Genomic DNA, 62,560 nt, shown 5'->3' with positions numbered 1-62,560 from the left:
CCAGCTGTTGCTGTGGATACGAGGTCCCAGAGACCATCCCCAAACAATTCCTCACCCTTATAAGGCTCTATGTGCCTTTTAAAGTCAGCATCACCTGTCCAGTGTCGGGTCTCTAATACCCTCCTGACAGAATGGACATTGCATTAATTCTGGATGCCAGCCGGCAAAATATCCCTCTGTGCATCCCTCATATATAAGACGACGTCTTATGTTCGCAAAATAGTATCCCTGTTTGACAGGGTTACAGACCACGCTGCAGCAGCACTATCTGCAGGTCTCAGTCTAGTACCTGAGTGTGTAAATAAAGACTTCAGGATAGCCTCCTGCTTTTTATCAGCAGGTACCTTCAAAGTGGCCGTATCCTAAGACGGCAGTGCCACCTTTTTTGACAAACGTGTGAGCGCCTTATCCACCCTATGGGATATCTCCCAGCGTAACTTATCCTCTGGCGGGAAAGGGTACGCCATCAGTAACTTTTTAGAAATTACCAGTTTCTTATCGGGGGAACCCACGCTTTTTCACACTTCATTCACTCATTTGATGGGGGAACAAAACACTGCCTGCTTTTTCTCCCCAAACATAAAACCCTTTTTTAGTGGTACTTGGGTTAATGTCAGAAATGTGTAACACATTTTTTATTGCCGGGATCATGTAACGGATGTTCCTAGTGGATTGTGTATATGTCTCAACCTCGTCGACACTGGAGTCAGACTCCGTGTCGACATCTGTGTCTGCCATCTGAGGGAGCGGGCGTTTTTGAGCCCCTGATGGCCTTTGAGACGCCTGGGCAGGCGCGGGCTGAGAAGCCGGCTGTCCCACAGCTGTTACGTCATCCAGCCTTTTATGTAAGGAGTTGACACTGTCGGTTTATACCTTCCACCTATCCATCCAGTCTGGTGTCGGCCCCACAGGGGGCGACATCACATTTATCGGCATCTGCTCTGCCATCACATAAGCCTCCTCATCAAACGTGTCGACACAGCCGTACCGACACACCGCACACACACAGGGAATGCTCTGACTGAGGACAGGACCCCACACAGCCCTTTGGGGAGACAGAGAGAGTATGCCAGCACACACCAGAGCGCTATATAATTTAGGGATTAACACTATATTGAGTGAATTTTTTCCAATAGCTGCTTGTATATACAATATTGCGCCTAAATTTAGTGCCCCCCCTCTCTTTTTAACCCTTTGAGCCTGCAAACTACAGGGGAGAGCCTGGGGAGCTGTCTTCCAGCTGCACTGTGAAGAGAAAATGGCGCCAGTGTGCTGAGGGAGATAGCTCCGCCCCTTTTTCGCGGACTTGTCTCCCGCTTTTTTATGGATTCTGGCAGGGGTATTTATCACATATATAGCCTCTGGGGCTATATATTGTGATATATTTGCCAGCCAATGTGTTTTTATTGCTGCTCAGGGCGCCCCCCCCAGCGCCCTGCACCCTCAGTGACCGGAGTGTGAAGTGTGTATGAGGAGCAATGGCGCACAGCTGCAGTGCTGTGCGCTACCTTGGTGAAGACTGATGTCTTCTGCCGCCGATTTTCCGGACCTCTTCTTGCTTCTGGCTCTGTAAGGGGGACGGCGGCGCAGCTCCGGGAACGAACACCAAGGCCAGTTCCATGCGGTCGATCCCTCTGGAGCTAATGGTGTCCAGTAGCCTAAGAAGCCCAAGCTAGCTGCAAGCAGGTAGGTTCGCTTCTTCTCCCCTTAATCCCTCGATGCAGTGAGCCTGTTGCCAGCAGGTCTCACTGTAAAATAAAAAACCTAAAATAAACTTTCTTTCTAGGAGCTCAGGAGAGCCCCTAGTGTGCATCCAGCTCAGCCAGGCACAGGATTCTAACTGAGGTCTGGAGGAGGGTCATAGTGGGAGGAGCCAGTGCACACCAGGTAGTCTAAAAGCTTTCTTTTAGTTGTGCCCAGTCTCCTGCGGAGCCGCTATTCCCCATGGTCCTTACGGAGTTCCCAGCATCCACTAGGACGTCAGAGAAATAATAAGTTTAAAAGAAATTGAAGAAACCTCTCTGGAGCTCGAGTGTGCATCCTCTCCTGAGGGCACTTTTGTCTAAACTGCCTGTGGGAGGGGGCAATAGAGGGGAGGAGCCAGCACACCCAGTGAAGAAATTTAATGTGCACTGGCTCCTTTGGACCCCGTCTATACCCCATCATACTATGTCTCCCCAATATCCCTTATGGATGCTAGAGAAATAAACTGTACTTTGGGGCAGGTTTTTTGCAGAGAGGGGGCCTGGCCACACCTCCCCAAGTGGACCACGCCCCCAACACAGTATCGGGGCCGAGGAAAGCTGTCGGCTACGCTGGGGGCAATCTGGCAACTTAGCCTGAATATTATACTGTACATAGGCGTATATGGTCCAATCTGAACATCTTGTAGGTGGCTTGATGACCATGTACAGTCATATCCAGCCTTCATATGGCCATTTTTCCTTTTCATTCCATTAAACACCCCTTATTTTTCTAGACTCCTGTATAGGGGATATAGATTTACAGTATAAGTAAAGGCTTCACAAATGCACCCTGTTGTAAATGTAGTTTATAAAATGCGTTACATCAAATCTAACCTGGTTCCTAGACATTGGAAATCCTTGCACGTTACTTCATTTGACAGCTTGGCTTAAATTGTATTTTCTATTTTTGACACGTGTACTTTCATTGCTATTAGTTTACAGTTGTGTATGATTAGTTACATTACTGGAAGCACACGTCACACGGGAAAGGAATTGCTGAATAACAAGGGCTATAATTCTGCACATCTCCTGCGGGAAGGACAATACAGCCGAGAAGCCTGACATAAAACTCAAGACCGCTGAGGCAGAGGATTAAATCCCAAAGTCGCGACTATAAACGCATCATAGATAATTATATTTACCCTCTTCCCGGAGTCTACATCCAATTCCCACTTGCTGTAAACTTAATGTCGCCAGCCTGCATGCACCGTTTCATGTCTTTTTATAATTACACCTTAGTAAATAATAATAAAAACCTGACTGGGTCTATTGCTTCTATTTTGCAGTCATAAAAGTGAGATCTGTGCGGGGCTAAACAGAACAGGTCACAACTTTAATGGAGTACCTGGCCCACAAGTCACGCAGGGAAGGCGTGCGTGTATTGTAATTCTACCGGTCATTGTGGTCATTCAGAGTTGATCGCTCGCTAGCAGTTTGTAGCAGCCGTGCAAACGCTATGCCGCCGCCCACTTGGAGTGTATTTTAGCTTAGCAGAAGTGCGAACGAAGGGATCGCGGAGCGGCTACAAAGTTTTTTGTGCAGTTTCAGAGTAGCTCAAAACCTACTCAGCGCTTGCGATCACTTCAGACTGTTCAGTTCCTGTTTTGACGTCACAAACACGCCCAGCCACGCCTGCGTTTTTCCCTGAAAATGGTCAGTTGACACCCAAAAACGCCCACTTCATGTCAATCACTCTGCGGCCATCAGTGCGACTGAAATGCTTCGCTAGACCCTGTGCAAAACTACATTGTTCTTTGTGCCTGTACGATGCGCGTGCGCCGTATGCGCAGAACTGCAGATTTTTAGCCTGATCGCTGCGCTGTGAACAAATGCAGCTAGCGATCAACTCAGAATAACCGCCATTGTCAGAGCGGCTCATATTGTGTGTGATGAAATGTTTCACTAGTCACAGATCTAACCTTATGCCTGTGGGGGGTCATTCTGACCTGATCGCTCGCTGACGTTCACTGCAGCGCAGCGCGCCGGAGCATGGCTGACAGCCGACGGCTGTCGTTGCCTAGCGATCGCCTCTGCCGACGGTCACTGGGCGGGAGGGGGCGGCACTTGGCCGCCATTTTGTGGGCGCAGGCCGGCCAACACAGGCGTGGCTGGACTGCGCGGGGGCAGGCCACGTGACATCACACGCAGCCGCTGCGACGAGTAGCTCCCGGCCAGCACGCAAAAACTGCGCTGGCCGGGAGCTACTCCTGAAGTGCAAAAGCATCGCCGCTGTGCAATACTTTTGAACTTCTGCAGGGGAGGGGGGGCAGGCCAGACATGCGGGGCGGACTAGCCCTGTGCTGGGTGACCACCCGCATGTCAGTGTGGCTGATCGTGGCCCTGCAGGGCTACGATCAGGTCTGAATTAGGCGCTGTGTACACGAGAACTTACAGCCGTTCTTTGTAGTATAAAACACACAGATGTATAGAACCACACTTTGATATTGACACAGCTGTACAATGCGCACCAGCTTCCACATGAATCCCAGTAAACGCAGGCGATATATAGATTTCCATTCAGAAAACACAATTACTGGAGTAGGAAAGCGTCACACTGAGATAAAAAAATGGAGATTGCAAAATAAATATATCAAGGTATTTAATGAAGAGCCCGAGGCTGCTCAATATATAATTACACAGCTGAACAGCAATTTAATTAGTAGAGAATGGATGATCATTACCATGAAAGGAATCCTAACTGGTTCATTAACATGGGCATTGTCCCAATAACAATCTACAGCGGAATGGTTCTGGTACTGCCATCTGTACAGGCAAGCAAGTGGGGTCCATAGGGCCAGATTAAGGGCCACATGGGCCTGGTGCAGGAAACGATCTAGAGCCTTATAGTGAGCCGTAAAGTAGGTGTGGCCTGTGCTGGGTGGGTGTGGCCAAGCACGCTATCTGCACAAATGTCTCCCTATATAAAACCAGAAAAATTGCATCATTTTGTGTATGTTCTCGCTAGCATGATGGCCCTATTATGTGGAGGCCAGGAGCTGTATTCCAGCTGTTAATCTTGCCATGGGAAGCGCCGAATCCTACAAACCATGTTTAGAACTCCAAGAGGAAAGGGGCAGATCACACCCCGCCTGTGGCCCCAGGTGCCCGATAGCATACGCACACAAAGCAATTCCGATACCCATGGGGATTAGAGGACGCGGTCGCACAAACTGAACCGCTGACTTGAGTTATGAGTCACGGAGCAGATGAAAAGCTCCATATACTGTTCCTGCACACAGACAAGCCACTAGACTGGGACCATTATATTCATCCCATCGCAATGACACTACACAGAATGTTCCTGTTAAAACTTTGTAAGGAAATTCCAAATAATGACCCTATCGTGGACCCTTTTACTCCCTGCAGTGTTTTTGAAGGATACTGCGCTAGATTTAGGACCTTACATGAAACCGTGTAAATTGATGTTACCATCAGGTTTCAGTAACAGGGGGCAACTGAGAAAACATGTCTTAAGAACAGTTGGCAACATTAAATTGATGAAGGCACTCATAATAATCATAGCAGAAGGGCATTGGGAAGTTATCAGATTATATGACAAACTTTACACTTACCATCCCTGATGATCCTGTTTCTGCATTGTAGGTTTGAAGCCATCTACAGAAAGGTGACCATCAATCAACTTACAGGGATACAAGACATGATACACATGTATGTAGAACCTGTCGCATACAGACACTTCAGTGCAGCAAACAGGAATGGCCAGCGTCAGTTTTGCAACCACCGATGGTCTAGGACTAATAACAACTGTGTGTTTTGTTTCCCCCCCATCATTGGTGCATCCCATTCCAAAACAGCGTTTGGAGTAGAAAACATTGACCCTACATATTCTGTGTAGTGTCACCCGACAGCTCTCCAGCTGATGCCGTGCATCTTCTCACCCATGAGGCCCTCAAAAGCCTGGTACGACTGAGACCTCACACTTGAAGGAACAGATTACCCAATTGCAATACAAGTCATGAAGCATATGGAAAATTGACACTTTGAAAGTAAAGTTGCTCGGAGAGGTCTTCTCTTCACAAAATATATATGGAGGTCTCCATGAACGAGACCCTTGACCTCTTACTCTTCTTACCACACAGATTGCAAATCCAGCGCATGTTGTAAAGCTGTCAAGACTAAGTTTAGGTCCTGCAGTTACAAGAGGAATGTACGGTCTGAATGTGCAGACTACAGTACAGGTAACTGTGCCAGTCTACGGTCTGTCCTGGAAGACGACTGACAAAGCTGAAGCCTTTCAGGGACAAAGAATCAGATCGCTGTTCAGATTACAAACTGGATAATTTGAAAGGAAGCTGGAAAACATCTCTTCACACCATGAGATATATGCCCCAGAGACTCCAGCAATTCCTAGCCAAGACACGCCATTAGATAAACCTTCGACCTTAAGAATCATGACAAGAGCAGTCATCCCCGTTCAATCAGAAGGATTAACTGACGAATACTAGCAGGTGAGCAGACTAGTAACGGCGCAACTTGTTCCATTATTATAGAAGCTAGATTTGGCTCTAAGCAAATTGTAACCCCCCCCCCCCTTTAAGGTTAACACCATCTTCCCTATGGACTCATGCACTATGGAACAGAAATCTGCCTGAGGAGCAAGAGACTTGATTGTGCTCTGCAAAGAGAATCCATTCTTCCAGTAAGATTATTCTGCAGTTGAACGGAAACCATGGACGATAGACTCAGACCATTATTTATACTCCACCAAGTTTTACAGTCAGCGGTACCAGATGGTGAATGGTGATTTGTTACTCCAGAGAACAGGCTTCTACTGTACTGCTCCAGGGTGCAATGTCATTATATTTACATCACTCCATGTGGCACTACGCTCGTGTGGCTGCTCAGCCAGAGAAACAACCCACAAACTCCTCACAACGTCTGCCAGAGGCTGCGTTCCTCTGCCCACCTGCTCGATCTAGAAAGTCACCAAGATCTCATATAGATGCGGTTTGACTTTGGATACTATACGGCTCTCTGCTTCTATTTATACACCAAACCAGTAATTGGGAAGAGGGTGCACACAATTTCGTCCATCTAGGGAATTCTAACTGCTTAGACTCTCCTAGGCGAGCCATCCCTGAGTGTCTGCATCAGGGACAGGTCTCATAGTCGTCCTTGACAAATATTCTATAGGGGGCATTCCATCAAACAGAATTAACCCCTTCAGTGGTATGCCCAGAAATCTTCCGGGCATACTACTGCCCGATTCCCCAGGGACAGCTGCGCAGCGTACACGGCGCCCAGGAAGCAGTATACTGCATTATGGAGTTTAGCCCGCCCCCAGACTCCTATTGGCCGGGGGGCGGGCATAGCTGTAGAACAGCTTATGCTGATTCCCAGGTGCAGCAAGGCGGCCGGGAAACAACGCTGGGGCTGGCGATCCTCACGGGAAAACGCCAGGTGATTACCTCACCCTGCCCCATCGCTCACCCCCCCTGCACCTTCCTCCCCCGCTCCCACTTCAATTTAAAAACACACCCCCTAGGGTGTGTTTTTAAATTGAAAACCTGCCACTGATGGGGTTAAAGGCTGCAGTTGACCTTACAGCTTTTCATGTGGTTTGGACCAAGCTCTGCACAAAAAAAAAAATGACCTGATGCGCAGCGCATATTATTAAGTTTCTTAAATAGCGCAACAGAATTTGTTGCGCTTTCACAATATACGCTCAGCCATTGATGTTCTAAAGGGAAATCTGATGCAGCATTTCTGGATTGTAGAGCACACCACAATTATCATTTGCATTTATATAATTCTACGTTCCTAACCCAGGTGTAGGCAACATGCAGCACTACAGCGGCTTTAGAACTTCACATCCAAGCATGCCCAGACAGTTTTGCTGTTGGGAAATGCTAAAACTGTGGCAGGGCATGCTGGGAGTCGTTCCCAGACAGCTGGAGTGCCAGACATTGCTTACCCATTAAGTCATCAACATAACTGTGTGTTTGCAATCTGGAAGATAATTTATGCCAGCATTTGCCAACCCCTGTCCTCAGGGAAACCGAACAATGCATGTTTTCCAGTTCGCCTCAGACTCACAAATACCACATATGGATCTCTTAAAATGTGTCCGTCAATGATAAATACACCTGCGCGCCAACAAGGAGATATGGAAAACATGCACTGACAGGGCTACCTTGGGAAAACTGCCTTAAGCAATGTGTGGAACAGGATATCCATACTAGCTGAAAAGCTTATGTAAAGATGCAGGTGTGAGATGATGTCCAACTTACTGTAATACCCCTTTTCCACCTAAGTACCGTGTCAGATCCGGGATGTTTAACACGGCTACAACCCGTGTCGGCCACCCCGTTTCCACTACACTTCGACACGGGTTATTCCCGTGTCTGATCTGTTTCCACCTAACCCGGGTAAGCTCTGTAAAAGCCTATTGCCGTCATTACAAATGGACTTTTTACTGTCTCATCAAGATGATGTCATCAAAAGGACCAAAAGGGAGGGGTGGGGCCTGCTCACAGCATTGCAGCAATGGACGCCGGTGCAGTAGCTGTGTCTAGCATGGAGTCGCAGACTGTTTGCAGTTTACTGCTGCTTTTTTTGATGCCCCTTTTCTGCCATCATAAGGGATATGTTCTTGTAGACGATAGCATCCTTAACTGTTCCAGTCACCTGCCTTCTAATTTCTTCCTCTCCACGAATATTCAGCAGCTCTTTGATCTCTGTGTCTGACCAGGTATGGCTAGCCATGTTGCTGTGCTGGAGCTTCTGCTGCTGTATATGGTCTGTTTGTTTGGAAGCTGCTGCAATTAAAATATCTGTATGTACCCAGCGTGACTTCAGAGTGTTTTGTTTGCAAGCTGCCTCAATGCCTGCATGTGCCCAGCGTAGTGTTGTAGCTGCTGCAATAGATGTGCATCCGCGTTTGTTTGCTGCTGCGGTGCCTGCATGTGCCCAGCGTGTCTCCCAGGGATGACATCATCTACCAGTGCCCCAGAAGCACCAATCAGCGTCTCAGAGCGTTACTCGGGTCTGAAAACACGTGTAATGACCGTTTCCACTGCACCGTTATCAGTGTCATTACCGTGTTCTACCCAGGTAAATAGCCGGGTAGAATTCCCGGGTCACTCAACCCGTGTTGACCCGTTTCCACCTACTAAAAACCCGTGTCGATGCGCGCCCCCGTGCAAAAACACGGGTAAAAACAGCTAGTGGAAAAGGGGTATATGTTATAACACAGGTCACCAAGGCCATACTAACACACGGAAAATTCAATGTTTGTCGTTATACTGAAGATAACGCATAATAGGGACCTCTATCGACTACAAATGAGACATGGTCATGACTCTCCGGATAATTTGATCACAAGGAGCATTTTTATAGTCGAGAATTCTTCACAAAGCACAAACAAGGAATGTGACGCACGAGTCAGTATTCTCTTTATTTCACACGGCTACAGATAATCATCCTAAATTAAGCTACACTTTAGCCAAATCGGACATAGAAAAAAAAAAACCTAATCTAAGAGTTCATTCAATTGTGACATTTCCTAAATAATTGTTGAAACTCTCATCCTTGGAATACAGAGATGGATGAACTATGGATTACCTATGACATCCGGGGAGATGTTCTGCACATATTTAAATAGTAACTTTAAGGAAGCGATAGGCACAAATACAGGAACTCTGAGCGACAGTTTACATTCGAGAGAAGATGTAGCACAAAGAAATACAACTGTCTGCAGGTTAAAGCAACAGGTAAGACTGACCCACTAAAACAGGGGTAGGAGTGAGTAGACAGGTGTCAGAGAAGGGAATCGGATGTTATTTCATAAATGTCAGGGCTATTCCGTTAAATTCTGGTCATAAAATTGCCAAGCTCAGTTTTTTTTAGAGATATACTGAGATTGTATAATACGAATACCTAATACTTACCTTGTAACACCATCAAAATATATAGGATTCTCTAGTAAAAGCAACAGATTTCATTTAATTAATGTTTTGCTCAAATACCGGTCTGCATTTTAAGCCATAGTGCTTGTAAAACAGATATGGATAAAACATTCACATTTCATGCTGTAAGGTTTTAGATACATGTAAACATGTATATACACAAAAGTCTTAAGGACAAGTTACAGTAATGTTTAAAAAACAAAAAGTCTCAGCCATTTTATTGCCACGTATGGTGTTCTACTCCACACCGCGTGGTGTGACAGAGGAACGGAGCACGGGACTTATGGCTTAAAATGCTACTTTTGGATTGAGTTTTGTGTTGGCGTAGTGGAAGCACAAGACTTTGCACCTCGGCTACAGCGGATGGTGTAAGTACAGCGTGGGAGAGAGCCCCTCCCCTTACGCCACTGTTGTATTTGTATCCTCCTCATGCGTTATATACTGGATAGGGGGCTATGACTAAATATTTATTTCTTTTTGGAACTTGACGAGCGAGAGCCAGAATGAGATGACCCAGAGGGAGACGGTCTGCGTCTGCAAAACAGAAATTGAACAGTAGTTTTTTGTTAATGACTTGACAATTATCACTCAGTTACCAAACAAAGTGTAGGTAGTGTCTACAGCGATATATATCTTCTATACACACACACGGGACATTACAGTGCAACGTGTTGTAGTGGACTAAAACCCTTTTTGCTGGGAACCCAAATTCCTAATAATGCATCTCACAATTTACAAGGAACTAGTTCTATGTGAGTGTAACAGTCAGCACTGGATAAAGTTCTTTCGTGTTCAGATGTGCCCTTATCCACTGTGGCTTCAGCCGTGCCAACTAGCTAGAATTTGACTAAATAAAACAAAAGAGCGCAAGAAAAACTAAATTGCTAGCTTGCACTCATCAACTGGATATGCAACATTTGTACGTGTGCGTGACCGAGTCTGATTCTGTATAAAAAGGGCTCTAGTGCACGTGGCCGCTCATAGCTGTGGTTAACGCGCACCATGTGTAAAGAAATGACTGTGTGGGTAATGTCGCAGCCTCACGTCTTAACTCACCAAGCTTTTTTTAATTGCAAATTCTGCCTCTGAGCAAGCTAGGGGCCAGATTCAAATGTTACCCCCTCCCGGCCGCGTTCGTGCCCGCCGGCTGTATTCTAATGTTACTGCCAACAAGTTCATTTCAGTTCACTACCCCCCCCGGGGGGTAGCGAGCTGAAATGCGCATGAAGAGACCCGTTTGGGCGCCCAAACGGGTCTTTTCACAATAGCGCTTATTACTTTAGTAGGGTTTAGGTGCTTTGCGCACCTAAACCAGACTGTTATGTGGGCAATCAGCGCGATAAAGGGGGCTTTTGAATATCACCCCTCTATCTTCCATCACTTTAGATGGGAGATAGAGGGTGTGATAAGATCTGAATTCCCTCCTAGGTGTATGGAGGACACACGTATTGTCAGGCTTCATTCCCATGAGTAGCTGCAAAACAGCCCTCATTGTACATCAGTGGCAGCTGCACTTTCATTCGCCTTCATTTTATCCATTGTACTGCTGCAGCAATGGTAACGGTCATTCTACTGCAGAATAATACAGTAATACCACACAACAGACCTGGGCACCGATCTGACTACTTTCTAACTGCAGATCACTAGTGAGGCTCAGCCAGACACAAGGCACTATGAGGCAGATGTATTAAGCCTGGAGAAATGATGAAGCAGTGATAAGCGCAAGGTGATCACGCACCACTCAATCAGCTCCTCTCAAACTTACATATTGGAGCTGATTGGCTGGTGCGTTATCACCTTGCACTTATCACTTCTCCAGGCTTAATACATCTGCCCCTATGGGAGCTGTTAATTATAACTAGAGCATCAGCCAAGCACTTTATAATGACAGCATAGTACAATTATCATCCATTCTAAGAAAGGCAATGAACACACTGTTTCGCCGTATTTCAGAGTTGCTCCATTTTTCCACATTTAGATTATTCACTAAGAAATGTCCCCTCCCCACCCCTTTCTAATTCTACAGTAACCCAAACCTTTCGATTGACCGTGATCTTGATCTCTTTTTTTTGCGGTCAGGGGACGAAGATCCGGAGCGACTTCTTTTCTTTCCCCTCTCGGAGGATGACGAGGACCGTGAACTTGCGCAAGATCTTTTTTTCGGGGAAGTAGACCCCTGTTGGGACCTGGAGCTGGATCTTTAGCGATTGAAAATGAAGAGGATTTAATGCAGGAACAAACCAGCTTCATTTGAATGCAACATTTGCAAAGGCATTCTAGTATATGCGTCTATGGATAATCACAAACATTAAACATTGCTGGATAATGAACAAAGGAGAGACATTAAATACAGAAGGAACGCCGTACTGTGTGCGCTCATCAATAGCCACGTTAGGACACTCGTACTAGGTTTCAACGGGGAGTTGAAGCGTCTGCAGCCACCAATACATTCAGACGCCATGGCTGTAGCAGACCGCTCACTTTACAGGAAAGTAGGTAATTACAAGCAACCTATAACATAACTTACTCTCTTCCCATTTATAGCTTCCATTGAGACTAATTTAGGCTACTTTAAGTCTGATCTAAAATTATAAGCGGGCTTTTACGCTACATGAAACAAACATCACACTGACATAAAAAATAATAGAGCTTTGGTAAAACAAACATCAGCAAATAAACTCTCTATCTTGGGGAGGATTCTATAAGCATTTCAGCCTGGATAGAGCTTTCCATAAATGGAGGTCTCTAAAACATCCAAGCAGCCAAAACACACACAGGTAGACACCTGTTATTAGCACGTTTATGTAACAGGCCGCAGCAGACAATTGTAAAACCTTTTACACATGAAATAAATTACATAGGTTTTATAAACCAGACTCTCTAAGATCTATTTTCTAGCTTTAAATCTCAAGGTATCCGGTGTTTATGTCGACACTCATACCCCTTTCATGCCGCACAAATAACCCGGTATCGACCCGGCATATTGCCAGGTCGACACAAGTCTGTGTGCGGTGTGAAAGCGCCAGTTCCATATTCCCGGGTCACCTGACCCAGTAATTCAACCCGGGTTATAAGCAGTGTTATTGCCAGGTTAAATACCGGGTCAGTGGCTGCATAAACTGATTCCCAGGACCCGTTTACTAGATAGGGAGAGGCTGCGCGGAGATGAGCTCATATCCCAGTGTCGCCGCCGGCTCCGCCTCCCTCCCGCACATTGCTGGGTCCGACAGCCAGCGAAAGGGGTAGGGAGAGTCTCCAATGCCGGATCCCACCCGGGAAGGACCAGTTTCGAATTCCCGGGTGGGATCCGGCATTGGAGATGTGAAAGGGGTATTATTAGGTTGACCACTAATTTTCGACATGGTTACTAAGTCAACAAGGCAAAGGTCGACACAAACAGGTAGACATGAGTTTTTCCACTACTTTTTTTCCATTTTTTGAACTTTTTCATACTTTACAATCCACGTGGACTACAATTGGGAACAGTCACCTGTGACGAGCGCAGCGGGACACCTTGATCGAAGTTCCCGGACACTTTACAAAGAAAACTACACTAATGTTTTTTTTTTTTTAAACTCACGTCGACCTTTTTCCATGTCAACCTAATGACCGTGTTGACCTAGTCACTGTCGACCAATAGTGGTCAACCTAGTTACTGTCGACCTAACCATCCACACCCAAATCTCAACATTACACAACATAGATACTGCAGGACATGGGAAGAAGTGGTCAAAACAACCCACAGTTGAAATACTCAGCTTCCACATGAATGAATTTTGGGGGTCCTGTAAACGTTTTGTGGGTTATAAAATGTGATAATGCACTATGTGAGGTCAGTCGCCCACTACTTGCACCAGTTTACAAAGAACCTGAGTGAGAAGTGTACAACACGGCATCACAGAGAGATAGAGGAGACAACGCGGAACAAGATCCTGACCCAGTTCTGTCTCTCTCTCCGCGACAGAGCATGGTACCGCTATTCACCTTGATTTTGAACCACGAGACGGAGAACGTTCTCTTGAACCGGAGTGAGATCTTGATCTGGAACTGGAAGAAGTTCTCGAACGGGATCTGAAACAACATGGTGCATATTTTTCCAGCTCCAGTCATCAATACATACATTTGTAATGGTTTCAACATAAGACGACTTCAGACTGGTACGGTGTCAAATTAAAGTAGCTCTGATTACATAAATACCTTCAGTTTAAAGGGCAACAATAGCTAAAAGACAAGCCAATCCAAAATGTGTAATATTTACAGTTATATACATTTTTTTTTTTTTTTTTTAATATACAATATACTGTCCTGGTAGAACATTTTGTCTCTAGATTTATAAATATAGAATGTACATATTAAATAATTTCATTAACTTGCATTTGATATTTACTGAATAATTACAATATTGTGACTAAGTTACTTCTTAAATTAATTTTCTGCAAATATATACATATATAATTATAATGGACTATCAGAACAATGTAATATAAAGGCGAATATGCTGAACACACACTAATGATAGGCCACTATAGCAAAGCAACACAGAAACGCAAACTTGTCAGAGGAGTACCTATAGGGGGATATTCAACTACCGCCGATGAAGCATCGGGTGATATTTCCCGATGTTTCATCTATGTTTTTCCCCACAGAAAAACCCCCCATCCTTTTCACCCAAAAATATGAAGGTTCAGCGAAACCTGTTTTCAGTAGAAACAGCCCCGGCAGAAACAGGCACCGGCTTATCGGGGCCAGTTTAATAGCGCCGTCCCCCCCGTCCCCCCCCCCCACACTCCAGGCGACACTTTTACACCTGACAGACAGCGCGGGTAACTGAATATCCCCCATAGTTTCATTTCACCTGTAAGTAGGGTAATATGTTCTTTTATACTTTGTGTGTATTGTTGAATAAGGTAACCGTATGTGAAAAAAATTACCCAGCTGGAACAGTAAAACAGACCACTAATACGTACACGTGGAAGTGAAGACCCTGTATTATGAATACACAGCCTATCCATTTACCAGCCACTTAGCGATGTCTCTAGAACAGGCAGGCAGTGGTTTAGGCCACAATAAGTCTGCACAGTGCACACACACTTTGGTCATGTTTAGCATCTGTTTAAAATGCTCCAGTACACGTATCATTTCTCTTCACCTAGGAACGGGTCACCAGCTTTTTGAGTGATTGGCCAAAACTGGGATAGTCTGCTATAAATTCAAAGCTGATGGGTGACTAGGACAAGGTCTATACAAAATGAACCGTGTGCGGTTACTACCTCGCTGGCTCCAAATCTCTACAGTAATATGTCCACACCAGGACACAGAAATTGATAAGCATCAAACCTTCCCCCCAAAAATATGGAGGAGTTGCTCATAGCGACCAATCCTTTATCAAGAGGTTGCTATGGGCACCTCCTCCAAAGGTCTGACACACGTCAGTCCTTAGTCCTAAACTATTGTTATTTATATACTTAAATACCTGACTGAGGCAGTCTTACACCGGCCAGGGAGAAGGGGAAGCCTTAAACATTTGCTTTATGGGAAAACCATGACGGCAACAGTAGAAGCCCAATACCAGAAGACAGAGAGAGTGTTGTTTTTGGGAACCAATCAAAAAGACAAAGTATTTTACTCCAGGATCTTAGTTAAACAAGAACTAAAAATCGCAATAAGGATATTACATGAATGTTTAAGTCTCTGGAAGAGTCTACAACATTAATATGTATATAAAATAAATAAAAAAGGAAGAAAGTTAAATAGATACTGACATTTTGCCCGGCTTTACCCTTGACCTGTACCCGTTTACCTGGACCTAGACCTTGAGCTTGGGGAAGAAGAGTGGGAGGACCGGGACTTAGATCTGCTGCCTGCAGGTTTCTTATTTTTACTATTATCTTCCTCTTCACTGGCATCAAGATTGTATTTTGAAAGGTCACCATCTTCATCTTCGTCCTCATCCTAAAAATAATAAATCACATATTTATTGAGGACACAGCAGAGAGCGGATTGTGCTGGATTACGTTACTAACAGTGCATATGTGCCCAAATCTATATTCACAATAAGGAACAAAGCCAAATATGGATATCAATGGTTAATGGGAACATCAGAGTCTACAGAAGTCCGCTAAGCCGGCGACAATTCAGCGCTTACATCACCAAAACCACAGAGCCGCTGGACTTTCAAACTGCTCTCTTCTCCTCCGGCAGAAGATCGGACCATTATTTTAAGCCCGGGAGGACGTGAAAAAAGGTTGACGGGGTCAAAGTGTAAGTTTTTGGTAGAGATGAGCGGGTTCAGTTTTACTCGGTTCTCAAATCGGCATCTTATTGGCTCACGGATGTCTCTTGTTTTGGATAGCCAATAAGATGCCGTTTTGAGAACCGAATAAATCAGAGTAAAACCCAAACCCGCTCATCTCTAGTTTTTGGGGTATTGTTATGTTTCGTCATATGTGACCACAAATAGTGTAACATGTACCCTCGCCATGCTTCGGGCAAGGTGGCTCGTTGCACTCGCCACAGGTTACTATTCCCAATCGTAGCCCAAGTGGATGGTAAATTAAGCAAAAAAGTTGGGAAATATGTAAAGAAAAACCCACGTGTCGACCATTGTCACGGTGACCTATTGACTGTTGATCCATATATTGGAACCCATTAACGATCAGTACTTACATCATCCAGCTTATATTTAGACAAATCTCCTTCTTCTTCTTCCTCATCTGCCTCCTCCTCCTCACCACCTGATTCTTTCTCTTCGCCTTTGCCTACGGATTTGGGACCAGATGGCTTTCCACGATATTTTTTCTTTTTTCGCCCAAACTATAAACAGAAAAAAAATTAAAAACAATTAAAAGCCCCACTAAAACAAGGATAAAACTTGCCATTTTTCACAGTAAAAAGAAAAATTGAAATTACGATTAACGTAGCCTGTAATAGACAAACACTTCGGTTACGTTAATATTACAGATGGCGAGTTAGATCAAAGCCAATTAGGGTACGTCACCTCATCATACTCGCCGTCAGATTCCTCACGTTCTATGTATTCCACATTCTCACGTTCATTAAATCCACCCCCATAACCTATAATGAATAGAAAACAGACTGAGGCGTTTTTAAAGATCACAATAAATAAATTCTAATAACTTTTGCACGTCCTGAATGGACAAAGGGAAGGCGTACAAGTGCTGCGTAAAGTGTGGAAACCAGCTACAAATAACAAAAGAAAAGTCTAAAGCAACTAAAGAGCGTTCATCGGAGGGGGAGAAGCCAGCTACACTTCCTGAAAAAAAAATGAATGTGCCAGGCTCCAATTATCGACTTGCCTATACCCCATTGTCTATATTGTTCCAGTGTCCCCTAGAGGATGAAGGAGAAACTAGTTGTGAAAAGTGGTCATAATGAATGCATACCAGTCCTCTCCTCCAGTTTGGCATACTTCGGTGTATTACACATGTTGCACTCAGATCTTCTCGCCCAGTTTACATTTCCACAACTGAAAAGCAGAAACAGTAAATGTATTAAATCGGAAACTTACACAAGCGAAAAACACACAGCAGTAATGTAACAGGCAGTGTGTAAGTTTGTATGTTTTGGAGCTGCCCTGTTTACAGAGCAAAGCAACGGTGTCTAACAACCGTTTCACCCACGTAGCGCACATCGTGGGGCCAAGACTGAGGTGGGAGTAAAGATAAAAGAGCAGATAACGCTGCACCTTGATAGAACCATGTGGCTCCGGGTGAGGGCTGTAACAGTCGAGGCGTTGAACATAGGAACCAATTAGATACCAGCTATCTTTTATTTAAATGTATTTTTTTTTTTTAATGCACTAGATAAACGATAGTTAGAAACGGATTGATTTGCTACAGGCAACTTGTCCACATTAGAAGGTTTGCTACATGTCCCCCTTTGTCTGGGAGTAGAAATAAAGGTGACCTGTTGGATAGAAATATAACTAACTGGTCTGTAATACAGGCTGGGATCAGCTACAGAAAAGTCCAGCACGAACATTGCACCCTCACCAGTTACTGCACCGGGCTGAGAGTGAGCATACAAACTCCTCCGCCAATCTAGGTTATTATATATAATGCGTATATAGTGCCCTCACGTCATGCGGCCCTATAGAATGTTTCCTTACAGACGCACACCGAGTCACCTACGTTTTGCATTGCCAGTCATTGGCACTAAACAGTCCGCGGCTCTTCTCGGCCAGAGTTTTCCCTATCTCAGTCCCTCCGGCTTTCATCATTTTGGCATCGGTTGTTTTTTCTAAAAAAAAAATATGTATATATAAAATCATAAAAAGTTTGATAGGAATCTATTGGGTACACGTAGCGCCTCATACAAATCTCTGTGCCCCCTCACCTTGCCCACACCGGTTACAACTCGTCCTTCTGGCAAAGTTTACATTCCCGCATCTAAAGGAGAGAAGAAACAGCCGTATGTAGAACCAGCAATATATAACGTGCGCTTCATAACCCTACAATGGTCCGCCTCCACACACAGCAGACAATCTACAATACACAGGAGATAACGGCTATAATATGTGACCTTCACTCGTATGTTAATCATTAAATGGTGATACAGTCACTGCCAACCTGATTCCTAACAATATGATCACAACGTCGCAATAACGGGTAATTAGAATATCAAATCAGAAAACCATCTCATGGACAAATTCTATTTTGCAACATTCTATTCATGCCATTTATTAACAGTGACTTATACAGCGCACACATATGCCGCAGCGCTTTATATGGTGTCATTTTCTGTGTAAAGTGACTGGGAACCCCAATTAGTGCACTGCGTCGCTTCGCTCGCCATGCTTCGGGCAGGGTGCCTCGCTGCGCTCGGCACAGATTACGATCCACATGGACTATGGTTGGAAACGGTAAAGTATGGGAAAGTCCCCCCCCCCCCCCCCCAAAAAAAAGGGAAAAACTCATGTTGACCTTTTCATGTGTCTACCATTTTCACGTGTCGACTATGTCAAAATCGACCAATAGTGGTCGACCTAATGAGTGTCGGCCACAACATGGTCGACCATCCAAACGGATACCGTAAATCAAAGCTACCGGACACAGAAACATTTTCTCCCCCACAGAAGCAGTCAGAAATGGTCATGTTTTTTAATTTTTTTTTATTTAATAAAATTTAGAAAGTATTTGAAAAAATATATTTAAAATATTTTAAATGAAAATAAATTTTTATGTGTGTATGTATATATATATATATATATATATATATATATATATATATATATATATATATATATATATATATATATATATATATATATATTTATTTTCATTCAGCAGAACTTGATCCGGTGCCCTCATAACTGCATGGCAGCAGTAGATATATATATATATATAATCCTCAACAGCGGCACACAGGACACGATCACAGTGACACTTAAATGGATGTCAACGTTTCAAACCTTTAATGGTTTTTCGTCAGGGTGACGAAAAACCATTAAAGGTTTGAAACGTTGACATCCATTTAAGTGTCACTATGATCGTGTCCTGTGTGCCGCTGTTGAGGATTATATATATATATATCTATATATTCATATATATCTCTCTCTCTATGGAGTGTCGCACCAATTTTAAAACTTGGCTCCCTCCCCCTTTGTAATAGACCCCAGTGGACAGACCGATGCCCACCCTTATTAGTAAAAGAGCTATGTATGAGGTCAGGAGAAACGGCAGCCCCCTGCAGGCATGCCATTTAGCAGACGAGACAACTGGTTTTAGCGTCAGGCAAGACTTACACTGGGTACACACTAGACGACATAATGAACAATAAGCCCGATTCTGACGGATAGGAACGACATATCGTTCCTATTGCCCAGTGTGTATGCACTATATCGCTAACGATGCGCGCTCCCGCAGGTCATTAACGACATCGCCAGTTGTCTATACATGCAGGCCAATCTGGGGATGTCGCCAATGAGGGATATAGTCATGTGACCGGCTGTTGGGACACTGGCGATCAGGATAGAGACGCCGGAATACCGACGAACAGTGACTATTCCCACTTGTGGGTGTCCATGACACCCATAGATTGGGAATAGAACTTGTGGCAAGCGCAATGAGCCCACAAGGGGCTTCGTTGCACTCGCTCCCCTGTCGACATACTGACAGCCGGGATCCTCAGGATACAACCCCTGTCACACACCGATCTGGTTTCGACAGGAGCCACACTTCCTTGCACTGTAGTAACCGAGCCCCAACCACCAAGGATCCCTCCGGAGATCTCAAAGCTCCATGTGGTAGGCTTGGCGGTAGACTTGACGCTGGCCGACGAGTTGCCTGGGTTCCCCTACCTTGAAACGCCCCTCTAAGTGGAAATCTTGAAACAGGCTTGAAAGGACTGGAAACTTCCCCTGCCTTGCGTACGAAAGAATCGAAACTTTGCTGGTTTCGGCTTTGAGGAGTAATTGGAAGAAACGGGCTCTTGGAGATCATTTTTTGTAAGTTCCGAGAAGAAAAAAAAAAAAAAAAAGAGAAATTCCCCTTCAAAGTGAATGGCTGTTAAAGTCTGTTTGGAATCGGAGTCAACGTTCCAAAGCCAGAGTGAACGCCTCGCCATTACCGCTAAAGCCGAAACATGTGATTGGAGCAAGGCAGAGTCCAACAAGGCTTCACCTACATAAGTGAGTTATCAAAAATGTGTTCCACTAATTGAATAGCCTCTGATGGATCGTCAGATTGCATTCCAGATACAACCCGTGCTAGCCAGTCATCCACGGCCTTAAGGACCCAAGCGGCGGCTGGGACTGGACGTAGAGAAATACCTGATAAGGCGAACATAGATTTAAGAATCGCCTCTATCTTCCTATCCGTGGGATCCTTCAATGTCACTGATTGTACTGAAGGGATAAACCGTAGCCTTTGCAAGATGTGTAATAGGAGCATACACCTTCAGAGCTGATTCCCAGAATTTTGTGACTTCCTCCGCAAATGGGTACAGAAATCTCAATTTCTTAGGAGCTTGAAACCGCAAATCCGGTTTCAGTCAAGGTTTGTTTTTTTAATTTTATTTTTTTTAAGTTTCCGCAAAATGCACCTAGGAAGGGAAAAACAGCCACTTGTCTTTTGAAGATTAAAGGTCTGACATATGGCTTCTATCAATAATCTGACACCTGAGCTTGTAGACAACTCCTCCTCTTCCCAAGCGGAGGTATCCTCCCACTGAGGATCTACTTCACCTTCCTCCAGAGGGGGAACTGCGGAATTTAACTACCTCTCCTGGGAAAGCGATAGCGGGCTGTGGCTGGTGCAGCTTAGTAGTAGTGGAACCCGAAGCAGTCATTAACTTGTTCAAAGACTGTGCCAAGTCAGAAAGACATTTTTCTTGCCCACAGTGGCTCCTCAGCACTGTCCTGAATCAGTACTCGATTGGGACCGACGCAAGTCAGCAATAGCATCAGCCATGTTCCTGGCCCACTGAGGAATTGTGCTACCCTTTGACTGTGAATAGGCAAAACAAACAGCTGAGCCTGCTTTCCCCTTAGTAGACCCGTCCGGTTTACTGGTCATACATAGTCTGTATAAATCCTACCAGTGGCCTATTAAGTAAACAAGTAGTAAACAATAAGAAAAGAAAATAGCACTAGAGAGAGTTAAGTCTAAATAGAATTACCCTCTAACAAGTGTCTTGTAAAGTTATGTACCCTGCCTGTACTAATCACAGTGAGTAACAGAATACTACTCCTTTTCCACTAGCTCCAAAAATAGGGATTTTTGTTTACTTACCGTAAAATCTCTTTCTCTGATTCCATCTGGGGGACGCTGCGCACTTACTAATGGGTTAGAGTGTGTGGGATGGGAGTTTGACACAGAACCTATAAAAAAAAAAAACGAACTCCTCCCCCCTCTAACCCCTCCCATCTCCAGCCTGACCAGCAGATTACCTCAGTTAACGTTTAGCAAAGCCGGAAAAGGCAGAACAGAACATATATACGGGAGGGATCGCAGCGTCCCCCAGATGGAATCAGAGAAAGAGATTTTACGGTAAGTAAACAAAAATCCCTATTTCTCTTTCATCCATCTGGGGGACGCTGCGCACTTATTAATGGGATTTCCCAAAGCAAGCTAATTAGAGGAGGGAGACACAGACGACATAGCAGTCTGCAAAATTTGATGCCCAACAGAGGCAGTCTCCAAACCAAAAGTATGAAAAACTGAAGAACCTTGTGAAGGTATGTACGGACGACCAGGTCGCCGCTCTACACAGCTGTTCGACAAATACACCGCCGCGAACAGCACAAGAGACTCCAACAGGTCGAGTCGAATGAGCCCCTAAGGAATCAGGAACAGGCAACGCCTAAGAAACATAAGCCTGCTGAATAGCAGAATTAACCCAGCACGTCACCGTGTTCTTAGAGGTCAGCCAGCCACGCTTGGGCGCAGCAAACAAACCCAACAAGGTAATATGTAAGGTTCGAACGACAACCAATAAGGCCAAGTACCGACCCGCCCCGGATGAGCCCGGGACGACACAGAAAGCACAATGTGTTGGAGAGGAAAAACAGCTACAACTTGTGGTTTGTAAGTAAAACCACCCTAACTGCATAAACAAAAACACTGTAAGAGAAAAGAAACCGCAACTCAACAAGAGTCCAGAGGCCGGAAAGGAGAAACAGGAGCCATTCTGGAAAGTAAATTCTAGAGCAGAACCCTGTCTCCTAAGACAAGAAGACAATGTAGCTCTGACAACTGTGTTGCAGAAAAGATAAGAGGCTGAAAGGACTAAGAACTCCAGCTGAGTGACCATTAAATACACACCAACGATGACAAGTGTTCTGGCATTGCGATTGGTTAGAGACCCAGAAACGTAGTAGGGCTTGATGACGTTCTCCACAATCACACCGTCACAGTCAGAAGAGACAAAAGCCCGTTGATGACGCAAAGTTTGAGAGTGGAAAGCTGGCCGGAAAGGTACCCTGTAAGGAGCCCTGGTCACCCTGGCCTGAAGCATTGCAGAACATAGTCAACAGGCAAATCCGAAGCGGATTAGGAAAACCGAAAGAGCCACTGGTCAAATGCGTTGAAGTACTCACTAGATTTTGCCAGAGGTAGAATAAATATGCTAGATGAAAGTGAGAAGGAGCTGACACAGCATCCATGATTGCCACAAGAGGATCCCCGGAGCGATCACAGTACCAAGGAAGCCCTGAGGTCTATGTCGGCTAGTCATAGACACACCAAAGCCAGAAATCCCCGCTGATTTCACATACATTAAGGAAGAACAGCCTGACGATCCAGGAAGTCCGCTCCCCAGTTGCCCATTCTGCAACTGGAGATGACAGATATTGCCGGAATCCAAAATTCCGCCCTCTGCATATGTTAGATACTGTTCCGATGGCTCTCCAGCTACAAGTGCCACAGAACAATTGATATAGGCCACAGTGGACAGACCTTATAGAAGACATTGAGCTGGAGTCAAGGCGTTGTAGATGGCACGTAGATCGGAAGTGACATTTCCACTTCGGACATCAGTTTCATTGAAAATGACAGAGTTGAAACCAAAAACCGTAATGTGTGAAACTTTTGACTGTAGGTATGACCCTCCATGTCGAGACAGAATGAAGTCCTATGAGTCAGATCTGTATTGTGTAACGAAAAGATCGACCAATGAAAATATCTTCGTATTTTAATTTAGAAGCTAACTGCTGTTTATGTAAACTCAATCCTGCCTGAGATTAATAACATTGAAACTGAGATTGAAGAAACCCGGCAGAAGATCGGGGGAATGGAGCCACCTGTAAAATCACCACTGTCCTGCAGAGGAAGTCTATTCTGGTCAGTAAATCCTGCACTCCGCCAAAGTTCGAGATACCAGGTATCGAAAAGAATACCACCCATGAATAACATCATCTGCGAAGGAAGAAATCCAGAACCAAGGTCCGCTGTAGAACAAAGTGCATGAGACAGAGCTCTTTTTTTTTTTTTTTAACAACTGACCCAAAATGGCAGCGATGCCCAGATGATGGGAAAAGGATTGGACTGAATACTCCTGTGGCGGATAGCGAATAGACTGCAATGATTAGAGCCCGTCTCTTGGATGCAACATAAACAAGATGGACACTAAAGAATTTTGCTTGGTACGTGTTCCCCAAGATTCAGAATATATGTTCGTGATACAAATTCACTACAACCAATGGACCAGTGGACTCTGAGAAAGTTGGTATCTTCCCCACTGGGAACCAGCGTGTCCGACTCCGTGGCCCCTGCAGAGGGCACCTCGGAAGGCCGTGTTCTAGGCAGACAAATGCCTCCCAAAAGAATACACATTTTCCTGACATAGGTTAAAAATAAGATTTTACTTACCGATAAATCTATTTCTCGTAGTCCGTAGTGGATGCTGGGGACTCCGTCAGGACCATGGGGAATAGCGGCTCCGCAGGAGACAGGGCACAAAAGCAAGCTTTTAGGATCACATGGTGTGTACTGGCTCCTCCCCCTATGACCCTCCTCCAAGCCTCAGTTAGGTACTGTGCCCGGACGAGCGTACACAATAAGGAAGGATCTTGAATCCCGGGTAAGACTCATACCAGCCACACGAATCACACCGTACAACTTGTGATCTGAACCCAGTTAACAGTATGATAACAATGAAGTAGCCTCTAAAAAAGATGGCTCACAACAATAATAACCCGATTTTTGTAACAATAACTATGTACAAGTAATGCAGACAATCCGCACTTGGGATGGGCGCCCAGCATCCACTACGGACTACGAGAAATAGATTTATCGGTAAGTAAAATCTTATTTTCTCTAACGTCCTAGTGGATGCTGGGGACTCCGTCAGGACCATGGGGATTATACCAAAGCTCCCAAACGGGCGGGAGAGTGCGGATGACTCTGCAGCACCGAATGAGAGAACTCCAGGTCCTCCTCAGCCAGGGTATCAAATTTGTAGAATTTTACAAACGTGTTCCCCCCTGACCACGTAACTGCTCGGCAAAATTTTAAAGCCGAGACCCCCTCGGGCATCCGCCCAAGATGAGCCCACCTTCCTTGTGGAATGGGCACTTACAGATTTTGGCTGTGGCAGGCCTGCCACAGAATGTGCAAGCTGAATTGTACTACAAATCCAACAAGCAATAGTCTGCTTAGAAGCAGGAGCACCCAGCTTTTTGGGTGCATACAATATAAACAGCAAGTCAGAATTTCTGACTCCAGCCGTCCTGGAAATATATATATATATATTTTTTTTTTTAGGGCCCCGACAACGTCTAGCAACTTGGAGTCCTCCAAGTCCCTAGTAGCCGCAGGCACCGCACCACAATATGTTGTTTCAGGTGAAACGCTGACACCACCTTAGGAAGAAACTGGGGACGAGTCCGCAGTTCTGCCTTGTCCGACTGGAAAAACAAATATGGGCTTTTTTAAGACAAAGCCCCCAATTCTGACAATCGTCTGGCCGAGGCCAGGGCCACAACATGGTCACTTTCCATGTGAGATATTTCAAATCCACAGATTTGAGCGGTTCAAACCAATATGATTTTAGGAATCCCAACACTACGTTGAGATCCCACGGTGCCACTGGAGGCACACAAGGGGCTGTATATGCAATACTCCCTTGACAAACGTCTGGACTTCAGGAATTGAAGCCAATTTTTTCTGGAAGAAATCTACAGGGCCGAAACTTGAACCTTAATGGACCCCAATTTGAGGCTCATAGACACTCCTGTTTTCAGGAAGTGCAGAAATCGACCTAGTCGAAATTTTTTCGTGGGGCCTTCCTGGCCTCACCCACGCAATATATTTTCACCACATGTGGTGATAACGTTGTACGGTCACCTCCTTCCTGGCTTTGACCAGGGTAGGTATGACTTCTTCCGGAATGCCTTTTCCCTTAGGATCCGGCGTTCAACCACCATGCCGTCAAACGCAGTCGCGGTAAGTCTTGGAACAGACAAGGTCCCTGCTGGAGCAGGTCCTTTCTTAGAGGCAGATGCCACGGTTCCTCTTGAAACAGACATGGTTCTTGCTGAAAGCAAATCCCATCTTAGCTCCCGAGGCCATTAGTCCTCTGTGAGCATCTCTTGAAGTTCCGGGTACCAAGTCCCTCTTGGCCAATCCGGAGCCACGAGTATAGTTCTTACTCCTCTACGTCTTATAATTCTCAATACCTTGGTTATGAGAAACAGAGGAGGGAACACATACACCGACTGTTACACCCACGGTGTTACCAGGACGTCCACAGCTATCGCCTGAAGGTCTCGTGACCTGGCGCAATACCTGTCACGTTTTTTGTTCGGGCGGGACGCCATCATGTCCACCTTTGGTCTTTCCCAACGGTTCACAATCATGCGGAAAACTTCCCGATGAAGTTCCCACTCTCCCGGGTGGAGGTCGTGCCTGCTGAGGAAGTCTGCTTCCCAGTCATCCACTCCCGGAATGAACACTGCTGACAGTGCTAACACATGATTTTCCGCCTAGCGAAAAATCCTTGCAGTTTTGACCACTGCCCTCCTGCTTCTTGTGCCGCCCTTTCTGTTTACGTGGGCGACTGCCGTGATGTTATCCCACTGGATCAATACCGGCTGACCTTGAAGCAGAGGCCTTGCTAAACTTAGAGCATTATAAATTTGCTCTTAGCTCCAGTATATTTATGTGGAGAGAATTCTCCAGACTTAATCACACTCCCTGGAAATTTTTTTCCCTGTGTGACTGCTCCCCAGCCTCTCAGGCTGGCCTCCGTGGTTACCAGCATCCAATCCTGAATGCCGAATCTGCGGCCCTCTAGAAGATGAGCACTCTGTAATCACCACAGGAGAGACACCCTTGTCCTTGGATATAGGGTTATCCGCTGATGCATCTGAAGATGCGATCCGGACCATTTGTCCAGCAGATCCCACTGAAGAGTTCTTGTGTGAAATCTGCCGAATGGAAGCGCTTCGTAATAAGCCACCATTTTTACCAGGACTCTTGTGCAATGATGCACTGACACTTTTCCTGGTTTTAGGAGGATCCCGATTAGCTCGGATAACTCCCTGGCTTTCTCCTCTGGGAGAAACACCTTTTCCTGGACTGTGTCCAGAATCATCCCTAGGACCAGCAGATGTGTCGTCGGAACAACTGCGGTTATGGAATATTTAGAATCCACCCGTGCTGTCGTAGAACTACTTGAGATAGTGCTACTCCGACCTCCAACTGTTCTCTGGACCTTGTTCTTATCAGGAGGTCGTCCATTCTCTTTGACGACGAATCCTCATTTCGGTCATTACCTTGGTAAGGACCCGGGGTGCCTTGGACAATCCAACGGCATCGTCTGAAACTGATAGTGACAGTTCTGTACCACGAACCTGAGGTACCCTTGGTGAGAAAAGCAAATTTTTGGGACATGGAGGTAAGCATCCCTGATGTCCCGGGACACTATATAGTCCCCTTGTTTGCTATCACTGCTCTGAGTGACTCCATCTGAATTTGAACCTTTGTAAGTGTTCAAAAAAATTTTTTTATTTAGAATCGGTCTCACCTAGCCTTCTGGCTTCAGTACCACCATATAGTGTGGAACAATACCCCTTTCCTTGTTGTAGGAGGGGTATTTTTATTATCACCTGCTGGGAATACAGCTTGTGAATTATTTTCAATACTGCCTCCCCGTCGGAGGGAGACATTGGTACAGCAGACTACAGGAACCTGCGAGGGGGGAAACGCCTCGACATTCCAATCTGTACCCCTTGGATACTACTTGTAGGATCCAGGGGTCCTGTACGGTCCCAGCGTCATGCTGAGAACTTAGTAGAAGCGGCGAAGGGCTTCTATTCCTGGGAATGGGCTGCCTGCTGCAGTCTTCTTCCCTTTTCTCTATCCCTGGGCAGATATGACTCTTATAGGGACGAAAAGACTGAGGCTGAAAAGACGGTGTCTTTTTCTGCAGAGATGTGACTTAGGGTAAATAACGGTGGATTTTCCAGCAGTTGCCGTGGCCACCAGGTCCCATGGACCGACCCCAAATAACTCCTCCCCTTTATACGGCAATACATCTTTGTGCCGTTTGGAATCTGCATCACCTGACCACTGTCGTGTCCATAAACATCTTCTTGCAGATATGGACATCGCATTTACTCTTGATGCCAGAGTGCAATATCCCTCTGCGCATCTCGCATATATAGAAATGCATCCTTTAAATGCTCTATAGTCAATAAAATACTGTCCCTGTCAAGGGTATCAATATTTTTAGTCAGGGAATCCGACCAAGCCACCTCAGGTCTGCACATCCAGGCTGAGGCGATCGCTGGTCACAGTATAACACCAGCATGTGTGTGTATACATTTTAGGATATTTTTCAGCCTCCTATTAGCTGGCTCCTTAAGTACGGTCCTATCTGTAGATGGTACCGCCACTTGTTCTGATAAGCGTGTGAGCGCCTTATCCACCCTGAGGGGTGTTTCCCAACGCGCCTTAACTTCTGGCGGGAAAAGGTATACCGCCAATAATTTTCTATCGGGGGAAACCCACGCATCATCACACACTTCATATAATTTATCTGATTCAGGAAAAACTACAGGTAGTTTTTTCACCTCACACATAATACCCTTTTTTGTGGTACTTGGAGTATCAGAAATATGTAACACCTCCTTCATTGCCCTTAACGTGTGGCCCTAAAGGAAAATACGTTTGTTTCTTCACCGTCGACACTGAAATCAGTGTCCTTGTCTGGGTCTGTGTCGACCGACTAAGGTAAATGGGCATTTTACAGCCCCTGACGGTGTTTGAGACGCCTGGACAGATACTAATTTGTTCGCCGGCCCTCTCATGTCGTCAACCGGCTTACAGCGTGTTGACATTATCACGTAATTCCATAAATAAGCCATCCATTCCGGTGTCGACTCCCTAGAGAGTGACATCACCATTACAGGCAATTTGCTCCGCCTCCTCACCAACATTTACCTCATACATGTCGACACACACGTACCGACATACAGCACACACATAGGGAATGCTCTGATAGAGGACAGGACCCACTAGCCCTTTGGGGAGACAGAGGGAGAGTTTGCCAGCACACACCAAAACGCTATAATTATCCAGGGACAACCTTTATATAAGTGTTCCTCCCTTATAGCATTTTAATATATGTACATATCGCCAAATCAGTGCCCCCCCTCTCTGTTTTAACCCTGTTTCTGTAGTGCAGTGCAGGGGAGAGCCTGGGAGCCTTCCCACCAGCATTTCTGTGAGGGAAAATGGCGCTGTGTGCTGAGGAGAATAGGCCCCGCCCCCTTTTCGGCGGGCTTCTTCTCCGGAGTTTTTGATATCTGGCAGGGGTTAAATACATCCATATAGCCTCAAGGGCTATATGTGATGTATTTTTCGCCATACAGGTATTATACATTGCTGCCCAGGGCGCCCCCCCCCAGCGCCCTGCACCCTCCGTGACTGCTGTGAGAAGTGTGCTGACAACAATGGCGCACAGCTGCAGTGCTGTGCGCTACCTGATGAAGACTGAAAGTCTTCTGCCGCCTGGTTCCGGACCTCTTCATCTTCAGCATCTGCAAGGGGGGGTCGGCGGCGCGGCTCCGGGACGAACCCCAGGGCGAGCCCTGTGTTCCGACTCCCTCTGGAGCTAATGGTGTCCAGTAGCCTAAGAATCCAATCCATCCTGCACGCAGGTGAGTTGAAAATCTCTCCCCTAAGTCCCTCGATGCAGTGAGCCTGTTGCCAGCAGGACTCACTGAAAATAAAGAACCTAAAAACTTTTTCTAAGTAACTCTTTAAGAGAGCCACCTAGATTGCACCCTACTCGGACGGGCACAAAAACCTAACTGAGGCTTGGAGGAGGGTCATAGGGGGAGGAGCCAGTACACACCATGTGATCCTAAAAGCTTGCTTTTGTGCCCTGTCTCCTGCGGAGCCGCTATTCCCCATGGTCCTGACGGAGTCCCCAGCATCCACTAGGACGTTAGAGAAATACCCATTTCTCAGCTATTTACTCAGGATGAGAACCCACGACCTGTTATACCGCAGGCATACACCTTACTGATAGAGTTATTTGCTCCTGCCTGCAAAGTACGTTGTAATTTGGAAGCAGAATTTCACGATTCGCAACCATAATGAATAGAAGGGTGTCATAGCCAGGGAAAAGATGCAACATTGAGTAGATAGGGAATAGAGCCTGAGAGACCAAATCTGTCAATGGATAATTTGAAAAGGATCAGCTGCCACAAGAATGGACAACTTGCATTATGCAACCTGCAAACGGTTTAAAAATTCATGCATAAGCCAGGAGAGCGCGTAGTAATATTCCTGTCAGAATGAATACCAATATAATAACGGTCTCACTGTTGTCAATCTGTGATGACTGTTAAGGTCACATACTGTACTTTAGTAAAGACAGTCGCCTTAGGCTCTCCCATGATGGATGCGTCCACTAATTATTAGTGGAACCTTCATTAGATCAGTGTCTTTATCAGCGAAAAGGATAAAGAAATACTGTCTCTAATAATGAGACACCGAAACTGAACCGAAAACAGTATGTACTAGAGACAGACACATTTCCCTGGAAATATAAACTTTTTGCATCAGGTGTGTAGTCAGACTTCCATCAACATTCTCTCAACGTGAAGGAAGAGGTGGAAACCAAGAAATTCAGTAGATTATTTCTTATTTCTATCCTGAAGGATCCTCACTGACAGGATTTATCTCACCATTTTCTTTAGAAGAAGCCTCAAAATGCCTCTGAAGTAAAGGAGCTATATTGTCTGTCAAAGACCAGCTTCGTTGCACAGTATGAACTGATTAAGGAGCTTTGTCAAGCCATTTGGCAATTCATGAGTACATAGAGTACAAGAAATAGAAAAAGTCTGTTTGAAAGGTGCACCGGTCCCGGAGGTACTGCAATACCGGGTCAATGTGTGGAGTGGACAGAGCAAGCTCTTCTTCCATCTGCCTGTTCTAAAAATCCATTTAATACATGGCCCCCAGATAGGGGGCGTATCAGATATTAAACTGATAAGAATAGATACTACACCTGATCTTAGCCAAAAGACCAAGAAGCTGCTAAGTAATAAACAGAGTACCAGACCCATTACATTGACATAGTGTAAGGAAAAGTAGACTCAAAAAAATATACCGGTATTTGTGGACCGGTCCTGGAACCCCAATCCCTGCAAGTACAGGGAATATATATACATATATAACTTCACACAGTTATGGGCATACACTGAACGGAGGTAGGTTCAGGGAAAATTTAAGGAAAAAATTTCTTCACAGAAGGGGTAGTGGATAAGTGGAATAGCCTCCCATGAGCGGTGGTAGAGGCTAAGACTGTAGAGCAATTTAAACCTGCTTGGTATATGCATATACTTCTATTTAAACAAGCTCATGGCCTCAGTGCTGTGAGGCAGCAATGCTAACCACTACCCCATCCGTATTATTCTGGATTGGGGTGTGTCTGGCCCACAGAGGCATAAACTGATCCCTGGAACCTCCCGGCTGCTCCGCAACTAGTGTCCCGGAGCATGGGGTACCTGTGTCCGTGCTACCTTAAGGAAGTCTGGAGCCACATTGGGAACATGCAATTAAATGTATATGGGAATCAAACCTGTGTACTCTATCTTGCCAATACACAGCATTAGCCCACCACGCTATTGGAGCTCCTGTGTAGTAAACTACTGAACTTGCCGTTCCTTTAGGAGATTTGCTGGTTTACAGACCATGGAATATACAAGGCCACAACCAAAGCACACAATAATGTTCCTCTTAACTCTGTGTGCTGTGGTCCAGTTCTACCGACTGAGCTATAACGCTCCTTTTATAACATGATGTTTGTAAACAGGTAAAAAACAAAAAACTGTTGTCTATGTCAGAATAGCACAACACTAGTTAAGAAATGATCCCCGCCTGTGTAATAAACAGGGTGAGATAAAAATAACTTTATTACAGTGAGACTACCGAAATATAGGCAGACAAGACATAAAATTGGGAGATGCAGATTTCTGATTTAACCCAATAACACTTGTATTTTCTGATCCCCGCCTGTATAATAACAGGGTGAGTCAGGTTTCTGTCAGATAATCTCCTCCTCTGTTGTGCAGCGTTCCCTGTTCAGACAGCGTTGATACAGAGGGAGTGGGTAGTAAAATGGCGCCCGCTGGTTGAGTCCGTCCCCACAGACAGTGATGGGCGGAACAGTAAAGACCGGCAATGCGGGAAAAGCACGGCGGGAAGCCCCTTTAGGAGAACGGCCTGTAGCAGCCGTAAAACTCCTTCAGTTATACAGACGCGACTACCGCTCCCCTTCTGCAGTCCCGCCGCCGCCTGCCCTGAAGCGGAAATGGCAGGATCCGAAGTAGCGGTGAGCGGCATGTCAGCGGCGTGATCCTAGCCGCTCTCAGTACCCTGCTGCGCGTCACTGTCTAAATGGAAATAGTAATAATGGGACACTGTCCAACACTGCCAGGGCAAGTTGTCTGTCCTACCTGATATAGTGCCTCCTCGGTGCTGTGTCCGGTAACAGAAAGCCCCAGAGACCTCTGGCATGGTGACTTTCTAGAGGCTGGGTGAGTGAGAAATAAGGCACACAGCCGCCTTCTATATAACTTAACCCCACTCACAATATGCTTGTCGCCTGTATACAGGGACTAAACATAAAATCAAAACAGATAGGAAACAAAAACCTACTAAAATCTAAGAGCAAAGGAAACTGTGCCTGTCCTCCAAGGCACAAAACTAAAACTGAGGTAATCTGCTGGTCAGGCTGGAGATGGGAGGGGTTAGAGGGGGGAGGAGTTAGTTAGTTTTTTATAGGTTCTGTGCCAAACTCCCATCCCACACACTCTAACCCATTAGTAAGTGCGCAGCGTCCCCCAGATGGATGAAAGAGAAACACGGGTAAATGCATGGGGGCGCGCATTTACCCGTGTTTTTTGCTAGTGGAAACGGCTCACTCAGGAAAAACCCGGATCAAGTGACCCGGGAATCCTACCGGGGTAGCTACCTGGGTAGGACACGGGAATGATCCAGGTAAGGTGTAGTGTAAACAGAAGCCGTGTCGATGCGACACGGTGCCCGTTTACAGTGTATGGAAGGGCGGCGCCGGGAGATCATGTGATCTCCCAGCGCCGACCCTGCCGCGTCACCAACCTGGCAATATGCCGGGATGGTGACAGCTGATGGGAAAGGGGCCGATGCGGGTCACAGCCGGGTAGCACCAGTGTCAGGAGCCGGCTGTGACCCGCATCGTAGGTGGAAAAGGGGTATAACAGCGAGTCCAGATTAAATAAGTCTATCACAGTTAAAGAAAACAGTAATAACTGCACAATAACACAGGGCCTGTACTAAGCAGGGTGAGAAGTGTGTGCTGCGCAGTATCCCCTCCGATATGTCTGTCCAGCCAGCGTGAAGAAGAGGTCGTCTGCGGCTCAATCCCTCCCCCATTGAGGTGGGCGGGCGGCAATATGTGGCTGAGTAGGAAGAGAAAGGCGGGAAGTTGTTAACTCCCCTTCTGCATCCCACCGTGGCTAGCCCATACAGTCCCTTCAGTAGAAGGACCTCCTCGCACTGTACTGTGGACGTGGCTCTAGGGAAACTAGCAGCGGGAGCGGGAATGAACCGCTCCGTCTGCTGTAACAAAAGCCCACTGCCTCCTATCATACAAGCGCACGGTGGCGGCGGCTAACAGTCTCTAGCATCCATCAGTTAACACAGTCCCCACATCTCACAGCGCCGTAATACACACACCCACAGAGAGAAAAGGGTGGGGGGCATGGGGAACACCGCATTCATAATATCAGTGGAAGCAACAGCCCAGGCAGGTGGTGGCTGTCCTACCAGAGAAGTGCCTCCTCAGGTCTCTGCCCGGAAGACGTAAGCCCCAATGACCTTAGTATGGTGGCTTCTCAGAGGGGATCATTCCGAGTTGATCGCTAGCAGTTTTCGTGCGCAGCGATTAGGTAAAAAAGCAGCAGTTCTGCGCATGCGTATGGGGCACAATGCACTTTCACAACAGCCGATGCAGTTTCACACAAGGTCGAGCGACGCTTTTCAATCGCACTGCTGGCCGCAGAGTGATTGACAGGAAGTGGGTGTTTCTGGGTGGTAACTGACCGTTTTCAGGGAGTGTGTGTAAAAACGCAGGCGTGTCAGATACAAACGCGGGCGTGCCTGGGGAAACGCAGGTGTGGCTGGCCGAACGCAGGGCGTGTTCGTGACGTCAAAACAGGAACTAAACAGTCTGAAGGGATCACAAGCTACGAGTAGGTCTGGAGCTGCTCAGAAACTGCACAATCTATTTTTTGTAGCAGCTGTTCTGCGATCCTTTCGTTCGCACTTCTGCTAAGATACACTCCCAGAGGGCGCCGGCTTAGCGTTTGCATGGCTGCTAAAAGCAGCTAGCGAGCGAACAACTTGGAATGAGGGCCAGAGATCCCACTCCTATCATACTCGTCACCTGTACACAGGGACTAAGTATGTAACAAAACTGAAATCAAAGCAAAAGAAACCTAGCTAAAAACTACAGGCAAAAAAACCTGGCCTGTACTCCTCAGGCACAAAACTAAAACGGAGGTGATTCCGGAACAAGCTGGAAATAGGAGGGGTTAGAGGGGGGAGGAGTTCATTTCTATAGGTTCTGTGCCAAACTCCCATCCAACACACTCTAACCCAGAGGTTCTCAAACTCGGTCCTCGGGGGCACACACAGTGCATGTTTTGCAGGTAACCCAGCAAATGCACAGGTGTATTAATTACTCACTAACACATTTTAAAAGGTCCACAGGTGGAGCTAATTATTTCACTTGCGATTCTGTGAGGAGACCTGCAAAACATGCACTGTGTGGGGTCCTGAGGACCGAGTTTGAGAACCTCTGCTCTAACCCATCAGTAAGTGCGCAGCGTCCCCCAGATGGATGAAAGAGAAATATAAACACTATCTATTATGAGCTATAATAATATGGGGGTATAACAGGCTGTATATAATGTAAGGTATAATAATATGGAGATAGAACATGATGTATATACTATGAGGTATAATAATAATAATAAGAATTTACTTACCGATAATTCTATTTCTCATAGTCCGTAGTGGATGCTGGGGACTCCGTAAGGACCATGGGGAATAGCGGCTCCGCAGGAGACTGGGCACATCTAAAGAAAGCTTTAGGACTATCTGGTGTGCACTGGCTCCTCCCCCTATGACCCTCCTCCAAGCCTCAGTTAGGATACTGTGCCCGGACGAGCGTACACAATAAGGAAGGATTTTGAATCCCGGGTAAGACTCATACCAGCCACACCGTATAACCTGTGATCTGAACCCAGTTAACAGCATGATAACAGAGGAGCCTCTGAAAGATGGCTCACAACAATAATAACCCGATTTTTGTAACAATAACTATGTACAAGTATTGCAGACAATCCGCACTTGGGATGGGCGCCCAGCATCCACTACGGACTATGAGAAATAGAATTATCGGTAAGTAAATTCTTATTTTCTCTAACGTCCTAAGTGGATGCTGGGGACTCCGTAAGGACCATGGGGATTATACCAAAGCTCCCAAACGGGCGGGAGAGTGCAGATGACTCTGCAGCACCAAATGAGAGAACTCCAGGTCCTCCTCAGCCAGGATATCAATTTTGTAGAATTTTACAAACGTATTTGCTCCTGACCAAGTAGCTGCTCGGCAAAGTTGTAAAGCCGAGACCCCTCGGGCAGCCGCCCAAGATGAGCCCACCTTCCTTGTGGAGTGGGCATTTACAGATTTTTGGCTGTGGCAGGCCTGCCACAGAATGTGCAAGCTGAATTGTACTACAAATCCAACGAGCAATAGTCTGCTTAGAAGCAGGAGCACCCAGCTTGTTGGGTGCATACAGGATAAACAGCGAGTCAGATTTCCTGACTCCAGCCGTCCTGGAAACATATATTTTCAGGGCACTGACAACGTCTAGCAACTTGGAGGCCTCCAAGTCCCTAGTAGCCGCAGGCACCACCAATAGGTTGGTTCAGGTGAAACGCTGAAACCACCTTGGGGAGAAACTGAGGACGAGTCCTCAATTCCGCCCTGTCCGAATGGAAAATCAGATAAGGGCTTTTTCAGGATAAAGCCGCCCATTCTGACACGCGCCTGGCCCAGGCCAGGGCCAACAGCATGACCACTTTTCATGTGAGATATTTTAACTCCACAGATTTAAGTGGTTCAAACCAATGTGACTTTTGGAACCCAAAACTACATTGAGATCCCAAAGTGCCAGTGGAGGCACAAAAGGAGGCTGTAAATGCAGTACCCCTTTTACAAACGTCTGAACTTCAGGGACTGAAGCTAGTTCTTTTTTGGAAGAAAATTGACAGGGCCGAAATTTGAACCTTAATGGACCCCAATTTCAGGCCCATAGACACTCCTGTTTGCAGGAAATGTAGGAATCGACCCAGTTGAATTTCCTCCGTCGGGCCTTACTGGCCTCGCACCACACAACATATTTTCGCCAATTGCGGTGATAATGTTTTTGCGGTTACATCCTTCCTGGCTTTGATCAGGATAGGGATGACTTCATCTGGAATGCCTTTTTTCCTTCAGGATCCGGCGTTCAACCGCCATGCCGTCAAACGCAGCCGCGGTAAGTCTTGGAACAGACAGGGTCCTTGCTGGAGCAGGTCCCTTCTTAGAGGTAGAGGCCACGGATCTTCCGTGAGCATCTCTTGAAGTTCCGGTTACCAAGTTCTTCTTGGCCAATCCGGAACCACGAATATAGAGCTTACTCCTCTCCATCTTATCAATCTCCGTACCTTGGGTATGAGAGGCAGAGGAGGGAACACATACCCTGACTGGTACACCCACGGTGTTACCAGAGCGTCTACAGCTTATTGCCTGAGGGTCCCTGGACCTGGCGCAATACCTGTCGAGTTTTTAATCATGTGGAAGACTTCTGGGTGAAGTCCCCACTCTCCCGGGTGGAGGTCGTGCTGAGGAAGTCTGCTTCCCAGTTGTCCACTCCCGGAATGAATACTGCTGACAGTGCTATCACATGATTTTCCGCCCAGCGAAGAATCCTTGCAGCTTCTGCCATTGCCCTCCTGCTTCTTGTGCCACCCTGTCTGTTTACGTGGGTGACTGCCGTGATGTTGTCCGACTGGATCAACACCGGCTGACCTTGAAGCAGAGGTCTTGCTAAGCTTAGAGCATTGTAAATGTCCCTTAGCTTCAGGATATTTATGTGAAGTGATGTCTCCAGGCTTGACCATAAGCCCTGGATATTCCTTCCCTGTGTGACTGCTCCCCAGCCTCGCAGGCTGGCATCCGTGGTCACCAGGACCCAGTCCTGAATGCCTAATCTGCGGCCCTCTAGAAGATGAGCACTCTTCCACCACAGGAGGGACACCCTTGTCCTTGGTGACAGGGTTATCCGCTGATGCATCTGAAGATGCGACCCGGACCATTTGTCCAGCAGGTCCCACTGGTGCGTGGAATCTGTCGAATGGGATTGCTTCGTAGGAAGCCACCATTTTACCCAGAACCCTTGTGCATTGATGCACTGAGACTTGGCTCGGTTTTAGGAGGTTCCTGACTAGCTCGGATAACTCCCTGGCTTTCTCCTCCGGGAGAAACACCTTTTTCTGGACTGTGTCCAGGATCATCCCTAGGAACAGAAGACACGTCGTCGGAACCAGGTGCGATTTTGGAATATTGAGAATCCAATCGTGCTGCCGCAACACTACCTGAGATAGTGCTACACCGACCTCCAACTGTTCCCTGGATCTTACCCTTATCAGGGAATTGTCCAAGTAAGGGATAACTAAAATTCACTTCCTTCGAAGGAATATCATCATTTCGGCCATTACCTTGGTAAAGACCCGGGGTGCCGTGGACCCTCCATACGGCAGCGTCTGAACTGATAGTGACAGTTCTGTACCATAAACCTGAGGTACCCTTGGTGAGAAGGGTAAATTTTGACATGAAGGTAAGCATCCTTGATGTCCCGAGACATCATGTAGTCCCCTTCTTCCAGGTTCGCAATCACTGCTCTGAGTGACTCAATCTTGAATTTGAACCTCCGTATGTAAGTGTTCAAAGATTTTAGATTTAGAATCGGTCTCACCGAGCCGTCCGGCTTCGGTACCACAACAGTGTGGAATAATACCCCGTTCCCTGTTGCAGGAGGGGTATCTTGATTATCACCTGCTGGGAATACAGCTTGTGAATGGCTTCCAAAACTGTCTCCCTGTCAGAAGGAGACATCGGTAAAGCCGACTTTAGGAAACGGCGAGGGGGAGACGTCTCGAATTCCAATTTGTACCCCTGAGATATCACCTGAAGGATCCAGGGGTCTACTTGCGAGTGAGCCCACTGCGCGCTGAAATTCATTGAGACGGGCCCCCCACCGTGCCTGATTCTGCTTGTAAAGCCCCAGCGTATACTGAGGGCTTGGCAGAGGCGGGAGAGGGTTTCTGTTCCTGGGAACTGGCTGATTTCTGCAGCCTTTTTCCTCTCCCTCTGTCACGGGGCAGAAATGAGGAACCTTGTCCACGAAAAGACTGCGCCTGATAATACGGCGTCTTCTCATGTTGAGAGGCGACCTGGGGTACAAACGTGGAATTCCCAGCTGTTGCCGTGGCCACCAGGTCTGAAAGACCGACCCCAAATAACTCCTCCCTTAATAAAGCAATACTTCCAAATGCCGTTTGGAATACGCATCACTTGACCACTGACGTGTCCATAACCCTCTACTGGTAGAAATGGACAACGCGCTTAGACTTGATGCCAGTCGGCAAATATTCCGCTGTGCATCACGCATATATAGAAATGCATCTTTTAAATGCTCTATAGGCAAAAATATACTGTCCCTATCTAGGGTATCAATATTTTCAGTCAGGGAATCCGACCACGCCAACCCAGCACTGCACATCCAGGCTGAGGCGATTGCTGGTCGCAGTATAACACCAGTATGTGTGTAAATACCTTTTAGGATACCCTCCTGCTTTCTATCAGCAGTATCCTTAAGGGCGGCCATCTCAGGCGAAGGTAGAGCCCTTACAAGCGTGTGAGCGCTTTATCCACCCTAGGGGGTGTTTCCCAACGCACCCTAACCTCAGGCGGGAAAGGATATAATGCCAATAACATTTTAGAAATTATCAGTTGTTATCGGGGGAAACCCACGCATCATCACACACCTCATTTAATTTCTCAGATTCAGGAAAACTACAGGTAGTTTTTCCTCACCGAACATAATACCCCTTTTTTGGTGGTACTCGTATTATCAGAAATGTGTAAAACATTTTTCATTGCCTCAATCATGTAACGTGTGGCCCTACTGGAAGTCACATTCGTCTCTTCACCGTCGACACTGGAGTCAGTATCCGTGTCGGCGTCTATATCTGCCATCTGAGGTAACGGGCGCTTTAGAGCCCCTGACGGCCTTTGAGACGTATGGACAGGCACAAGCTGAGTAGCCGGCTGTCTCATGTCAACCACTGTCTTTTATACAGAGCTGACACTGTCACGTAATTCCACTCAGGTGTCGACCCCCTAGGGGGTGACATCACTATTACAGGCAATCTGCTCCGTCTCCACATCATTTTTCTCCTCATACATGTCGACACAAAAGTACCGACATACAGCACACACACAGGGAATGCTCTGATAGAGGACAGGACCCCACTAGCCCTTTGGGGAGACAGAGGGAGAGTTTGCCAGCACACACCAGAGCGCTATATATATATATATATATATATATATACATACACAGGGATAACCTTATATAAGTGTTTTTCCCCTTATAGCTGCTGTATAGTTAATACTGCGCCTAATTAGTGCCCCCCTCTCTTTTTTAACCCTTTCTGTAGTGTAGTGACTGCAGGGGAGAGTCAGGGAGCTTCCCTCCAACGGAGCTGTGAGGGAAAATGGCGCCAGTGTGCTGAGATAGGCTCCGCCCCCTTATCGGCGGCCTTATCACCCGTTTTTCTATGTATTCTGGCAGGGGTTAAATGCACCCATATAGCCCAGGAGCTATATGTGATGCATTTTTTTGCCATCCAAGGTGTTTTTATTGCGTCTCAGGGCGCCCCCCCCCAGCGCCCTGCACCCTCAGTGACCGAAGTGTGAAGTGTGCTGAGAGCAATGGCGCACAGCTGCAGTGCTGTGCGCTACCTTGTTGAAGACAGGACGTCTTCTGCCGCCGATTTTCCGGACCTCTTCTGCCTTCTGGCTCTGTAAGGGGGCCGGCGGCGCGGCTCTGGGACCCATCCAAGCTGGGCCTGTGATCGTCCCTCTGGAGCTAATGTCCAGTAGCCTAAGAAGCCCAATCCACTCTGCACGCAGGTGAGTTCGCTTCTTCTCCCCTTAGTCCCTCGATGCAGTGAGCCTGTTGCCAGCAGGTCTCACGGAAAATAAAAAACCTAATCTAAAACTTTCACTAAGAAGCTCAGTAGAGCCCCTAGTGTGCACCCTTCTCGTTCGGGCACAGAGATCTAACTGAGGCTTGGAGGAGGGTCATAGGGGGAGGAGCCAGTGCACACCAGATAGTCCTAAAGCTTTCTTTAGATGTGCCCAGTCTCCTGCGGAGCCGCTATTCCCCATGGTCCTTACGGAGTCCCCAGCATCCACTTAGGACGTTAGAGAAATGGGGGTATAACAACACAACGTAGTATATACGTAGTGTTCACTCTAGGAGTGAAAAGGGGCAGGGCACCGGACTCCGGGGTCACATGTGCGCTGCGAAGCCGCGCGGCCACGCAAATTAGGGGGCGTGGCCACGCCTACGGCATTTTAGGGGCAGGGCGGCCCACAGACGCTACTATAGAGAGCGTCTGTGGCCGGCGACGTCACTGTTGGGGGCGTGCCCAGCACCTCCGTCGGTGCTGGACTTCCCCCAGCCCTCTCCCAATGCGTGAATGGATGCCGCACGCATGCGCACGCATCTATACACGCCGGGAGGGCAGGTAGCGGGCGGCTGTTCTAGCAGGGCGCCGCAAAAGGGGCAGGGCGGGTTTTGCCTGCTAAAAAACGGGCAGGGCGCGGCGCCCTGCTAAAACAGCCTAGAGTGAACACTATATACGGTAAGACAGTGGAGCACAGCACTGGGAGCTATATGATATATACACTATGAGGTATAATAATATGGGGGTATAACACGCTGTATTATATAGGGAAGCGGGACACTGAGGTCTACAGGATGTATACATGAATATAACAGGCTGCAGTACACAGGACAGTGGGACACGAAGCACTGAGAGCTATAGGATGTATATACAGCTATAACACGCAGTATATACTGTGATGTATAATAATATTGGGGTATAACAGGCTGCAGTATACAGGACAGCGGGGTACGGGGCACTGGGAGCTATAGAACGTATATACAGATATAACACACAGTATATACTGTGAGGTATAATAATATGGTGGTATAACAGGCTGCAGTATACAGGACAGCGGGGTACGGGGCACTGGGAGCTATAGGATGTATTATATATGGCTATAACACGCAGTATATACTGTGATGTATAATAATAGGGAGGTATAACAGGCTGCAGTATACAGGACAGCGGGGCACTGGGAGCTATAGGATGTATATATGGATATAACACGCAGTATATACAGTGAGGTATAATAATACGGGGGTATAACAGGCTGCAGTATACAGGAAAGCGGGGTACGGGGCACTGGGAGCTATAGGATGTATATATGGCTATAACACGCAGTATATACTGTGATGTATAATAATAGGGAGGTATAACAGGCTGCAGTATACAGGACAGCGGGGCACTGGGAGCTATAGGATGTATATATGGATATAACACGCAGTATATACGGTGAGGTATAATAATATGGGGGTATAACAGGCTGCAGTATACAGGAGAGCGGGGTAAGGGGTACTGGGAGCTATAGGATGTATAATAAGATTTTACTCACCGGTAAATCTATTTCTCGTAGTCCGTAGTGGATGCTGGGGACTCCGTAAGGACCATGGGGAATAGCGGCTCCGCAGGAGACTGGGCACAGCTAAGAAAGATTTAGGACTACCTGGTGTGCACTGGCTCCTCCCACCATGACCCTCCTCCAGACCTCAGCTAGGATACTGTGCCCGGAAGAGCTGACACAATAAGGATTTTGAATCCCGGGTAAGACTCATACCAGCCACACCAATCACACCGTATAACTCGTGATACTATACCCAGTTAACAGTATGATAACAACTGAGCCTCTCAACAGATAGCTCAACAATAACCCTTTAGTTAACGATAACTATATACAAGTATTGCAGACAGTCCGCACTTGGGACGGGCGCCCAGCATCCACTACGGACTACGAGAAATAGATTTACCGGTGAGTAAAATCTTATTTTCTCTGACGTCCTAGTGGATGCTGGGGACTCCGTAAGGACCATGGGGATTATACCAAAGCTCCCAAACGGGCGGGAGAGTGCGGATGACTCTGCAGCACCGAATGAGAGAACTCAAGGTCCTCCTCAGCCAGGGTATCAAATTTGTAGAATTTTGCAAACGTGTTTGCCCCTGACCAAGTAGCAGCTCGGCAAAGTTGTAAAGCCGAGAGCCCTCGGGCAGCCGCCCAAGAAGAGCCCACTTTCCTCGTGGAATGGGCTTTTACAGATTTAGGGTGCGGCAGTCCAGCCGCAGCATGTGCAAGTTGAATCGTGCTACAGATCCAGCAAGCAATCGTCTGCTTAGAAGCAGGAGCACCCAGCTTGTTGGGTGCATACAGGATAAATAGCGAGTCAGTCTTCCCGACTCCAGCTGTCCTGGAAACATATACTTTTCAGGGCCCTGACTACGTCCAGTAACTTGGAATCCTCCAAGTCCCAAGTAGCCGCAGGCACCACAATAGGTTGGTTCACATGAAAAACTGATACCACCTTAGGAAGGAATTGGGAACGAGTCCTCAATTTCGCCTTTCCCATATAAAAATACAGATAAGGGCTTTTGTCAATTCTGATACACGCCTGGCCAAGGCCCACAGAATGACAACTTTCCACGTGAGGTATTACAGCTCCACGGATTTAAGTGGCTCAACCCAATGCGACTTCAGGAAATCCAACACCACGGTGAGATCCCACGGTGCCACTGGAGGCACAAACGGGGCTGACTATGCAGCCCTCCCTTAACAAAAGTCTGAACTTCAGGCAGTGAAGCCAGTTCCATTTTGGAAGAAAATCGATAGAGCCGAAATCTGGACCTTAATGGAACCCAATTGTAGGCCCATAGTCACCTCTGACTGTAGGAAGTGCAGAAATCGACCTAGCTGAAATTTCTCCTTTGGGGCCTTCCTGGCCTCACAGTACGCAACATATTTCCGCCATATGCGGTGATAATGGTTAGCGTTCACTTCTTTCCTAGCTTTAAATAGCGTAGGGATAACTTCCTCCGGAATTCCCTTTTCCTTCAGGATCCGGCGTTCAACCGCCATGCTGTCCAACGCAGCCGCGGTACGTCTTGGAACAGACAGGCCCCCTGCTGCAGCAGGTCCTGTCTGAGCGGCAGAGGCCATGGGTCCTCTGAGATCATTTCTTGGAGTTCTGGTTACCAAGCTCTTCTTGGCCAATCCGGAACAATGAGTATAGTTCTTACTCCTCTCCTTCTTATTATTCTCATTACCCTGGGTAAGAGAGGCAGAGAAGGGAACACATACACCGACTGGTACACCCACGGTGTTACTAGAGCGTCCACAGCTATCGCCTGAGGGTCCTTGACCTGGCGCAATATCTTTGTAACTTTTAGTTGAAGCGGGACGCCATCATGTCCACCTGTGGCCTTTCCCAACGGTGTACAATCATTTGGAAGACTTCTGGATGAAGTCCCCACTCTCCCGGGTGGAGGTCGTGTCTTCTGAGAAAGTCTGCTTCTCAGTTGTCCACTCCGGGAATGAACACTGCTGACAGTGCTAACACATGATTTTCCGCCCATCGGAGAATCCTTGTGGCTTCTGCCATCGCCATCCTGCTTCTTGTGCCGCCCTGTCGTTTACATGAGCGACCGCCGTGATGTTGTCTGACTGGATCAGCACCGGCCGGTGTTGAAGCAGGGGTCTAGCCTGACTTAGGGCATTGTAAATGGCCCTTAGTTCCAGAATATTTATGTGTAGGGAAGTCTCCTGACTTTTCCATAGCCTTGGAAGTTTCTTCCCTGTGTGACTGCCCCCCAGCCTCGAAGGCTGGCATCCGTGGTCACCAGGACCCAGTCCTGTATGCCGAATCTGCGGCCCCCTAGAAGATGAGCACTCTGCAGCCACCACAACAGCGACACCCTGGCCCTTGGAGACAGGGTTATCCGCCGATGCATCTGAAGATGCGACCCGAACCACTTGTCCAACAGATCCCACTGGAAAATCCTTGTATGGGACCTGGCGAATGGAATTTCTTCGTAAGAAGCTACCATCCTTCCCAGGGCTCGCGTGCATTGATGCACCGACACCTGTATACGTATTAGGAGGTCTCTGTCTAGAGACGACAACTCCTTGGACTTCTCCTCCGGGAGAAACCCTTTTTTTCCTGTTCTGTGTCCAGAACCATACTCAGGAACAGTAGACGCGTCGTAGGAACCAGCTGCGACTTTGGAATATTCAGAATCCAGCCGTGCTGTTGTAGCACTTCCCGAGATAGTGCTACTCCGCCGAACAACTGCTCCCTGGACCTCGCCTTTATAAGGAGATCGTCCAAGTACGGGATAATTATTTCGGCCATTACCTTGGTAAATACCTCGGTGCCGGGGACAGACCAACGGCAACGTCTGGAATTGGTAATGACAATCCTGTACCACAATTTTGAGGTACTCCTGGTGAAGAGGGTAAATAGGGACATGCAGGTAAGCATCCTTGATGTCCAGTGATACCATGAAATTCTCCAGGCTTGCAATAATCGCCCTGAGCGATTTCATTTCGAACTTGAACCTTCGTATATAAGTGTTCAAGGCTTTCAATTTTAGAATGGGTCTCACCGAACCGTCTGGTTTCGGTACCACAACATTTTGGAATAGTAACCCCGGCCTTGTTGAAGGAGGGGTACCTTGATTTCACCTGCTGGAAGTGCAGCTTGTGAATTGCCGCCAGTACTACCTTTCTCCGAGGGCAGCAGGCAAGGCTGAGGTGAGGTAACGGCGAGGGGGAGTCGCCTCGAACTCCAGCCTGTATCCCTGTGATACTATTTGCAGAACCTAGGGATCCACCTGTGGGCAAACCCACTGGTCCCTGAAGTTCCCGAGAAGTGCCCCTACCGCACCTGTCTCCACCTGTGGAGCCCCAACGTCAAGCGGTGGACTCAGAGGAAGCGGGGGAAGATTTTTGATCCTGGGAACTGGCTGCTGGTGCAGCTTTTTCCTTCTTCCCTTGTCTCTGTGCAGAAAGGAAGCGCCTTTGACCCGCTTGCTTTTCTGAAGCCGAAAGGACTGTACCTGAAAATACGGTGCTTTCTTAGGCTGTGAGGAAACCTGAGGTAAAAAATGTTTCTTCTTCCCAGCTGTTGCTGTGGATACGAGGTCCCGGAGACCATCCCCAAACAATTCCTCACCCTTATAAGGCAGAATCTCCATGTGCCTTTTATAGGCAGCATCACCTGTCCACTGCCGGGTTTCTAATACCCTCCTGGCAGAATGGACATTGCATTAATTCTGGATGCCAGCCGGCAAATATCCCTCTGTGCATCCTTTATATATAAGACGACGTCTTTAATATGCTCTATGTTAGCAAACTATTATCCCTGTCTTAGAGTATTAATATTATCTGACAGGGTATCAGACCACGCTGCAGCAGCACTATTTATGCTGAGGCAATTGCAGGTCTCAGTATATAACCTGAGTGTGTATATACAGACTTCAGGATAGCCTCCTGCTTTTTATCAGCAGGCTCCTTTAAGGTGGCCGTATCCTAAGACGGCAGTGCCACCTTTTTTGACAAACGTGTGAGCGCCTTATCCACCCTAAGGGATATCTCCCAACGTGACCTATCCTCTGGCGGGAAAGGGTACGCCATCAGTAACTTTTTAGAAATTACCAGTTTCTTATTGGGGGAACCCACGCTACTTTACACACTTCATTCATTCATCTGATGGGGGAACAAAACACTGGCTGCTTTTTCTCCCCAAAAATAAAACCCCTTTTATGTGGTACTTGGGTTCATGTCAGAAATGCGTAACACATTTTTCATTGCCGAGATCATGTAACGGATGTTCCTAGTGGATTGTGTATATGTCTCAACCTCGTCGACACTGGAGTCAGACTCCGTGTCGACATCTGTGTCTGCCATCTGAGGTAACGGGCGCTTTTATGAGCCCCTGATGGCCTTTGAGACGCCTGGGCAGGCGCGGGCTGAGAAGCCGGCTGTCCCACAGCTGTTTTACGTCATCCAGCCTTGTAAGGAGTTGACATTGTCGGTTAATACCTTCCACCTATCCATCCACTCTGGTGTCGGCCCCACAGGGGACGACATCCCATTTATCGGCCTCTGCTCCACCTCTACGTAACCTTCCTCATCCCACATGTCGACACAGCCGTACCGACACACAGCACACACACAGGGAATGCTCTGACTGAGCACAGGACACCACAAAGTCCTTTGGGGAGACAGAGAGAGAGTATGCCAGGACACACCAGAGCGCTATATAATGCAGGGATTAACACTATAACTGAGTGATTTTTCCCCCAATAGCTGCTTGTATAAACAATATTGCGCCTAAATTTAGTGCCCCCCCTCTCTTTTTAACCCTTTGAGCCTGAAAACTACAGGGGACAGCCTGGGGAGCTGTCTTCCAGCTGCACTGTGAAGAGAAAATGGCGCCAGTGTGCTGAGGGAGATAGCTCCGCCCCTTTTTCGCAGACTTTTCTCCCACTTTTTTATGGATTGTGGCAGGGGTATTTATCACATATATAGCCTCTGGGGCTATATATTGTGATATATTTGCCAGCCAAGGTGTTTTTATTGCTGCTCAGGGCGCCCCCCCCCCCAGCGCCCTGCACCCTCAGTGACCGGAGTGTGAAGTGTGTATGAGGAGCAATGGCGCACAGCTGCAGTGCTGTGCGCTACCTTGGTGAAGACTGATGTCTTCTGCCGCCGATTTTCCGGACTCTTCTTGCTTCTGGCTCTGTAAGGGGGCCGGCGGCGCGGCTCTGGGACCGAACATCAATGGCCGGTTCCATGCGGTCGATCCCTCTGGAGCTAATGGTGTCCAGTAGCCTAAGAAGCCCAAGCTACCACCAGTTAGGTAGGTTCGCTTCTTCTCCCCTTAGTCCCTCGCTGCAGTGAGTCTGTTGCCAGCAGATCTCACTGTAAAATAAAAAACCTAAAATATACTCTCTCTCTAGGAGCTCAGGAGAGCCCCTAGTGTGCATCCAGCTCAGCCGGGCACAGGATTCTAACTGAGGTCTGGAGGAGGGTCATGGTGGGAGGAGCCAGTGCACACCAGGTAGTCCTAAATCTTTCTTAGCTGTGCCCAGTCTCCTGCGGAGCCGCTATTCCCCATGGTCCTTACGGAGTCCCCAGCATCCACTAGGACGTCAGAGAAATATGGATATAACACGCAGTATATACTGTGATGTATAATAATATGGAGGTATAACAGGCTGCAGTATACAGGACAGCGATGCACTGGGAGCTATAGGATGTCTATATGGATATAACACGCAGTATATACTGTGAGGTATAATACGGGGGTATAACAGGCTGCAGTATACAGGAGAGCGGGGTACGGGACACTGGGAGCTATAGGATGTATATATGGATATAACACGCAGTATATACTGTGATGTAAAATAATATGGAGGTATAACAGGCTGCAGTATACAGGAGAGCGGGGCACTGGGAGCTATACGGTGAGGTATAATAATATGGGGGTATAACAGGCTGCAGTATACAGGAGTACGGGGCACTGGAAGCTATAGGATGTATATATGGATATAACACGCAGTATATACGGTGAGGTATAATAATATGGAGGTATAACAGGCTGCAGTATACAGGACATGGGGCACTGGGAGCTATAGGATGTAGATATAACACGCAGTATATACGGTGAGGTATAATAATATGAGGGTATAACAGGTTGCAGTATACAGGAGAGCGGGGTACGGGGCACTGGGGGCTATAGGATGTATATATGGATATAACACGCAGTATATACGGTGAGGTATAATAATATGGAGGTATAACAGGCTGCAGTATACAGGACATGGGGCACTGGGAGCTATAGGATGTAGATATAACACGCAGTATATACGGTGAGGTATAATAATATGAGGGTATAACAGGTTGCAGTATACAGGAGAGCGGGGTACGGGGCACTGGGGGCTATAGGATGTATATATGGATATAACACGCAGTATATACGGTGAGGTATAATAATATGGGGGTATAATAGGCTGCAGTATACAGGACACGGGGCACTGGGGGCTATAGGATGTATATATAGATATAACACGCAGTATATACGGTGAGGTATAATAATATGGGGGTAAAACAGGTTGCAGTATACAGGAGAGCGGGGTACGGGGCACTGGGAGCCGCGCCCCCTCCAGCACAGGCCGCACTTCCCTCACCCTCCTCCCCGGCCTCCGCCAGCCCGCACCCCGGCGCCACTGCCCCCCACCCCGCTCCCCGTCCCCCCGGCGGCGGCCCCGGCCTCACTTCTTATCCGGGCAGATCCAGTCTCCGTCGCTGACGCGGAAATTCTTGGGGGACATCTTGTCGGTCGCCATGATCAGGCCGCGGTGCAGGAAGGACCCCGGAGCCGGGGCTGCCCGCCACACTGCCTGTGATATCCGCCTGATAGTGAGTGCGAGGTGAGCGCTGAGAGGCCGCGGTATCACCGTACACTGCGAGGACGAGACACCCGGGTCACCGCCTGTAGCACCGTCACCAGCTGCGTGCGAGCAGGCACCTTGCTGGACAGCCTGCTCCGCTGCGGTCCTGCTACGCTGTTTACGTAGTTACGAGGAACGATACGTGAGTGACGTAGCGCAGGCTGGGGAGAGCTCGTTGCGCATGCGCAGTGTAATGAGTCTTGGTGAGCACGTGGCTGGGCTCTCCAGCCACAGACCCAGGGTAGATGCTAGAATCAAGTGGGCTAAGGGACCTTTTCCGTAAGGGGGAGGAGTTACGACGCAAGGGGGAGGAGCTAGGCCAGCGGGATAGTTCCTCTACTATCCACGCCACCAACTATTAACTTTAGTAATTAGGTGGTGAGCGAAGCGGAGCGGAGCGAGCCACCGTGCCCGAAGCGTGGCGAGCGAAGCGAGCCCGCGAGGGTACTTTTCGGGTACCCTGTTCGCCCGTAGCTCCTCCCCCTGGTGACGTAGCTCCTCCCCTCAATACGTCACAAGGTCCCTTCAGCCCCTCCGATATAGAACCAACCACAGACCCAGGTGGGGGCAAGTAGTGTGGCAGCTGGAGAGCCATATAGTACTAGGTGCTTATTTATTAAGGTCTCTAGAGCTATAGATTCACCAAAACTCTCAGTTGTCTCAGAACCATGGTACAATTAAGCAATTTTGCAGTTTATTTTAAAATAAAATGTACAAAACGTTCATATCTGCCGGCATCGCCATGGTTCTCTAAGACCCTCCACCCAGCCATGCCAAATTCAGCGGAACTAGCCCTATTTCATGTGGACGATCCTAATTTCAGGGCTCTGTCCCATTGTCACGACTGGGACTGCATTGTCCCAATCGTCAGATGTGTTTGTCGCAGTGTGCCCGTGCATTGCTGATCTGTGCTGGTGCCACACACACACCTGCCACTCCTGCAAGCAGCTATTATGGAGTTACTGGAGGGTTACAGGCAGAAGAAATGGGGTACAGCGTGCCCCCAGAGAAGCAGTCACAACCCCTGATCTATACACACACCCCTCTGTGATGTGACCACGCCCCCTGTCCAGAAGTTCTGACCAACGATGTTGAGAGGCATGCTATGGGGACAGCCATATAGAGTTATATAGGATGGAAACTCATAGCTTTTTAGGGCATGCGTTCATTAGCGAATGTCATCACATTATTTATACCTAGGCTTACCATACCATCCCTTTAAACTGGGACCCTCATGAATTACACAGGTTCTGTGGCTGCTTAAAACCAGGTGAAATGCAGGATTGTAGTCAATCAGCCACAGAACCTGTGTAATTCATTAGTGACCCGGTTTAAAGAGACTGTATGGTAAGCCAATCTATGCCCCCACCCTGACCCTTCTAAAATAAACTCCATTCTTATCAATTGATTAGTTCATCACAAGTGACAGCAATTTAAAATTAAGTGGGAAGTCCAGGTGCAGAGAATGTAGCACCTTGTTGAAGGTACGGGATGTAGTTGCCATGCCGGCCGTCGGGTTCTCGGCGGTCAGCATACCGATGCCGGGATTCCGACCGCCAGAATGCAGGCGGGGGGCCAGGGCTATTCCCACTCGTGGGTGTCCACCCATAGAGTGCGAATAGAACCTGTGGTAAGCAGAGTGAGGCCGCAGCGTGGCGAGCGCCGTAAGCCCGTATGAGGCTTCGCTGCGCTCGCCCCCCTGCTGGCATTTTGGCGGGCTGGATCTGGTGTCGGGTTGCTGACCGCGGGGATCCCAGCCGCTGGTAACCCGTACCCAACGCCAAGGTACTACCCCGCCAGTGGAAAGCACTGCTGGAGAAGGCTCTTCTGGGCCCACCCTGGTGGCTGAAGATCCTTATCACATATTCTCTGCTATGCACAGCCGGCGCTGAACCTGAAAGTATAGTGATAGTTTCTCTGACGTCCTAGTGGATGCTGGGGACTCCGTCAGGACCATGGGGATTAGCGGCTCCGCAGGAGACAGGGCACAAAAATAAAGCTTTAGGATCAGGTGGTGTGCACTGGCTCCTCCCCCCATGACCCTCCTCCAAGCCCCAGTTAGGTTTTTGTGCCCGTCCGAGCAGGGTGCAATCTAGGTGGCTCTCCTAAAGAGCTGCTTAGAAAAAGTTTTTAGGTTTTTTATTTTACAGTGAGTCCTGCTGGCAACAGGCTCACTGCAACGAGGGACTTAGGGGAGAAGAAGTGAACTCACCTGCGTGCAGGATGGATTGGCTTCTTAGGCTACTGGACACCATTAGCTCCAGAGGGATCGAACACAGGCCCAGCCATGGAGTCCGGTCCCGGAGCCGCGCCGCCGACCCCCTTGCAGATGCCGAAAAGTGAAGAGGTCCAGAAACCGGCGGCAGAAGACTTTTCAGTCTTCATGAGGTAGCGCACAGCACTGCAGCTGTGCGCCATTGTTGTCACACACTTCACACCAGCGGTCACGGAGGGTGCAGGGCGCTGCGGGGGGCGCCCTGGGCAGCAATGAGAATACCTTGTTCTGGCTAAAAAATACATCACATATAGCCCCTGGGGCTATATGGATGTATTTAACCCCTGCCAGGTCTCACAAACACCGGAGAAGAGCCCGCCGAAATAGGGGGCGGGGCCTATCTCCTCAGCACACAGCGCCATTTTCCTGCTCAGCTCCGCTGCGAGGAAGGCTCCCAGGACTCTCCCCTGCACTGCACTACAGAAACAGGGTAAAACAGAGAGGGGGGGGCACTTTTTTGGCGTTTTTTGATATATTAAGCTGCTATAAGGGAGACAACACTTCTATAGGGTTGTTCCTATATATTTATAGCGCTTGGGTGTGTGCTGGCAAACTCTCCCTCTGTCTCCCCAAAGGGCTAGTGGGGTCCTGTCTTCGATAAGAGCATTCCCTGTGTGTCTGCTGTGTGTCGGTACATGTGTGTCGACATGTATGAGGACGATGTTGGTGTGGAGGCGGAGCAATTGCCGGTAATGGTGATGTCACCCCCTAGGGAGTCGACACCGGAATGGATGGCTTTGTTTATGGAATTACGTGATAATGTCAGCACATTACAAAAATCAGTTGACGACATGAGACGGCCGGCAAACCAGTTAGTACCTGTACAGGCGTCTCAGACACCGTCAGGGGCTGTAAAACGCCCTTTACCTCAGTCGGTCGACACAGACCCAGATACGGACACCGAATCTAGTGTCGACGGTGAAGAAACAAACGTATTTTCCAGTAGGGCCACACGTTATATGATCACGGCAATGAAGGAGGCTTTGCATATCTCTGATACTGCATGTACCACAAAAAGGGGTATTATGTGGGGTCTGAAAAAACTACCTGTAGTTTTTCCTGAATCAGACGAATTGAATGAAGTGTGTGATGAAGCGTGGGTTAACCCCGATAGAAAACTGCTAATTTCAAAGAAGTTATTGGCATTATATCCTTTCCCGCCAGAGGTTAGGGCGCGCTGGGAAACACCCCCTAGGGTGGATAAGGCGCTCACACGCTTATCAAAACAAGTGGCGTTACCGTCTCCTGAAACGGCCGCCCTCAAGGATCCAGCGGATAGGAGGCTGGAAACTACCCTGAAAAGTATATACACTCATACTGGTGTTATACTGCGACCAGCCATCGCCTCTGCATGGATGTGCAGTGCTGGGGTGGTTTGGTCGGATTCCCTGACTGAAAATATTGATACCCTAGATAGGGACAGTATTTTATTGACTTTAGAGCAATTAAAGGATGCTTTTCTTTATATGCGAGATGCTCAGAGGGATATTTGCACTCTGGCATCGAGAGTAAGTGCGATGTCCATATCTGCCAGAAGAAGTTTATGGACGCGACAATGGTCAGATGATGCGGATTCCAAACGGCATATGGAAGTATTGCCGTATAAGGGGGAGGAATTATTTGGGGTCGGTCTATCGGATTTGGTGGCCACGGCAACAGCCGGGAAATCCACCTTTTTACCTCAGGTCCCCTCCCAACAGAAAAAGACACAGTCTTTTCAGCCGCAGTCCTTTCGTTCCTATAGGAACAAGCGGGCGAAAGGACAGTCATATTTGCCCCGAGGCAAAAGAAAGGGTAAGAGAGTGCACCAAGCAGCTTCTTCCCAGGAGCAGAAGCCCCCCCCGGCTTCTGCAAAGCCCTCAGCATCACGTTGGGGCTTTACAAGCGGACTCAGGGGCGGTGGGGGGTCGACTCAAGAATTTCAGCGCACAGTGGGCTCACTCACAGGTGGACCCCTGGATCCTGCAGATAGTATCTCAGGGTTACAGGTTGGAATTCGAGAAGTCTCCCCCTCGCCGGTTCCTAAAGTCTGCTCTGCCAACGTCTCCCTCAGACAGGGCGACGGTATTGGAAGCCATTCACAAGCTGTATTCTCAGCAGGTGATAGTCAAGGTACCCCTCCTACAACAGGGAAAGGGGTATTATTCCACACTATTTGTGGTACCGAAGCCGGACGGCTCGGTAAGACCTATTCTAAATCTGAAATCTTTGAACCTGTACATACAAAAATTCAAGTTCAAGATGGAGTCACTCAGAGCAGTGATAGCGAATCTGGAAGAAGGGGACTTTATGGTGTCCCTGGACATCAAGGATGCTTACCTGCATGTCCCAATTTGCCCTTCACATCAAGGGTACCTCAGGTTCGTGGTGCAAAACTGTCATTATCAGTTTCAGACGCTGCCGTTTGGATTGTCCACGGCACCTCGGGTCTTTACCAAGGTAATGGCCGAAATGATGTTTCTTCTACGAAGAAAAGGCGTATTAATTATCCCTTACTTGGACGATCTCCTGATAAGGGCAAGGTCCAGGGAACAGCTGGGGGACGTAGTAGCACTAACCCAAGTAGTGCTGCAACAGCACGGGTGGATTCTGAATTTTCCAAAATCTCAATTGACCCCGACGACACGTCTGCTGTTCCTGGGAATGATTCTGGACACGGTTCAGAAAAAGGTGTTTCTTCCGGAGGAGAAAGCCAGGGAGTTATCCGAACTTGTCAGGAACCTCCTAAAACCAGGGAAAGTGTCTGTGCATCAATGCACAAGAGTCCTGGGAAAGATGGTGGCTTCTTACGAAGCGATTCCATTCGGCAGATTCCACGCACGAACTTTTCAGTGGGATCTGCTGGAAAAATGGTCCGGATCGCATCTGCAGATGCATCAGCGGATAACCTTATCGCCACGGACAAGGGTGTCTCTTCTGTGGTGGTTGCAGAGTGCTCATCTGTTAGAGGGCCGCAGATTCGGCATACAGGACTGGGTCCTGGTGACCACGGATGCCAGTCTGAGAGGCTGGGGAGCGGTCACACAGGGAAGAAACTTCCAGGGAGTATGGTCAAGCCTGGAGATGTCTCTTCACATAAATATACTGGAGCTAAGAGCGATTTACAATGCTCTAAGCCTGGCAAAACCCCTGCTTCAGGGTCAGCCGGTGCTGATCCAGTCGGACAACATCACGGCAGTCGCCCACGTAAACAGACAGGGCGGCACAAGAAGCAGGAGAGCAATGGCAGAAGCTGCAAGGATTCTTCGCTGGGCGGAAGATCATGTGATTACACTGTCAGCAGTGTTCATTCCGGGAGTGGACAACTGGGAAGCAGACTTCCTCAGCAGACACGATCTACACCCGGGAGAGTGGGGACTTCATCCAGAAGTCTTCCACATGATTGTGAACCGTTGGGAAAAACCAAAGGTGGATATGATGGCGTCTCGCCTCAACAAAAAACTGGACAGGTATTGCGCCAGGTCAAGAGACCCTCAGGCAATAGCTGTGGACGCTCTGGTAACACCGTGGGTGTTCCAGTCAGTGTATGTGTTTCCTCCTCTGCCTCTCATACCAAAAGTACTGAGAATTATACGGCAAAGGGGAGTAAGAACGATACTCGTGGCTCCGGATTGGCCAAGAAGAACTTGGTACCCGGAACTTCAGGAGATGCTCACGGAAGATCCGTGGCCTCTACCTCTAAGACGGGACCTGCTTCAGCAGGGACCGTGTCTATTCCAAGACTTACCGCGGCTGCGTTTGACGGCATGGCGGTTGAACGCCGAATTCTAAGGGAAAAAAGCATTCCGGAAGAGGTCATTCCTACACTGGTAAAAGCCAGGAACGAGGTGACTGCACAACATTATCACCGCATTTGGAGAAAATATGTTGCGTGGTGTGAGGCCAGGAAGGCCCCCACGGAGGAATTTCAATTGGGTCGATTCCTACATTTCCTGCAAACAGGATTGTCTATGGGCCTCAAATTGGGGTCCATTAAGGTTCAAATTTCGGCCCTGTCGATTTTCTTCCAGAAAGAATTGGCTTCAGTTCCTGAAGTCCAGACTTTTGTAAAAGGAGTACTACATATACAGCCCCCGGTTGTGCCCCCAGTGGCTCCGTGGGACCTTAATGTAGTTTTGGATTTTCTCAAATCCCATTGGTTTGAGCCACTCAAATCGGTGGATTTGAAATATCTTACATGGAAAGTAACCATGCTACTGGCCCTGGCTTCAGCCAGGAGAGTGTCAGAATTGGCGGCTTTATCGTATAAAAGCCCATATCTGATTTTCCATTCGGACAGGGCAGAACTGCGGACGCGTCCTCAGTTTCTGCCTAAGGTGGTGTCAGCGTTTCACCTGAACCAGCCTATTGTGGTGCCTGCGGCTACTAGCGATTTGGAGGATTCCAAGTTGCTGGACGTTGTCAGGGCATTGAAAATATATATTTCAAGGACGGCTGGAGTCAGAAAATCTGACTCGCTGTTTATACTATATGCACCCAACAAGCTGGGTGCTCCTGCTTCTAAGCAGACGATTGCTCGTTGGATTTGTAGCACAATTCAACTTGCACATTCTGTGGCAGGCCTGCAACAGCCTAAATCTGTCAAGGCCCATTCCACAAGGAAGGTGGGCTCATCCTGGGCGGCTGCCCGAGGGGTCTCGGCATTACAACTCTGCCGAGCAGCTACGTGGTCGGGGGAGAACACGTTTGTAAAATTCTACAAATTTGATACCCTGGCTAAAGAGGACCTGGAGTTCTCTCATTCGGTGCTGCAGAGTCATCCGCACTCTCCCGCCCGTTTGGGAGCTTTGGTATAATCCCCATGGTCCTGACGGAGTCCCCAGCATCCACTAGGACGTCAGAGAAAATAAGATTTTACTTACCGATAAATCTATTTCTCGTAGTCCGTAGTGGATGCTGGGCGCCCATCCCAAGTGCGGATTGTCTGCAATACTTGTACATAGTTATTGTTACAAAAAAATCGGGTTGTTATTGTTGTGAGCCGTCTGTTCAGAGGCTCCTACGTTTGTCATACTGTTAACTGGGTTCAGATCACAAGTTGTACGGTGTGATTGGTGTGGCTGGTATGAGTCTTACCCGGGATTCAAAATCCTTCCTTATTGTGTACGCTCGTCCGGGCACAGTATCCTAACTGAGGCTTGGAGGAGGGTCATGGGGGGAGGAGCCAGTGCACACCACCTGATCCTAAAGCTTTATTTTTGTGCCCTGTCTCCTGCGGAGCCGCTAATCCCCATGGTCCTGACGGAGTCCCCAGCATCCACTACGGACTACGAGAAATAGATTTATCGGTAAGTAAAATCTTATTTTTTGCTATCATTATACTGTTTTCTGTTCACTGGGAAAGCCTCTTATCGGAAGCACTGTCCTGGGTGAACATCTTTCACAAAAATAGCAGACACATAGGGGCATATGTATCAAAGTTTGGAGAGAGATAAAGTGGAGAGAAATAAAGCACCAACCAATCAGCACCTAACTGCCATGTTACAGGCTGTGTTTGAAAAATGACAGGAGCTGATTGGTTGCTACTTTGGGGCCCATTTATCAACAAGTTTTAGCTATTTAAAACTCGTTGCATATGATATATGGTGCTCCACCCAATCAGCTCCTAACTGTCATTTTTCAAATACAGGACAGTTGGGAGCTGTTTGGCTGCAGCACCATTTATCATAAGCAACAAGTTTTAAGTAGCTAAAACTCATTGATAAATGGGAACCTTTATCTCTCTCCACTTTATCCCTCTCCAGGTTTTGATACACATTCCCCCCATCATTTCTTACTAGTCACAATTTGTGGTGATAAGAAATTAAAATTAATGGGGACGTTTAATTAACATTTTAAATGTGATGTCATTGCGCAGGTGGGGGATTGTGGGAACGTTGGACTCTTATAAAAAGCTGTTTAATGCTCCATGTGGTCTCTTCTCTTGCGCTCCCACCGATGGCAAACAGTAAGTATTTTCCCATTCCCCGCTTTCTGGATGATATAGAGCTCAGTGTGAAAAAGAAAGACACATAAATAGATCTCACAGAAGAATTTCCATCTCCGCATTCCTTGATAAATACATTCCTGAATGTTCTCTAGCAGGTACTATAAGTGCTTTCGATGGTAGGGATGGACATCGGAAAGGCTGGCATCGAATTGTGGCTGTCATTTCACTTACAGTATGGACGACATCGGAAAAACATTTAATGGTTCCAGCTAACAATGGTATGCTGGTGCGTAATGGGGAGAGATAGCTTGCTCGCGCGCAGAAGAACTCTGTCCCGGACTCAGTGCTTCTCCTAGTGGTGGACGCAGCAGGGATGACATCACCAACATCGGTAAACAACCACTGGCACACAGCAAGCCATGAAAAAAAAAACAATCGCCATCGTTCAGGAAACATTGATGGTTGTGAAATATTGGGGGTAATTAAGATCTGATTGCTGGGCTGCTAATTTTGCTGTCGCCGCCTCCAGGGGTAGTGTAAATTCGCTGTGCAAGTGTGCGATCGCATGTGTACGCCGAGCTGCGAAAATCCAGTTTGTGCAGTCTCTGCGCAGCCCAGGACTTACTCCTCCAGTGTGATACAACAGGCTGATCGGAGCCGGAGCTGACGTCACACACTCACTCTGAAAACGCTTGGACACGCTTGTGTTTTTCCGGACACTCCTGTAAACGGTCAGTTGCCACCCACAAACGGCCTCTTCCTGTCAATCACCTTGTGAACGCCCGTGCAGTCGGATTTTTCGCACAATGTCGTCGCTGACCAGCGATGCCTGTTCTTGTATGATGCGCATGCGCATTGCGGTGCATATGCATGCGCAGCTAGTGATCAGTTTTGAATGACCCCCCTTGTCCCTCGCTATTTGGGGGCTCTTTTTAAATTCTGAGCAGATTGTACGCAATGGTTTCTCAATTCAAGACAATTTCCTTCTATTATAGGGTGGTACGGATGGTTTGGTGGTTAGCATTACTGCCTCACAGCACTGAGGTCATGGGTTCAATTCCCACCATGGCCCTAACTGTGTGGAGTTTGTATATTCTCCCCGTACTTGCGTGGGTTTCCTTCGGGTACTCCGGTTTCCTTCCACAATCCCAAAATATACTGGTAGGTTAATTAGCTCCCCCCCCCCCCCCCCAAATAAATAAATAAATAAATAAATAACCCTAGCCTGAATGCGTGTGGTGTACATGTGGTAGGGAATATAGATTGTAAGCTCCACTGGGGCAGGGACTGATGTGAATGGCCAAATATTCTCTGTAAAGCGTTGCGGAATATGTGTGCGCTATATAAATAACTGGTAATAATAAAATAAGAATTTACTTACCGATAATTCTATTTCTCGTAGTCCGTAGTGGATGCTGGGAACTCCGTAAGGACCATGGGGAATAGCGGCTCCGCAGGAGACTGGGCACAAAAGTAAAAGCTTTAGGACTAGCTGGTGTGCACTGGCTCCTCCCCCCATGACCCTCCTCCAAGCCTCAGTTAGGATACTGTGCCCGGACGAGCGTACACAATAAGGAAGGATATTGAATCCCGGGTAAGACTCATACCAGCCACACCAATCACACCGTACAACTTGTGATCTGAACCCAGTTAACAGCATGATAACAGAGGAGCCTCTGAAAAGATGGCTCACAACAATAACCCGATTTTTGTAACAATAACTATGTACAAGTATTGCAGACAATCCGCACTTGGGATGGGCGCCCAGCATCCACTACGGACTACGAGAAATAGAATTATCGGTAAGTAAATTCTTATTTTCTCTGACTTCCTAGTGGATGCTGGGAACTCCGTAAGGACCATGGGGATTATACCAAAGCTCCCAAACGGGGGGGGAGAGTGCGGATGACTCTGCAGCACCGAATGAGAGAACTCCAGGTCCTCCTCAGCCAGGGTATCAAATTTGTAGAATTTAGCAAACGTGTTTGCCCCTGACCAAGTAGCTGCTCGGCAAAGTTGTAAAGCCAAGACCCCTCGGGCAGCCGCCCAAGATGAGCCCACTTTCCTTGTGGAATGGGCTTTTACAGATTTTGGCTGTGGCAGGCCTGCCACAGAATGTGCAAGCTGAATTGTACTACAAATCCAACGAGCAATAGTCTGCTTAGAAGCAGGAGCACCCAGCTTGTTGGGTGCATACAGGATAAACAGCGAGTCAGATTTTCTGACTCCAGCCGTCCTGGAAACATATATTTTCAGGGCCCTGACTACGTCCAGCAACTTGGAGTCCTCCAAGTACCTAGTAGCCGCAGGTACCACAATAGGCTGGTTCAAGTGAAACGCTGAAACCACCTTAGGGAGAAATTGAGGACGAGTCCTCAATTCTGCCCTGTCCGTATGAAAAATTAGATAAGGGCTTTTATAGGATAAAGCCGCCAATTCTGACACACACCTGGCTGAAGCCAGGGCTAACAGCATTACCACTTTCCATGTGAGATATTTTAAGTCCACAGTGGTGAGTGGTTCAAACCAATGTGATTTGAGGAACCCCAAAACTACATTGAGATCCCAAGGTGCCACTGGAGGCACAAAAGGAGGCTGTATATGCAGTACCCCCTTGACAAACGTCTGAACTTCAGGAACTGAAGCCAGTTCTTTCTGGAAGAAAATCGACAGGGCCGAAATTTGAACCTTAATGGACCCTAATTTTAGGCCCATAGACAGTCCTGTTTGCAGGAAATGCAGGAAACGACCCAGTTGAAATTCCTCTGTAGGGGCCTTCCTGGCCTCACACCACGCAACATATTTACGCCAAATACGGTGATAATGTTGCACAGTTACATCCTTCCTGGCTTTGATCAGGGTAGGGATGACTTCATCCGGAATGCCTTTTTCCTTCAGGATCCGGCGTTCAACCGCCATGCCGTCAAACGCAGCCGCGGTAAGTCTTGGAACAGACAGGGTCCCTGCTGGAGCAGGTCCTTTCTTAGAGGTAGAGGCCACGGGTCCTCCGTGAGCATCTCTTGAAGTTCCGGGTACCAAGTCCTTCTTGGCCAATCCGGAGCCACGAGTATAGTCCTTACTCCTCTCCTTCTTATGATTCTCAGTACCTTGGGTATGAGAGGCAGAGGAGGGAACACATACACTGACTGGTACTCCCACGGTGTTACCAGAGCGTCCACAGCTATTGCCTGAGGGTCCCTTGACCTGGCGCAATATCTGTCTAGTTTTTTGTTGAGGCGGGACGCCATCATGTCCACCTTTGGTTTTTCCCAACGGTTCACAATCATGTGGAAGACTTCTGGGTGAAGTCCCCACTCCCCCGGGTGGAGGTCGTGTCTGCTGAGGAAGTCTGCTTCCCAGTTGTCCACTCCCGGAATGAACACTGCTGACAGTGCTATCACATGATTTTCCGCCCAGCGAAGAATCTTTGCAACTTCTGCCATTGCCCTCCTGCTTCTTGTGCCGCCCTGTCTGTTTACGTGGGCAACTGCCGTGATGTTGTCCGACTGGATCAACACCGGCTGACCCTGAAGCAGAGGCCTTGCTTGACTTAGGGCATTGTAAATGGCCCTTAGTTCCAGGATATTTATGTGAAATGACGTTTCCATGCTTGACCACAAGCCCTGGAAATTTTTTCCCTGTGTGACTGCTCCCCAGCCTCTCAGGCTGGCATCCGTGGTCACCAGGACCCAGTCCTGAATGCCGAATCTGCGGCCCTCTAGAAGATGAGCACTCTGCAACCACCACAGGAGAGACACCCTTGTCCTTGGAGACAGGGTTATCCGCTGATGCATCTGAAGATGCGATCCGGACCATTTGTCCAGCAGATCCCACTGAAAAGTTCTTGCGTGGAATCTGCCGAATGGAATCGCTTCGTAAGAAGCCACCATTTTTCCCAGGACCCTTGTGCATTGATGCACTGACACTTGGCCTGGTTTTAGGAGGTTCCTGACTAGCTCGGATAACTCCCTGGCTTTCTCCTCCGGGAGAAACACCTTTTTCTGGACTGTGTCCAGAATCATCCCTAGGAACAGCAGACGTGTCGTCGGAATCAGCTGCGATTTTGGAATATTTAGAATCCACCCGTGCTGTCGTAGTACTACTTGAGATAGTGCTACTCCGACCTCTAACTGTTCCCTGGACCTTGCCCTTATCAGGAGATCGTCCAAGTAAGGGATAATTAAGACGCCTTTTCTTCGAAGAAGAATCATCATTTCGGCCATTACCTTGGTAAAGACCCGGGGTGCCGTGGACAATCCAAACGGCAGCGTCTGAAACTGATAGTGACAGTTCTGTACCACAAACCTGAGGTACCCTTGGTGAGAAGGGCAAATTTGGGACATGGAGGTAAGCATCCTTGATGTCCAGAGACACCATATAGTCCCCTTCTTCCAGGTTCGCTATCACTGCTCTGAGTGACTCCATCTTGAATTTGAACCTTTGTATGTAAGTGTTCAAGGATTTCAGATTTAAAATAGGTCTTACCGAGCCGTCCGGCTTCGGTACCACAAACAGCGTGGAATAATACCCCTTTCCCTGTTGTAGGAGGGGTACCTTGATTATCACCTGCTGGGAATACAGCTTGTGAATGGCTTCCAATACCGCCTCCCTGTCGGAGGGAGACGTTGGTAAAGCAGACTTCAGGAACCGGCGAGGGGGAGACGTCTTGAATTCCAATTTGTACCCCTGAGATACTACCTGCAGGATCCAGGGGTCCACTTGCGAGTGCCTGAGTCCGCTTGTAAGGCCCCAGCGTCATGCTGAGGACTTGGCAGAAGCGGGGGAGGGCTTCTGTTCCTGGGAAGAGGCTGCCTGCTGCAGTCTTTTTCCCCTTCCTCTGCCCCGGGGCAGATATGAGTGGCCTTTTGCCCTCTTGCCCTTATGGGGACGAAAGGACTGAGCCTGAAAAGACGGTGTCTTTTTCTGCTGAGAGGTGACCTGGGGTAAAAAGGTGGATTTCCCAGCCGTTGCCGTGGCCACCAGGTCCGATAGACCGACCCCAAATAACTCCTCCCCTTTATACGGCAATACTTCCATATGCCGTTTGGAATCCGCATCACCTGACCACTGTCGCGTCCATAACCCTCTTCTGGCAGAAATGGACAGCGCACTTACTCTTGATGCCAGAGTGCAAATATCCCTCTGTGCATCTCGCATATATAGAAATGCATCCTTTAAATGCTCTATAGTCAATAATATACTGTCCCTGTCCAGGGTATCAATATTTTCAGTCAGGGAATCCGACCAAGTCACCCCAGCACTGCACATCCAGGCTGAGGCGATTGCTGGTCGCAGTATAACACCAGTATGTGTGTATATACTTTTTAGGATATTTTCCAGCTTCCTATCAGCTGGCTCCTTGAGGGCGGCCGTATCAGGAGACGGTAACGCCACTTGTTTTGATAAGCGTGTGAGCGCCTTATCTACCCTAGGGGGTGTTTCCCAACGCGCCCTAACCTCTGGCGGGAAAGGGTATAATGCCAATCATTTTTTAGAAATTAGCAGTTTTTTATCGGGGGAAACCCACGCTTCATCACACACCTCATTTAATTCATCTGATTCAGGAAAAACTACGGGTAGTTTTTTCACACCCCACATAATACCCTTTTTTGTGGTACTTGTAGTATCAGAAATGTTCAAAACCTCCTTCATTGCCGTGATCATGTAACGTGTGGCCCTACTGGAAAATACGTTTGTTTCCTCACCGTCGACACTGGAGTCAGTGTCCGTGTCTGGGTCTGTGTCGACCATCTGAGGTAACGGGCGCTTTAGAGCCCCTGACGGTGTTTGAGACGCCTGGACAGATACTAACTGATTTGCCGGCTGTCTCATGTCGTCAACAGTCTTTTGTAAAGTGCTGACGCTATCACGTAATTCCTTCCATAAGACCATCCAGTCAGGTGTCGACTCCCTAGGGGGTGACATCACTATTACAGGCAATTGCT

The 62,560-nt window shown here is 47.7% G+C and overlaps 1 protein-coding gene and 1 non-coding gene across 3 annotated transcripts; both read right to left on the bottom strand.

The window, feature by feature from the left end:
- Nucleotides 1-9,143: 9,143 nt before the first annotated feature.
- Nucleotides 9,144-48,498, bottom strand: ZRANB2 (zinc finger RANBP2-type containing 2). Of its 2 annotated transcripts, none has more exons than XM_063939093.1 (10): nt 48,236-48,498; nt 18,029-18,081; nt 17,824-17,932; nt 17,077-17,159; nt 16,671-16,747; nt 16,340-16,486; nt 15,474-15,625; nt 13,658-13,744; nt 11,722-11,871; nt 9,144-10,207 (listed from the first exon to the last, which is right to left on the bottom strand). In XM_063939093.1, exons 1-10 carry the CDS (start codon nt 48,304-48,306, stop codon nt 10,141-10,143), a joined length of 996 nt encoding a protein of 331 aa, XP_063795163.1. In that variant the 5' UTR covers nt 48,307-48,498; the 3' UTR covers nt 9,144-10,140. The 2 variants fall into 2 exon arrangements, with proteins under 2 accessions (XP_063795163.1, XP_063795162.1); XM_063939092.1 differs by having other exon boundaries at nt 11,710-11,871; nt 48,236-48,495.
- LOC134959262 (U2 spliceosomal RNA) lies at nt 30,492-30,682 on the bottom strand. The gene has a single exon (XR_010187323.1). It is a non-coding gene; the product is annotated as a U2 spliceosomal RNA (small nuclear RNA).
- Nucleotides 48,499-62,560: the final 14,062 nt, after the last annotated feature.

The sequence above is a fragment of the Pseudophryne corroboree genome, chromosome 9 (assembly GCF_028390025.1).
Source record: "Pseudophryne corroboree isolate aPseCor3 chromosome 9, aPseCor3.hap2, whole genome shotgun sequence".
In the NCBI taxonomy this organism is placed as follows: Eukaryota; Metazoa; Chordata; class Amphibia; order Anura; family Myobatrachidae; genus Pseudophryne; species Pseudophryne corroboree.
Note: the sequence above shows the minus strand (reverse complement) of the source record. Positions and strands in the feature narration are given on the sequence as shown.

Excerpts from the sequence above, each read along its gene's own strand:
- ZRANB2 (XM_063939092.1), bottom strand. The coding sequence starts at position 48,306 with ATGGCGACCGACAAGATGTCCCCCAAGAATTTCCGCGTCAGCGACGGA. Across the intron at positions 17,160-17,823 it reads AATGACTGGCAATGCAAAAC|TTGTGGAAATGTAAACTGGG; the intron begins GTAGGTGACTCG and ends TCTGCTTTTCAG. Across the intron at positions 11,872-13,657 it reads TCTCGTGGTTCAAAATCAAG|ATCCAGCTCCAGGTCCCAAC; the intron begins GTGAATAGCGGT and ends CAATCGCTAAAG.